The 68,968-nt window shown below is 35.4% G+C and overlaps 1 protein-coding gene across 1 annotated transcript; it reads right to left on the bottom strand.

Annotated features, from left to right (window-relative positions):
* Positions 1 to 37,088: 37,088 nt before the first annotated feature.
* Positions 37,089 to 60,614, bottom strand: LOC123870074. The gene is made up of 6 exons (XM_045913241.1): positions 60,291 to 60,614; positions 48,822 to 48,982; positions 48,182 to 48,277; positions 42,458 to 42,613; positions 38,595 to 38,768; positions 37,089 to 38,246 (listed from the first exon to the last, which is right to left on the bottom strand). Exons 1-6 carry the CDS (start codon positions 60,541 to 60,543, stop codon positions 38,070 to 38,072), a joined length of 1,017 nt encoding a protein of 338 aa, XP_045769197.1. The 5' UTR covers positions 60,544 to 60,614; the 3' UTR covers positions 37,089 to 38,069.
* Between the last annotated feature and the right edge of the window lie 8,354 nt (positions 60,615 to 68,968).

The raw sequence follows: 68,968 nt of genomic DNA on the forward strand, positions 1-68,968 counted from the left end.
GGCGTTTTGTAAGGGAAGAACAAAAAGTCGATTTTTTTAAATATAATATATTTATTTAATCAAAGTATATACCATTGCTGTCTATGCACTTTTGCCATGTCATTCGGAAGGGAATCAATAAAATCTTTGAAGGCGCTATGGACTGCCCCATCGGAGTTGAATTTTTTCCATATATAAGAAGTTATCAAAATTTCTAAAAAAATGGTAATCTATTGGAGCAAGGTCCGGGGAGTAGGTACGGTGGATATCTTAGACATTCCAATTGAAGCTCCTCTAATTGGGTAGCCGTCTGTTGTGTGGTCTAGCGTTGTCCTGAAGCAGCAGTGGCCTAGAGCGATTGACCAGCCTCAGTTGTGTGGCAGCTAGCTTTTCCATCATGGTTTGCAGTTGCTGACAATAGACCTCCACCGTAATCGTCTGGCCAGTTTAAGAAAGCTGTAGTGAACGACACCGGTACTAGTCCACCAAACCCTTCAATTCTTCATTATCAACTTTGGTCTCCGGTCGTCACCGGGGCTTATTCTGCAGGTCAAAATTTCCAGATCAAAAACGTTGGAATCAAAAACGCACTATGTTTTCCTTTGCGAAACCACCGCCATACACGTCATTAATCCTTCGAGCTGTTTCGGCAGCACTCGTGCCACGAAGCAACTCGTACTCGTAAATAACGTGATATTTCAAGTTTTCCACTTGTTGTTAGTGACCTTTTTAGAAATCACATGGTTTGTTGCTGGACAGCGAAACGTTAAAAATTAAAAACAGGTATAGTCGTACCGGCCGGTTAAGAGCTAATAGCAATAAAACTTTTTAACAATAGTGTTTTATATTATGAACGGTCGAGTAAAACTCAGCCTAACGACTACTTGTTAAAGCTAAAAATTTATTACCTTTCCCGCAAACAAAGAAATTCTACGACTGCATAGGGTTGTCAAATAGATGTATTTTTCAAATTGCCACTATCATAACTGCACATAAGGCACATTACTTATAATAATAATGAAACAAATAACAAGATAAACATAATAATATTTAATTGAAGTTTAGGTAGGTGTAAACAGGTGGTTATTTTATCACTTCTAAAGAAAGAAGGACTGATCGGGATTTCCGGACTTTGGAGTTCCGTCACTTGTTGCAACCCTGTTGTAAAATCTATACATATAATAAAATTGTAGAAAAGTGGTGTCTGTACAATGGAAATATATAAAAAAAAAGTAGCAGGGGTTGTTATAATATCGATGCCTAACCCGAAATTGTAATTAATATTTTTTTTGTCTGTTTGTCTGTGTGTTTGTGCACGCTAATATCAGAAACGGCTTATTCGATTTAGATACGGTTTTCACTAATATATTGTAGTAAGCTTCACTTAACATTTAGTGTTTATTTCATGTCAATTGGTTCATAAATAAAAAAGTTATGTCAATTTAAAGAACCACGGCAAACATTTTTAACGTACAGAGTACGTACTACACTCCTCGCGCCTGAGCGTCCGTGGCTATATAAAGCGCGCTGAGAGCTATTCCACGCGAACGAAGTCGCGGGCACAGCTAGTATTAAGTAAATCTGTTGTAATTATTCATGACGGCATTTGACTTTAAACCTTAGCGTAAACAGTTAAGTTAGCGTTTGGAATGGATACGTACCGACTTATGATCTTTTGGAATATTTTACCTAATTAGTTAACTTTTATGGCTTTTAACTCCGAACCGGCCGGTACTACTATACCTAGTTTTGAAACAATATCGTACCACTTCTCGTTCAGAAATTACAAATTAGGCACCATTATCACGGTAATATTACATACCATTACCGTGCCATTATTCTGTATCGAAAACAAAGATCTTCAATGGGGCAAAACGATGAAAAAAAGCAGGTAGCTTAGAAACAATAGTGCACATGGGCCACTTTCTTGCAGCATGGGGGTATGTCAGCTGACTCGACACCAAAATATTTGCAATATTATGTTGTTTTAATAATAAAAATTGTATCCCATGAACTTCAAAAACATTTACTGATTAATACTTAGGTAGGTACTGTACACATTATTGTTTTAATTTTAATAAATAAATATTAATTAACTTTACAAAGTGGTAGTAGTGGTTGAGATGTCGGCCTGCTCTTTAGGTCTGGGGTCCAGGGTTTGTTCCCGGACAGGACACGCACCTCTAACTTTCCGAAGTTATGCGTATTTTAAGCAATTAAATATCGCTCTCTTTAACGGTGAAGAGAATCAACTTCTAATGTATAACTAGTAAGTGGACACTTGTGTTGAAAAACAGTTTATATAAACTACTTTCATGTAATTTTAGATTCTAAGTATTCAAAAAGTTTTACCTGATATGCAAAGTTGTACGTGTTTAGGTTTAAGTATTTCTGTGTTATCAGGGGGTTCAAAATAGCTTTAAATGATTCGTATAATGATATATTAAGTATACACATTACGCATTACCATGCCAATACATCGCCTTATTAGAATTTGGCTGAATAGTGAATACTAATATGTATTACTCGGATAGTAGATATTAACCGGTTTTATTATTCTAATAAGATAACTAGAAAAGAGTCGCTAATCTTCAAACGGCTGAACACATTTTCTTAGATTATAGCTATGAACACTCTTGATAAGTGACTAAGCGAAGTTGCATAGCTGCAAGCTTTTTCAATCACGCAAAAATTTACAGGTATAGGATAATCCTAATAAGTGAAGAGAAATTAACTTAACAAAAATTGATGATATCCCATCAAAAACATAAATGTGAAAAAAGTGCCAAGTTCGATAGAGAAAATGAGAGATTGTAAGCTTCGCCGATAAAAGGTAAGCTTCGCCGACAAAAGCATTGATATCTAAATAGGTGCCAAGTTCTTATAGGTCTTTATATCATTCCTACAAGAATGTACAAGAAACTTTGATCGTTTTAAAATATTATTTTATGTTATTGAGTACATATAACTTGGCAAGTTTTAATAGTCGGTTAATTACATTTAATGTTTAATATAAAATATAGTACACTTAGCAAGTTTTGATATTTGCCAATACATTCCTAAACTTAAACTAAATTTTATGTTAAACGTAAAATGTGATTTACTGACTTTTAAAACTTGCCAAGTTATATGTACTCAATAACATAAAATAATATTTTAAAACGATCAAAGTTTCTTGTACATTCTTGTAGGAATGATATAAAGACCTATAAGAACTTGGCACCTATTTAGATATCAATGCTTTTGTCGGCGAAGCTTACCTTTTATCGGCGAAGCTTACAATCTCTCATTTTCTCTATCGAACTTGGCACTTTTTTCACATTTATGTTTTTGATGGGATTTTATTATTACATTATACCTAGTAGGTTGGTATAGGAACTAGTTTATGCTCAGCATAAGTTGCAATGCGTCTCTCACACCATCTTTCGTGCTAAGCATTATCTGAAATAGCGAACGAACATAAACATTAAAAATATGCAGTTTATTTAGGTCGGTACCACATAAGCAAAGCTCATACAATTGTATTTTTAACCCCCGACCCAAAAAGAGGGGTGTTATAAGTTTGACGTGTGTATCTGTGTATCTGTGTGTCTGTGTATCTGTGTATCTGTGTATCTGTCTGTGGCATCGTAGCGCCTAAACGAATGAACCGATTTTAATTTAGTTTTTTTTTGTTTGAAAGATGGCTTGATCGAGAGTGTTCTTAGCTATAATCTAAAAAAATTGGTTCAGCCGTTTAAGAGTTATCAGCTCTTTTCTAGTTTTCTTGTAGAAAAGAAGGTTAGATAACCGTTAGGTTCATAATATTATGTCAATAGACAAATGTCAAGCTGTCAAGATGGACGTTGCCTAAATACATAATTATTTATTTGAAAATGATGTTTTGGAAAACTCAAATACTTTGGATCGTCGGGGGTGTTATAAATTTTTAATTTACACTTGCACAAAGTGAAGACAAATTCCTACGCTTGTGTTCTTCAAAAAGCGACGGCCCGTTATACCAGGGTTGAGGTCGCTATGGAAGAATATGTAGACAATTTTTCGTAAACACGATTATAAGTTGAAGTGTTAGCAAGTCGAGACTTTTTATTGAGTCATTAAAAAAATGACGAAACATTTACGAGATTTATTATAATTTATTGAAGAGACAGATTATAGCGTGGCCCTACGTGACGGTCAGATAACAGGCCGGGGCTTTTTAATTTCTAACAAAAGAAGTTAAAATGAGGAACATAATATTTTTATAACGTTTATACCGTGTGAATACAAATCGAGTGTTCTGATTGTGCTATATATTATGTTTAAATTGGTCTTATGATACTAAATATTTGGACAGGGGTTTTATCGGCAGGGTAATTTGATATTTTCGTCGGGAGCAGCTTTGTTTTGGATTTTTATGATTGCTTGTCTATGCGGAACGACTGCTAAAATATATTTTTAAGTAGATGATGCATAAGTCCGCGGGGATTTAGGTTTTTAAAGATCTCTTTTATTTAATTTTTTTTAAATTGAAAATAATATTACAATACAATTTTAGAGCTAGCCTTATCTAATTACTATACAAATCATGGTGCCAAGAATACTAGCTGTATTTCCGCGCTGGACAGCCAGGCTGATCCGTTGCGCAAAAAATGAGAACTCAAGAACTCTTGACTTTTCGAGATAAAAGAAGTCTCGCTTCGTCTCCAGGAAGCAAGCTATCTCTGTACCAATTAGGTGATTGATGCAACTTTGTCGACGTGGATTTAGTTTTTTAAAAGCCTGTAAGAATTTTCCGGGATTATCCTAAACAAGTTATCTCCTACCAAATTTCGTCAAAATCGGTGCAACGGACGGGCCGTGCAAAGCTAACAAAAAGATACCCTTTCGCATTTATAATATTAGTATGGACTCAAGTAGTACAAGGGGTAGGGTATCTAGAGATAAACTTTTGGTCCCGGAAAATTAAATAATTCCCACAAGATTTTTAACTTAAATCCACGGCGGTACAATTGCGGCCATTCTCTTAATTAACTTACTTAATTTTTAAAATGCTATATTTTTATTTATTCTACTTCACCTATTAAGTTATATTATATAGATTATAGGTATTATGTAAAGCCATTCTTAGCAGATTTTGACAGTGTAGTTTGAAGGTATTGTAGTTAAGGGTTTCACTCTACATACCAACTAACTGAAGATCTGCTCAGGTTAAAAAAAATGCAAATGGCGCAGATGTGTGCGCACGCGCAGCAGGTGTGCCTTGCGGACAGATTTCGCCGACAGAAGAAACGAATCAATGAAAAATCCTTCAAATTCTGTCGCGGTTATCAACTTACTTTCTTGTTGAATAATTAAACGTGCAATTTTGGTAATTGTGATTTTTTTCAACTTCGTAGCTTTGAAGTGTCGTTGACGCGAGACCTGATCGAAATAATAAAAGTGTTGCGGCTGCTTATTGGGGTTTTAAAAACAATGAGTACGTGTTTAATTGATTCGCTTTTGTAAAGAAAAGCCGACTTATCTTCGGGTTTTAATTACACTCCAATTAGTTTTCAGGTTTTTAAATTTTAAAATACCTACAATACTAATACTACTTTATACTAATTTAAAATTATATATCACTAATTTTTGATCAAGTACCATAAAAAAATTTGCTTCGTAAGAATTAGATACTTAAGACTTTTAAGCAGTTAATAAAAACTAAATAGTGAAAAAGTCCTGAAATGTCTTAGATAATAACTCAAAATTTAAGAATCCCCGACACAAAAACCTCTATAAAAAAACTAGAAAGGAGCTGATAAATTTCAAACGGCTGCTAAACCGATTTATTTCGATTATAGCTAAGAACACTCATGATCAAGCCACCTTTCAAACAAAAAAAACTACTTAAATTAAAATCGGTTCATTCGGTTTAGGAGCTATAATGCCACAGACAGATACACACCCCTCTTTTTGGGTCGGGGCGTTGAGATGACGTTTCGTTATTCGTAGCCACAGTAAGTAATTCGTAGCGTAAGTAGGTATAGGCAGTATATCTGCAAAATTCATGTTGTAAAAGCAAAACAAACTTTATAACATTGTTAAATTTCAGTTAAAAGATATATCTGATTTCACATTTAAAACAATATACTTTTCTCGTATTCGCGCTTATAACCTATAAAGTTAAATAACTTATAAAGTTTTTCATGGTAGATCCCCAATTTTATGGTAGTTATTACAACGTAGTGATGTAGGTACATATTTTTATTTGAAAAGGGTGCAACATAATATAAATGTAATAAAACCTTACTTAGTTATATTAAAAGGTAATTAGTAAGTACAAATCACTTAAATGTAGTCTGTTCGAAAAGTGATGTCGTTGATGTCTTTTGTTCGAGTGACTTTGAAGTATACCCGAAGCTTGCCGGTGCTACGAAATTACCGTAACAGTACCTACTACATATTATTTGCCTATTGCGTTACTAAAATATGTACTTAAATAACTTAAGCTAATAAATACTATATACCTAGTTATGTAGTAGTTTTTCTTGAAGAATATCTGACAAATATAATTTACTTATTACAAATTAAAATTAATTTTCATATATATTAACTTGTAATTATTGTAGTACAGGCCTATCATTGCAGAAAAATACCGTATTCGTATACCGTTGAAGAAAAACTCAAGATCTCTCATTTAAGATAGAAACTAAGTATAATCACAACAAAATGACCATGTAACTTGATGATTATGTGAAAACATGTAACTTCACGCATTGCTCGGCCGGCTATATGACGTCGCAAAAAACTGTATGTAGGTACACCAACGGAAATGCCACCAGCGAGCCACGGTGGCCGGCATCAAAGCCGCCGCAAATTCCTTCACACAACACGCTAAAGCCTGTCAAAGTCATAAATAACCCTGAAATGATGCGACCATCGAACCCCCGCAAAAACTTCAATATTTGACATCTAAATTATTGCGAGGAGACACCATCTCCAACCCCCGAGCACCAACAAATCGCCCCCCGAAGTAAGCAGATGAACAACCGTAACAAAGGAAACAGCAAATAATGCATCAGATAAAAGAATTTTCAAAACAAACTCAAAATACTAAAGCGTTTGACACGAGCATCCGCTCGCCCGCAAAAAAGGTGACCATACAGGACCGTGTCGAATCCGAAATTGGACCTTATCACAATATTTTGAAGGACGAGTTCGTCATGGAGCTGCGCACGCTTTGATCCCGCGATAGATCTCAATAGCGGTGATTAAAGGCGCCTGTGATTTTGGTTGAATGCTTTTTTTTCCACGCTGCCTTCATCGGCTATACAAAATGAACGGCACACTACTGTAAAAGAATATACAATTATTGGGCTTTGAATGGTTACAGCGGGGGTGAAGTGCTCATAAATTGTTATTTTTTCCTTCTCTCGGATGTTCGAAATCTTTTAAAAATCATAAACGACTCTTTGACAGTGAATTTATTGAAAAGGTGTCAAGGGAGACGTGGGGCCATCCGTAACCGATCTGGCTATTTGCTAATTATACGCTTCGACGGTGCAATAATAAAATAATACTTATACATACTACATATTAAAAAAAATATTCTTTCTGCAATTAATAGATTTGTTATTTTTATTATTTGTAATAAATTATGCATGGAATAGGCGCCTAGGTATAAATTGAGACTGATTACTGGTTTTCATTCGACATAATATAGCAAGTAGCTAATAGTCCTAGAGGCCAATAATCATTAAAGTAGATTACTTATCAGAATAATTATTTGTTTATGCAGCTATTATATGCAATAATACTTACAATATGTATTACAATAGTATTACAATAACTGTTATTAATCAAATTATTTATTAATCCACAACGAATAATATGACTAAATATGTACATACATATAGGTTTGGTTGTCTGGAAGAGATAATAAGGCAGCCAAATTGTACCTAAGTATATTTTGTTGTGTTTTGTATGTGTTTTTCTGTACTAATTTTGTGGTGTACAGTAAAAGTATATTTATTCATTCATTCATAGCTACTCACGAAAGTATGTTTAAATATAAAAGGAAAAGCTGACTGACTGACTGACTGACTGATTTATCAACGCACAGCTTAGACTACTGGACGGATCGGGCTGTTTGGCATGCAGATAGCTATTATGGCGTATACTCCGCTAAGAAAGTTTTTTGAAAATTCGGCCCCTAAGGGCGGTAAAATAGGGGTTTGAAATTTGTGCAGTCCACGCGAACAAAGTCGCTGGGCAGCTAGCCAATCTATATGTTCTTTTCACGGCTAATCCGAATTGATCTTGACTAAAGCAAGGTAGCTTACATCCCAGAGACGGACATAGAATAAATACCTTTTACCTCGGAAAATCAAACAATTTCTACGAGATTTATAATAACCCAAGTCCATATACTTACGTACCTACTAGATGCCGGCAACTTCATCTGGGTGGATTTAGGTTTTTAAAAATCCGGTGGCAACTCTTTGATTTTTCAGGATAAAAGGAGCCTATGCCCTTCTACCGGGATGCAAGCTATTCCTATACCAAATTGCGGATTGGCTGTGAAAATTTCCAATAACAACCCGAGAATACTGTACCTTGAAGTTTGTGGGAGGTAGATTCAAAAAATTTTGAACTATAAATACATAGTAATAACTTATTATAGTTTAAAATTTCTAACACACATTAAGCATGTCTGTACATGACTTATTACTAATAAACCATGTACGGACATAATATTATTATGTTAGAAATTAGACTACTCATAGAATGCATAAATTTATAAAGCGATGAATAACGAAAAAGATGTTTTTCTATTTGATCTTATGCGTCCATTCATTGTCTTCCAGTGTCGCACTTTTTTCAAAGGGAGTTCACTGAACATCTTCATTGAGTTCAAGGTGTTAACAGTGGTGCTGACGCTCATTATGAGAGCAGAAGGTGTGCTCGTAAATTCAGTCTCCAAGGCCAACCGAACAAAAGGAACAAGCGACGCTCAGTCCCAAAGTCGATTTTACAAGAGGCTGCCCGTGTGGCCCGGTACACGATATCATAATATAGATTAGCATAAATTAAAATGATTTAAGTTCGTGACAAATAAATTAAATTGCTAATTTTGTAGAGCTTTTATGCTTGTGTTACAAATTTAATTGTGACAACTTATTTTATGGACCCTAAAATGTAATTTAGTAATTTAAGTAGTTCTTTAACTTTGTAAGGGAAAATATATCATTTTACTATAATATGCTATTTATAAATAACCTACCTAGCTCATACCCGCAACATGGGATTAAAATACTTAGTCCCTGTGAAAACTCTTGAATTTTCCGGTCTATGCAAGTATCTCTGTTCAAAATTTCGCCAAAATCGGTTAAGCGGATGGGCTGCAAAAAGATAACAGACGGACAGACATACTTTCACATTGTGATTATAAGTAAGTACCTATGGATAATGGTTTTTATTTAACTTTTTAATTTACGATTAGGTTCAAGTAAAAAAATAATAAGTACGTTATGAAGAAATTATTTTAAAATTTTAAATACTTCCCATTGGAGACGCTAAAATTAAACGATTTTGACGTTGCGCTATCTACTGGAAATTAGGTATTGTCTGCTGCACATGCAATGTCATAACGCCCCAGTAAATCCAGATAGGTTATATAACTATAGGAATAGTATAAATTATATAATCTCTACCTTATATTCTAACAAAAAAAGTTCTAACGCATTCATGACTAACTCGTCAACATCCAGTATAAACCTTGGACTTAGAAAACTGACACAGAGGTCTCTTTATGGTGTGAGCAATGGAATAAGGCCAGATTTTTCGTGGGATGGGGAGTAAAGAGGATTTACATTTTCCTTGTGAAAATTCCACTCAAGCGGCGACGGTGGGTGTACTATTAATAAAATTATTAAATAAATAAAAATATATAGATAAATGAAAGGGATATCCACACTTACATTTTATTAATGATCATTCTCAATAGGTCACCACTGTCCTTATGAATGGGTGGTATCGTCGGGGCGCTCTTTACAACTCGCGTTTTGTATGGAATGTTGTAACAAAAAATCCTTAGATACACACCTCGATAATACAGCCTTTGCATTTCATGAAAATCATTTCATACGAATTCAAACTTTAATGCTATAGCAATAGGGCGAGTGTGAATTTAGTGTTTTATTTGTATGTTTGTATATGCTGTATAACAAATAAAATGATTCAACAAGGCTGATCGGTCGGGAGCTGGGTGGAGTTTGTTTTAGACGCTTTATTAATTATGTCCAATTAATTCAGAAACCGTCCATCTGACGGTTTTGCGATTTCCACTTTGATGGCCTATTTGTAACGAATTAATTAGACGATAACGTGTTAATTATAAAGACGGTGTACCGTCCTATTTGCAAGTTCCTCTTTTATTGGTACACTACAAGTCTCACACCAACAGTAAATTTAAGTCTTAGTATACTAATCAATTAAGTACAAGTAAATACCTATCATTTTAAATGTAACCTTTTTTTTTAATTCTCGTACAAAAATATTCTACGGTCAAAGCGGCTTTATTTATAAAGTTGTATATGAAATATGATTTATTGTTTTTTTTAGCAGTATCACCCCCAATTTCACACGTTAAAGGTGTTCAAATCTGTTAACAGGATTCCGTCATGGAATCAAAAACGAACAAAAGCTTTCCTTGATGTGTTTTTAACTTTATTGACTTGGGTTGTATACACACTAATAAAGATTATACGTCTTGTAAGAAATTAGTATGGTTAATATAAAAGTACCATTAAGTATTTGCATTGTGTATTCTGACCTCAGAACCTACCTAACCTTACCCAAGTATGAGTAAACTTCCGAAGAGACAGGAATTGTTTTACAAAAATTTGAGTAATTTCATATTTAGGTAAGATCCTAAATATGGATTTTTGTTTACCTAACAAAAATTAAAAATCACTAAAACCTGACTATATACTACTTCTAAAAACACGAAACAGTGGTGAGAACTGCCGATAGATATAATTTATAACAATTAGAGTGGTCATAAAATGTAGCCTATGTCACCCGGATCACAATAATTAATCAACCGGCATCCCGTTCATCAAAATCGGCTCAGTAGTTTAGGCGCTACGATGTAACACATGTACAATTATTTACATACAAAGATTGCTAAAAGCACTACCCTTGCTTTTGGCTTTGCCGTAGTCGGGTAAAAACGGGAACACAGTCGTTGAGAATTGAAGTCTTCAAGCCAATAAAAGTAAGAGAGAAGTCAATATTATTTTAAAAGGTGTCAAATCAAATACGGATCCTTTAAAGTAAAACATCGTTTACCCTTGACCGATTTAATATAATATTTGGTATTGTGGTAAGCTCGCCTGCTCGGCGCCGGCGCACCGTTGTGTTATTGTTAAAGGGCCGAATTCTTTTATTTGACCTACACGACATGTTAAGGAATTTTGTGTTTTGCGACGATACGGATGCTTGGTTCTTCGTGTGTGTTAGATCTTGAGAAAAAGATTAGGGGCAAGTGTTTGCTGGCTCTCTATATTGATACCATTCGAATTACTTTAGAGGTATTCTTCAGTAGTTGTTCTACAGTAGGTATTCTACTCGTAGTAGAAGGGGATAGACGGGACTTCGTCTGTATTGGTGTTAGCTGGCGGGCGTGCTATGCCTTTTTGGAGTGTTTTTTTTTTTTTGTTAAAACCGACTGGAAAGCGCTCTAAGGGGGTGCCGTGCGTATGTCGGCGAGCGCCGGCACAGACGGGGTCCATACTTTTATAGTACTAAGTTAACTTGTTGCAAATAACTACAAACTTGACATTGGCTTTTGTAAAGCCAGACGAGAGAGAAAAAAAAAGGTGATAGACGCGCTATTTTATCTAGGTAGGTATCTACACAGCATTGGTTATGAATTATGAGTTTTTCTAATATTAGGTAGGTACTATTATTTTCAAGTTGCTTTTACTAAAAAGCGGTAGGTAATAGACTTGGTGCATAAAGAAGACGGTCTCCTATTAGAGGGGTCCAGGATTGAATTTCGGGCGCACCTCTACCTTTGCAGTATGTGTGTTTTTTAACAAATTAAATGTCACTTGCTTTAAGGAAAGGAACACATTGTGAGGAACTTACGTGCCTGAGACTTTTCCATAATGTTCTCAAAGGTGTGTGAAATCCGCACTTGGTGAGCGTGGTGAATTGATGACCCAAACACTATCTCATTCTGAGAGGAGACCCGTACTCAGTAGTGGGGCCGGCGATGGGTTGAATGATAATGATTATGCTTTTGCTAAATACAACGATCTGGTTTACAAAAAAAATAAAATTGAAGAGCCATCTTTAATATGGTACCTAGGTCTGTCTGTTAACATTAAATAAAAATAATCCTTGTTTTCTTTTGCATAAAAGTAACACATTAACAACGTTCAAGACAATTTTAATCTATAATTAGTAGTTTCCAGAAAAGCTCATTGCAAAGTCTTAATATAGTTTTAATAGTCATTAAAAGCACATTAAAATCTTAAAGGGAGTGCTTTAAATAAAGTCTCATTTAGGCATGTGCTGTGAAAAAGTAACAGCCAATTAATATCCAGCTGCTACGTTTCTACCGTATAAGTACTCAATAAATAAATAGTACTTATGTATGTATAAGTTATGTATTGCTGCTATATATTGTGGTTTTTCACCTAGCTGTTAACGCCTCAACTTCGCACGGGTTGCTTTATAATATGCAGCGATATGAGCATCTATATAATTTGTAAGACGTGCTTCAATAGCGGACCGAAAAAAAAAATAAAAAAAAAATTAATAGTTTGACTTTATTTCAAAAGTCAAATTTTCCGACTTATTCTTAGGTGTTAATTTTATTTTAAAATTAAATAGATGATGCCCGCAGCTTCGCCCGCGTGGATTTGTCAGATCCCCTGCAGCATCAGGATTGAAGAGTTGGAATCCAAATTTTTTTTATGGAACAATGTCGAAAATTCCTCTATCGATTAAAAAAATTACGCAAATCGGTTCAGAAATCAGTGCATAGGTAGAAAAACACAACTCCTTCATTTTTAAAGTCGGTTAAAAAGTTGCCTAGATGTTACACCTTGGTTAATCCTCTACTTGTCTATGAAAGTCTCGTCAAAATAGGTTGAGCCATTCCGAAGATTAGCCCGTTCAAACAGATAGTCACTTCAATTTTATTTATTAGTAAGTAGGTATAGATAAATATTTTTGTTCTATAGGTGAATGAATTTTAAAATCGGTTCAGTAGTTTTTGAGCCTATCCATTATAAACAAACAAACAAATCTTTCCTCCTTATAATACATATTAGTATAGATAGTAAGTAGTAACTTTATACTTTGTTTCCTAAATCTAAGTTAGACCATCTGCAGATGATCGATTAAGGTTTGAATCGACTTCGTCTGTGATGGCGTTTGCTGGCGCGCGTGCTGTGCTTGTTTGGAGTGTTTTATTTTGTTAAGAGTGGATGGTTTTTGTGTTAGTTGGTGTTTTTTGGTGGTGGAACTGACTGAGAAACGCTCTAAAGGGGCGCCGCGCGTATATCGGTGGGCGCCGGCGCAGACGGAGTCCTTACTTGTATAGATTCAATATCTTGAAAATAACTACAAACTTGACATTGGCTAATCAGAGTAAAGCCAGATTTAAAGAAAAAAAAAGGTTTGAATCTAAGATTTATGTATTTCAAACAACAAAACTTACCGTAATTCGATACTAACCTCATAGAAACATCATCAGGGGGCACGGCAGTGCCCCCGCCAAGACGAGCCAAACGGCGGCCGGGGCGCTACGTACCTTTTTCTCGAAGTGTTTCGCCGTATTTTCGACCCGTCATAACTTCGGTCTGGATGACGCTAGAAAGCTGAAATTTTCAATATAAGGTGTCCTCAGCAAATTTACCAAATATACCAAGTTTCAAATATGTAGCTTTTATAGTTACGGATTTATTGATACCTAAAATACGCCGATTTCGTCCCTCACTGATGATCATCAAAACCTCTACTCAAAACCTCTAAGGTACTTCCCGAAGTCCTAGAAGACTGAAATTTGGTATGTAGACTAGAAATTGCATACAAACTACAGGAAAATTAAGAAATTGGAAATTGCCCCCCCTCTACGCCTCTTATGAGAAAAGCAAATCTGTAAATTCTGTCGCTAGAATGCTGATATTTTCAGGATAAGATGTCCTTGGCAGATTTATTAAACGCACTGAGTATCAATTGTCTAGCTTTTATAGTTTCAGATTTATTGACAGTCAAAACTTCTAGTCTGTAATTCTAGGGTACTTCCCGAAGTCCTAGAAGACTGAAATTTGGTATGTAGACTAGAAATTGCATACAAACTACAGGAAAATTAAGAAATTGGAAATTTCCCCCCCTTTACGCCTCTTATGGGGGAAGCAAATCTGTAAATTCTGTCGCTAGAATGCTGATATTTTCAGGATAAGATCTCCTTGGCAGATTTATTAAACGCATTGACTATCAATTGTCTAACTTTTATGGTTTCAGATTTATTGACAGTCAAAACTTCTAGTCACAAATTCTAGGGTACTTTCTGAAGTCCTAGAAGACTGAAGGCATTGATCAGGAATTTCAAGAATTATGAACAACAGATAAATTAAAAAATCGGGTCCCCCTTCATCCCCTCGTATATGAGATGCATATCTGTAAAATCTGTTACTCGAATACTAAAGTTTTCAAGATAAGATGTCCGTGGCAGATTTATCAAACGTACCAAGTATCTGTATTTCCTGAAGTCCTAAAAGACTGAAGTTTGGTATATCTGCTTCAAAATTGAGTTGCACGATTCCACCCGAACAAACATATTTACATACGAGTACATTGCAAGTTGAATAAAAGCTTTTAAAAAAAGAGGTAACGATAGAGAGTGGGCCATGAAAATGATGTACCTACAAGAAAAAGATCCAAAAAAAATCTAGGGCACCTGCCAAAAAGAAATGAAATCCCACCAAAAACATTTCATGTAAAAAAATAGCCAAGACTCACAAGTTCATAATGTTTTCACTGTTAAAAAGTTATGAGATCTCTAGTAGAGCCAAGCCCCTAGCTGAGCTTAGATTTGTGCTGGCCATGGGAGCTATCCCAAGTCCAAAGTATATAGCTTTTAAATGTTCTTGACTATATGACATTTATAACAATAAATAACAAATCACTCTACTTACAAGCTCTGATTCTACAAACCCTATATCTTGGTAAAAAAGTACGGCTTGGCCGTTTACAGTTCGTGGATTTTTTATCTGAAATAACATTTAAGCCCGAAATAGCTTCTGCGACCATCACGAAGTACAATACAAATTAGTAATTGTCGAACAAACTATTCCTTATGGCCTTAAAATATGTTATGTCATGTATTAGTTTTACGAACATTAAACGGCCAAGCCGTCCTTTTTTACCAAGATGTAGGGTTTGTAGAATCAGAGCTTGTAAGTAGAGTGATTTGTTATTTATTGTTATAAATGTCATATAGTCAAGAACATTTAAAAGCTATATACTTTGGACTTGGGATAGCTCCCATGGCCAGCACAAATCTAAGCTCAGCTAGGGGCTTGGCTCTACTAGAGATCTCATAACTTTTTAACAGTGAAAACATTATGAACTTGTGAGTCTTGGCTATTTTTTTACATGAAATGTTTTTGGTGGGATTAAATTGTCGACCAATATTATACTTCACAATAAGAACATAGTTATAATATCAGTTTACCTTCCGGCGGCGTTTACTTTCAGAATTATTTGGATCATTAGACGACTGCTCCCAAATTAGTCAAGCATTAGGCGTTTTTTGTGATATTAATTTCACTTTTTGTTTATTCAAGCCTTGAAATTAAATCCTTGAATGAAGATTTGAAGCGTTGCATTATTATTATACTAGCTGACGCCCGCGACTTCGTCCGCGTGGATTTAGGTTTTTCGAAATCCCGTGGGAACTCTTTGATTTTGCGAGATAAAAAGTAGCCTATGTGCTAATCCAGGATATTATCTATCTCCATTCTAAATTTCAGCCAAATCCGTCCAGTGGTTTTTGCGTGAAGGAGTAACAAACACACACACACACACATACAAACTTTCGCCTTTATAATATTAATAGTGTGATTACATTGTTCAAAAATATTTTAATTAATAAAAGATATTTCGTCAGACTGATTTCCCTTGGTAGAGTTTATTTCGTTCATAATATGCCAAACTAATAACTCTTTACTTCAACCCTAATGATGATCCAAAAAATACTATCCAGCTTATTATAAAACCCTCCAGAAACAAGAATTTACTAAAAATATTCAAAAATCCCGACAACATTTTACACAGCATAGTCTGGTATTTATTAAGTCAAAAAAAACATATTGTTTTTTTTATATTTATAGCCAGTGTCACTAGGGATGTTGTTAGGATTTTAACGATATCCCATACATGAATATACGTTCAGGCATTCAGAAATTATTGTGGAACATAAAAACTGTATGTTTGTATGTACTACAATACATACATGAACCCTGGAAACATCTCTCTTTTTGGACAGTGGTCTAAAAAATAACAAATAACCACTAAAATATTATCATAATTTGGACCACCGTGTCAAGCGAGGGCAAACAAAATAGATGAAAAGCAGAAATGGGACGCGGCAGCCTAACAAAACAACCAATCGGTAATTTGTCCCGCAAACTATATAAATACAGGCGAAAGGGAAAACAAGATGGTGTCATAAAACACATTCACACGATCACAGATTACGGAACAATTAACGCGGTCAAAACAAACTCGGACTATGGGAAACTTTCGTCCTTTGGAATTTATTTTTCTACGGCCGGCCCTTGACGATCCTGTCTGTGACACTTCGGGGCATAAAAAATGTTATCGGGGTTTAGGAGAACAATATATTTGTTTAAAGAAATAGCCACTAATCTCCTACTTAAAAAAGTAATTCTTGCTTCTGTAGAAAAAACCGGTTAAGTGCGAGTCTGACATGTACCTGTTCCGTAGGGTCCCATACCATTGTACATGATGTGTTTTTACATTGTGTTTAATTTGCTGGGTTTAATTTGGTGGCCATTTGTGTATATTGTTAAAGCGGCAATAGAAACAAACGCTGTGAAAATTTCTCTCTACCTGTTAAGGTTCATGAGATACAGCCTACTAACATACAGACGGATGGACGGACGGAGGCTTAGGAACAGGGCCCCGTTGGCACCCTTCGGGTACGGTACCCTAAAAACGACCTCACACCTTTTAAGACCTCTTATCTCTAAACAAGTGATGTTGAACAAAACAGATCTTTAACAAGTTGTTGTCTGATAAAGGAATCATGTTAAATGGAAGCTAAATTAGGGTTTGCTAATATATTATTTATCTTATCTTTTTACGCTTCATAGTATCTTAAGTAGCAATATTGAGATAATAATAATGCTTCCTTTAAAAAAGGTCTCTATTAAAAGGGACTCTATTATTTTATCTGAATTTTTTAACATATTGTCTACCTTTGTTTAGGAATAAACTTTTTTGTTTATACAACGGGACGTTTAAATACCTACAAAAATAATGTTATCAGATTTTACAGTTTGGAGGTAATAAGGATATTTTTATAATTTTCGTCTATTCAAGCTTTAAGCTCTGCTAGAAATTATTATCATATAGGTAAGCTTATATTTTGTATCCTTAGACAATATCCTCTTAATAAAAGGACCATTAAAGCATTAAGACTTACTTATTTACTAATAATAATTAGATAGGTTCTAAAATGTACCTAAGTGAGTAAATAACAATTAATAAATTACTATAAATAAAATGACATTTATGTTAATATGACTTAAACATTGCGTAATGCCAATACTCATTGATCAAATAAGGTACAGTGAATCACTAACCGTTATTTGTATATGTGACCAGAAATTCATATAATTCAGTGATTCTATAGAATACCTAGTCATTTCATGAAACACCGGGCTTGTTTTGGCAAAACTACCGCCTAGGCAAAGTTTAAAATATTTTATACATTGCCTGAATGTTTTAGGTATTCTATGGAATGCTTAGGTATTCTATACAATACCAGAGTACACAGATTGACGGTAACATAATATACAAGGTGTTCGTTATTATTTGTATACCGTTCAATATGAAAATTGTGTGTTTGAAGAAAATGGCCAAGAACACAGGCGAATGTTTGGACAATGAATCACACGTAGCTCCCCATGAATCATGATTCATAATCACCGCATCTGTAGATATTTCGCTCTCATTACCGCTCCGGTGGTTAACTTTTTTTTTAGCAAATTACAGTGTATGACGTATTTCGTACTTCGGACTCATATATTTTAATGTTTCTGAGGTTTAATGGTTCACTGAGGTCGTTAATGTAATAAATCAAATACTCAATAGACAATATTGCCTCATCCTGGTGACAGAAGGGGTGGTCAATTTCTTGCGCAAAGGATCATTTTGGCTGTTCCACGCGGAAATGCAACCAAATATCCTTGGCACCTTTTCATGTGGTTATGACTAGTACAGTTCCTAACTTGATAAAGTTATAGCGTTAATTTTTATTGTAACATTTTCAACTAAAAAAAAAAAAAACATCACAAACAATAACAAAAAAATTGAAAAATATAAAGTAGAGTGTTGAACCTCTTTTTTACTAACAAAGCGTCGAGGTTTTGTTTTTGTATGAAAAAGAGTCAATTTTCCGCCACGAAAAGACCTACATTTTTGATATTATAGGACATAAAATTATATGTGTAACTAACCTAGACCTTCTTTTTACTTATTACTTAACCACTTAATTACGTAAACACGTATGCAACATCCGTTTGTTACGATTTTGTATAACCATTATTAAATTACTCATCTCACTTTTTTACAAGCAGACGTAATAATTTTTATGAATCATTTCATTGAATTTTTGGCGATGGCCTTGAAATAGTTTTAATATTAACGCTATAATTGGCGTACGATAGCCTCTTGAGTGAGTAGGTTTGAGCGTTCAGTTAAACCCGTTACCCGGATAAAAGTCCTATTACACGGAAATTTCGGAGAAGTAATTGTATTTTACACTCTCACTAGTGCTTTAGTGGTTTAGATGACAAGCTATTATATCACAGCTAGTATCTTCGTCAAGGTTAAACTAAGTGTGGCCAAGGACAAAAGTCAGTGGAATTCGTTAGAGAAGGCCTTTGCTACCGGACTCCAGAGGGACGTTGACCTTAGAATCACACTAATATTATAAAGGAGAAAGTTTATATGTGTGTGTGTGTGTGTGTGTGTGTGTGTGTGTGTGTGTGTGTGTGTGTGTGTGTGTGTGTGTGTGTGTGTGTATGTTTGTTACTCCTTTACGCAAAAACTACTGGACGGATTAAGCTGAAATTTAAAATGGAGATAGATTATACCCTGGATTAGCACATAGGCTACTTTTTATCCCGGAATATCAAAGAGTTCCCATGGGATTTTTAAAAACCTACATCCACGCGAACAAAGTCGCGGGCATCAGCTAAAAATTAAATAAAAATTAAACTCCCTGACATGGTACCTATTGCATTTAGGCTAGAAGTCCTTCGAAATCAATCAATATTATTTTTTCCGCGCAAATACTGTGCAGTGTGCTAGTTATTCGGTGTATCGAGAGTGTAAAATAGAAATTAAAGTCCGTGCTTAGTAAAAAAGAATAAAAATTTCCCCATTCAATATGAGCAATACGTTTCGAAGAAATAATGCTTTTTGCTGGGAGTATCAATCGAATTCCGGGACACGAAAACAGGCCTTCGATCATGTCTCATTAGTACGAATGAAATTTAATTAGCCTGGATTTCATTGAACTGTATTACCGGATGTAGTCAGTACACGTGTTATATGGACAAATCGCATATTGTCACGACACTTTCATCTTACCTACCCATAAGTTTTGTACCTATCTATAGAAGTGCACTGCTCAGCAAAATGGTCCATCCTATGAAGGTACTTACATACTTACTCCTAAACTGATAAATTTTGCTACTGTCCAATACTTATCTCTTGCGAAACAGCCTGTAGCGTGCTTGAGAGTTCTCCATAATATTCTCAGACTACCAATCCACACTTGGTCAGCGTAGTGGACTATGACCTAAACCCTTCTCATTCTGAGAGGAGACCCGTGTCCAGTAGGGAGGTTTTGATAGATTGAGATGATGATTATGATGATCATTTTTCGGAGACTCAGATGCTCTATGACTATGTCCATAATACTCTAATAATAATAATTTAATGTACATACTTAAATATACGCCGAGCTTTAACCCTCATGTAAAAAAAGATATAAGAAGATAAAGATATAAAAGAAGATGCAAAAAGAGGTTAAAAAAACGATCATAATAATTATACCTACTTAGTAGGTACTTACCTACCTACGCCATAGAAAATCTAGAAAATAGAAATTTGACAAACTCGTAGAATTCCCAAATTCGAGGAGATTTTTATTGTGCATTTGCCTATAGCTGTAGATACGAGTATTTCGTAAATAAATATACATTTATTTACTTACTTACTTAAAAGGTTCAGATCCACGATTCATCAACGCTTAAACAATACCAAGTTACCTACAGGCTTACAGTATTCTTATATCGACATGAATGGAAGAAAGTTCTCAATCGGAAGACGCGGCCAAGCGCCATGACGTGACGGGAATCCTCAACGAGGCATTGACGTGAGAGATTTCGAATGATGTAACAAGTATACCATATTCATTTTAACATTTAATTACCTCTTTATCAGAGGCACTTCCGATTATTGTTATTTATTGGTAGGATTTTTTTATTTATTAATGTGGCATATAACTGTGTATTTTACATGAGTAGATACATTTAAGGCAAGTAAGTAGATATCGTAGAGTAGGTAAGTAAGGAATGAAGAACTAACTATGGATTAAAATGATATCGATAAGTGCAGTTAAAAAAAAGTATTGGATTTTTTAAAAATGTATTAATAATACTTTACTTACTTTAACTTTTTAAATTAATTGTATTGTATACTCAGCAGGTACAATTTTATTACTGTAGGTACAGTGTACCTACTGTTACAAAAGCTTCGAGCATACGATTCATATATTACGTTTTCAAACCTAACTACTGCCTAAAAAGCCTACTGGCGTAGATTGATTAAGTGAGTGTATATCTAGAGTTTATCAAGTTTTTTGTCCTTATTATTTCTAACTTGATTCCTTTCAAACGACATGTTTTGTATAGTGAGTCACTAAAGTGCGATGCTAAGAGCGGAACGAATTAGCAGGACCACAATCGCATGCGTATATCGAGAGTAAAATTACTTTTTTACTGAGTGAATCATAGGACATCAGGTCGTGAGGTGCCGTGAGAAAGGTTCCATCGGTCTCAGAGAATGCATGTGTATCCGTTTGACCCAAATAAAAATTGTGCATGTTAATGCATTGTGAATTTATTGATATTGGGCAGTATTGATGTTGTAAAAGGTCATGAGAAGTGTGGATGTTGACATAAAATTGGAGACAAGTACGTATCTTTAGAAACCATCTGCCGCTGTAGACCCAAAAAGTCTATTTAAATTTTCATTAAATAAATTTATTTTGGAATTAAAAAATCAATATATCAATGGACAAAGAGTGGATTGAAGTCGGACGGATCCATCCCCATCCATTGCAATCATTGCAATATTTTTCTAGCTATTACTTGAGTCTTTGATGGTAGTTAGTTACAGGATTCGAAGATTTACATATAAGTCTTTGAGTTCATGTAATTTTGAAAACTCGATACAAATTAGTTCTCATTATACTTATTTACCTATACTTGGATACTCCTTTTATGTAGAAGGCCGTAGGGAGCCGTGCCAGGGTAACTTCTCTTAATAAGAGTGTATCATACATAATATTCTTTAAAAAAACAGTTCTATTACTTCTATTGCAAACATACGTACTTACTTATTAATTTCATAATAGTAAATACGTGTAAGTACCTATTTTGATGGAAAAGGCGTAACGCGCAAGAATTTGAAATCCTGTTCAATGATAAATTAATATTCGCACAGTATAATTTGAATGTGAGATAGAGAGGTGCTTAGTCCTTACTGGTAGGCTATCGTTGTCAACGATCCCCCGTCGATTTCCTACGTATGATATTATTGTTCTTATCTCTATTTGCCCTGGTTCGTGCATTCTCGGTTCCTAGATCGGTACATTTGTGATAACCAATTGAAATTGCTGTGATTGGCTGAATTTACCATGTTCTTGCTGCGACAGTGAGTTTTAGCCACTAGCGGAACAATGTTAGCCGGTCAGAAATGATTGCAATTAGTCAACCTGTTTGACGTCCGTGTTCTGTTTTCGATTACAAAAAAGAAAAAATTGTTGTTGCAATCATCAATTTTAGCAAATAGTGAAAGAGAGTCGGCCAATCAGAGGTCACAACTACCGTCACACTTTCTGTCACACTATGGCAGTAGGCATACCGAGTAATGAAAACAATTTTTAAATTCTGTCTAGGAAGTAGTAGGGTTGCCACCTGCCTCTTTTTGATTTACAGGCTACCACCATCAAAAATACGGGGTTTAGATTTGAAGAAATTTGAAAATTTGAAGTATTTAAAGAAATAGGCGGTGGTTCTCTCTGAAATGCATGGAAAGCCTATTTAGATATTTTAGTTTATTTGTAAGTTTTGTATTTTTTCTCCGTATGTTGCCGTGTCTTGATTAGTGAACTGTGTTTGCAATGTGGTTTTAAATAAAAGATTTATTTATTTAAATAGCTTTTAAAAACTCTTAAGTTTTGTAAAGCAAAATGTTATACATTTCATGCATACAATCTTTTCATTTTAACTTAAAATTACATTTAATTTGTAATTCCACCTTCACAGTATCAATACTATGGCCGTAGCCAGGAATCGATTGCGGGAGAGGTTTTATCAGGGCCGGAACTGAATCCTGTCATGAGGAAAAAAACATTCGCTCAACTTTATGGGCTAATTACCTGGTTAGTGAAATTTCACCTTTCAATTTGTCAGTGAGATAAAATACAACAATAAAAAAGCGCGAGCGCAGTGAGCGTAAGTGTTTTTGGTTCAATACAGAAAAAATTAAAGTGAAAGGGAAACGAGTTTAGCCATAGCAAGATTATATTTTTAAAGCTTCCTATCCATACTAATATTACGAATACGACAGTATATCTATTTGCCTATCTACCCTTTCACGGCCCATCTTCTTTACCAAAATTTTGGTACTTACTATTCAGAGGTAACTTGCATCCCAGACATTTTTTTTTAGGCGGCTTTTTAGCCCGGAAAATCCCCCACGGAATTTTTTAAAATCTAAATTCATGCAAACGAAATTGCGGAGTTTACACCAAGTAATACAAATTCAAAGCGCGAGTGAAGTGAGCGCGAAATGTTTGATATATTTCCAAAAAAAATTGGTAAGCAAATGCAAGAAATAGTGTAAGTATTATTTTAGGCTTAGGTTTTTGACGGATTCCCAGGCGCAGTCGCCATTTCTAAATTTCTGGTCTGATGGGAGGCTTCGGTCATGGCTAGTTATATGGTTACTATGGCCCTAACGGCCAAGAAATTAGACTGCATCATCACTTACCACTAGAAAAGATTAAAGTCACGGGCTAACTTGTATAAAAAAAGGCTTACATCCTCAAACCAAGCCCCGCTGCCTTGGCTACGACCATGATCAATATCGAGTGGGTTTCGGCTACGCATTGCCGCAAAAGGAAAATATTCTTTCTACTGGACATAACGTCAGTGTTTGATTTCGCCAGCCAGGTTTCTGTATCCCGAAATACGGGGTAACCAGTAAAATACGGGGCCTCTGGCAACCCTATTCGGAAAACACTGTCACATTCAAGTTAATGTCAAATATTTTGTTTTCAATTACAGAAAGCTGCATCAATCATTATTACAATATTTTCTTTGTTGTGATTGGCTGAATTTTTGAGTTTGAGCCAATAAACAGACTGTTTGCCAATTAAACGTCATAACAATATAAATGCCAGAAAGTTTAACCAAATAAAACAAACTTAATGAGAACCTAGTGAGAATGCAAACGGCACACAATTTATAATACATATTATGTTAGTCGTATATAATAGATATTATAGTAGTCGTTCACTTTGGTAATAGTCAGATTGTCATCAGTAAAATTGATATTGGTTGATGTATCGTAAATTATTGTTTCGGTGACAAATATTTTTATTATCTATTTATCTTTGAACAGAATGGAATAGAATGAAATGGAATGGAATACAATGATAAATTTTTATTCCTGTAAACTTTTAGGTAAACTTCAAAGTGTTTTTGGATGGTCAGACAAATTTACCACTGGTTCGGAATGCCGTTCCTACGTTTTCTAGGGTTTCGTACCTCAAAATGAAAAACGGAACTCTTATAGGATCACTTTGTTGTCTATCTGTCTGTCTGTCGTGTGTGTCAAGAAAACCTCTAGGGTACCCGTTGACTCAAAACCATGAAATTTGGCAGGTAACCTAACTGCGTAATTTTGGGTAGTTTTTTTAATCGATAAAGAAAGTTTGCGACATTGTTCAATAAAAAATTTGGATTCCAACTCCTCAATCCTGATGTTGCAGGGGACCTGACTACTAAAGCTAATGGGATTTAAAAAGTGTCGATTATTAATTGATATTGAAGGTATAGGATGCTGTAAGAAATTGCATTCCTAAATCCTGGTGATCCCTCGGGATTTGAAAAGGATCATCCGTTTAAATATTCTTACGTGATACAGAAACAAGTTGCATCCCGGGGACGGGCTATTACGGAGAGGCAACTTTTGTTCTGGGAAATGAAAGGATCGGGATTTTTAAAAACCTAAATCCACGCGAGCGAAGCTGTGGGCATTAGCTAGTTGTAAATATATTTAAAAGCTACTATAAGATAATAGATAAGGTACTTATTTCCTTATATTTTTATTGTATGGCAGCGCGCGGTTTTAAATTATAAATTGCACGTCCTGTCCTTTTCTGTAATACATTTTTTTTTCAATATCTACCGCTTTATCTCATAGCAAGAGTCCGTAAGACATAATACAGTGAAAATAGGCAAAATATACAATTTTTGCAGTTTCCACGTCAGTACCTGTCGAATTTTTCTAACAGTGTAAGCAGCAGAGCTGAGTTTACCATCAAGTGTTGATATGTGGGTGTTCCATAGAAGCTTTGCATCTAACATTATACCGAGAAACACGGGGTTCTCCTTTATTTTCAACATATGATTATTTATCAATGAAATTATGTCATTTAAGGTCCTGGTATTGGGCAGTGTGAATTCAACACACTTAGATTTCTTTGCATTTGGAAGTAAATTGTTAGCAATAAATCAGAGAGTGACCTGTGATATGGCATTACATATAGTATACATTGTCAAAAATTATAATATTAAAGCTGTGCGTATTGCGTGAGGAATAGGTTGCAAGAGAGTTGCAACTTGCAGGGTTTGATGCATGCGCTATTGCCAGCAAACATGAGACATATTTTTATCTACAGGCAACGTCTGAGTAGGTAACGCATACGTCTAACGCAAGTTGAAATGTACCAGTGTATTTAGTTAGACCTATCGACAAGTTTGGAGTTGGGTGCAGTCTAAATGTGGCCCGTGTGTTTAGACTGTCAGTTTCTGTCAGTTTCACGTGTCGTCCCCCGCACTTCACCACCCCGCTTGCACAAATCGAGACAGCACGAAATTTTCAAGATTTCTGGGTGTAATTTCTGGTTTTCGTAGTTCCCACACAATTATAACAATATAAAATATATAACGATAATTTTTTTACTACATAATATTCATTAAATTTTCTAGGTCTGTGGTTTTTCCAAATTTCATTAAATTGCTCCATTGTCTAGAAAAACGAGCACAAAGTTGGGCCTTTTTTTAAAGAAAAATACAAATCTTTGAGCCCCTGTAATTTTAAAACTACATATTATTAGAAAAATCTAAAACACCACAGACACAGATATTAGTTTCTAGACTATGTCTGCAAAATTTCATGGACTTTGGTTGCTTAATATTCAAATGAAATGGGAACTACGATTGTATGGAGTAAGTGATGGAGAGAGTCCTGTTAATTGTTGATAACAATCGGCCGGAACGAGTGCGTCATCGGCCAGGAGACGCCAACTCGGGGAAATACTTACAGCTAGGTTTATTTCCATGTAATTATATCGTTTTTTGAAAGATATACAGATCCTATTGACGTGTTTATGATATCACAGATGTATTAAGTTAACAACGAGCAATTTTTCCACTATTGTATATTTAGCTGCTGTAGTAGGTATACTTATCATAACAAAACGCTTAAAAATATGAATATAATATCAAGAGCAAAATTACAATTCTACCTGAAGAGTCAGATTGCACTGAAGTAATTTTTACGACACCCATATCCTATCATGAACTTGGAAGCGAGCTAACTTGGCAGGGTTATTGAAGGTTTATTAAACCCATACCTTTTATCTTATCTTAGCTGAAAGTGGCAATGAGCAGCGCACATAGTTGACGTAAGTATATAGACGTTGGTGTCCCAAGATGCTGGAAAGTGCAAGCGTTGGCAGACCGCCCACTAGGTAGACGTTATCAAACGAGTTGCAGGGAGCCGCTGGATTCAGGCGCAAAATCATTGAAGTCCTTACAAAAGACCTGCAGTGGACGTCTTCGGTTGGTGTCGACGATATATACGACTAGCTGACGCCCGCGACTTCGTCCGCGTGGATTTAGGTTTTTTGAAATCCCGTGGGAACTCTTTGGTTTTCCGGGATAAAAAGTAGCCTATGTGCTAATCCAGGATATTATCTATCTCCATTCCGAATTTCAGCCAAATCCGTCCAGTAGTTTTTGCGTGAAGGAGTAACAAACATACACACACACACACACACATACAAACTTTCGCCTTTATAATATTAGTGTGATAGTGTGATTGAGGTGTGATGATTTATATCAAACAAAATCTTTGCTTGGCGACACCTGATCAAAGGCATGCGTCGCACTTCCGGTCATAGATTTGAGCTACAGTTCTGCGGATAACGCCTTATGTTATTGCAATTGACGAGTTACTTACGCCTTTATGCTTTGCTTGTCTCTCCCAAGCAAGGACGTATCGTTTAGTTTAGACACTTTAAAGACTGTGCGTGACCTTTGGGGACTAAGATAATTGCTAGTTCAATTTTCCGTCTGTGACTTTTTAAAACGTCTGGTGAGGTACTGATAATTATTTATGAAAGACTAGCTCATGCCCACGACTTCGTCTGCGTGGACGACACAAATTTCAAACCCCTATTTTACCCCCTTAGGGGTGAATTTTCAAAAATCCTTTCTTAGCGGATTTCTACGTCATAATAGCTATAATATTTATGCAAAATTTCAGCCCGATCAGTCAAGTAGTTTGAGATGTAAAATAGGTTGGGTTGATAGATCAGTCAGTCAGTCAGCTTTTCCTTTTATATATTATTTAGTTAAATAACACTAATTATTATTATTTTTGCCATAAAGTTGAATTACAACATAATTTTCAGATGCATGATGTTAGTTTGGATGAATAACTAAGTACATTGTAATCATGCATCATATTTCCAATGTGCCTATCTTTAAGCAAATGAGAATGTATATTTTGATCTGAAAACTCCCGTAGGAAATTGAATCTGAAAAGAATCTGGCATATTTCTTGTTTTCATTACAAAGCAACCTTTGTACAAAATTTCAGCTTTCCAGCGTAAATGAGTCAAACAGTGAGCGAGTCAGGACTTTTTTTTACATACTTAATAAGAAAAACTTTAAAAATAAATTGAAATTTTCCATTATTTTCCTCAATAATATTTTGGCTTATATTTTTTCTTGGCTCCTACTTTGTTAAGGTCTATCTACAAGGAGGAAGCAAGTAGGATGATGAATTCAGAAAAATTGAACTAGTGAAATTATGCAAGTGAAATAGCGGGAGAAGTTAATAGACAGTGAGGAGGCCGGAATTTCATTCGGCAAAAGAAATACATGAAGGCAGTGACCCTACTGGCATTTGTTTAATTGTTAGGACAAGAACGTCGGTGCGTGCAATTATTGTAAAGTAAAACTAAATGAAGTGAGAGTCTGAGATAGATAATTATGAGTTAAATGCTTGTAATGTTGCCACAATTATGAGTAATGTTACCGCTGTCTCCGACATGGCGTCTGTTTTATTTTATATTTCATTTAGATGGCGAAAACATGGCAGGTAACATAGTCAACAACGCAGAAGGGAAACGACCTCCAGGATGACTCCAACCAGATAATCTAACAAGCTTACAATGCATACCGTAAGTGCTCAAGTACCTATAATAAAAGTATTAAAATATCTTTTAGTAGGCACCTACTACTACTCTTTTTCTTTAGTGAAAAACTTGTTGTAAAAGCTAAAGACATGCTTTATTATTTTATTAAACGGTAGATAGTATTTAGCGTCGCAATTTTAGGCATCCATTTTCCTGTAACGGTACGGCCAGTACGGCACTGCAGTTTACGACTAGACTCCAAAAAAACCAGCCAAGTGCGAGTCAGACTCGCGCACTGAGGGTTCCGTACTCGAGTATTTTTCCAACATTTTGCACAATAAATCAAAAACATAAAAATAAATAAATGTCTGTTTAAGAATTTACAGGTAAAGCCCTTTCATATGATACCCCACTTGGTATAGTAGTTATCTTACTTTGAAGATTGAAACACATTTTAATTTTTTTTTAAATGATGTAACCACAAATTCGCGGTTTTCAGATTTAGGTATTCCTTGTACTTGTGCTTAAGGCTTACCTCCCTACCAAATTTCATGATTCTAGGCCAACGGGAAGTACCTTATAGGTTTCTTGACAGACAGACAGACCGACAGTCACCAAAGTGATCCTATAAGAGTTCCGTTTTTCCTTTTGAGGTACGGAACCCTAAAAATGTTACAAATAACTACTTCATATTACTTAAGCCATATTGTGTGAGATGTATTTGCTCAATGGGCTTGTTCAGCACACAGATAATGTTAAACAACGAGTGTTGTTCATGTCTTTTTGTGTGTGTGTTTGTCTACTCGGTCACGGCAGACGTGTGGTTTTGTGCGGGTCAAGTATGATTTGAATCACGAGTGTATTTGCTGTCCTTAAATAGTACCTACGCTAGTATCATAGGATGAATAAAGCTTATTTTAAAAACCTTTTTTTATAGGCATATTCCGCAATACTAGTTTTGGGCACGCTTATGTATTCAACAAAAATACTCATAGGCACATACTAGAAATAGGTAAGTTGAGGAAAAAATTAATGAAATTTAGAATTTGATAAATTTAAAAAATACCTGATTATTGTCAAAATGCTGCGAAAAATGTTTATAAACAACTAAGAAGATTAACTTTGAACCTAAGTGAGAACTAATATTAAAATAGAAAATAATATTTAAGATAATTTTTATTTATTTGTTTATTTTTCATGTACCAAAATTGTAGTTACAAAGTTACGATAAATTAAGCTATGTACAAAGGAAATGCTTATCTCTAAAAAGAGATTTCTTCTAGCTTCCCAGATTTTTGTTTAGGTATCGAAAATTCGTCAGAACCTACTGCCACAGTTTACGACAGTTACTTAGGGAACTTATAACAAAACGTCGAGGCTTCGACGTCATTGGCATGCGTCAAATGTTACCCACATTTGACGCTAAGTAGGTTGTGAAACGACAATTTTCTTTGATATCACATGACACCGATAGCTTATTTGACAGACCGCCGATTTGGGATCAAACCGAGAGTTGCCTCACTCTAGTTCACTCTACTGCGGAAATTAAGTACAAACTTGAAGTCGCAGCATTTGCTAGTTCGGCTGACAAAATAAAGTAAAGCAGCCTTATTTTTTGTTGACTGTCTGTGACATTATTGACCATTTAACTGCGTCTCCTATAAATCGTTTTATTGCCTTTCACTTGAGTATGACTTGCAAGAGTCAGGAAGACTGGGAATCCCTGTATACGGTACACTTGTATTGAAGTCTACGGTAGCGGAATAAGTCAAATTAAGCGAACCGGATATGGGTAACAAACTGTTTTTTGTAATGGTGACAATTATATATTTTTTTCAGCTATACTTACAGGGTGCCCCATAATTGATGCCTAAAATAAATATTTATCTCAATAAATTGTATATTGATAAGTCGTGACTCGTAGCGCGGTCGTAGCTGAAGTAAGAAGATAGTAAGTACCTAGTATTGGGAGGTCCCGGGTGCGATTCCCGGTAGGGGGTTGGAATTTTTTTATTTCTAAATGTCTGGTCTGGTCCGGTGGGAGGCTTCGGCCATGGCTAGTTACCACCCTACCGGCAAAGCCGTGCCGCCAAGCGATTTAGCGTTCCGGTACGATACCGTGTAGAAACCAAAGGAGACTGCCCATACCCCTTCCAGGTTAGCCCGCGTCCATCTTAGACTTCATCATCACTTTCCACCAGGTGAGATTGCAGTCAACTGCTGTAAAGCTCCTGTAATGAATGAAAAAATCAATAGCGTTGAATAAATGCGTAAGATTAGAGGTTTTTCCTACAGCTTCGAAAAAATAGTAAGTATGTGTGTCACAAATTAGTGGTTTTTTTCTGTGAAAGAGAAACATCAGAAAACAATAAGATATAGGTAGGTGGTATGCGATAAACCCAAGCTTTTAAAACTCAATAAAATAATACATTATCAATAAAAATTGCAAATATTGGAGACTGTGCTACGAAAGCTTAACGTGATCACCGTAACAGGAAAATGATCACCTAAGTCAGTACCGGCCTACCGCTACCACAGCCGCTACCGCTCTCGCTACTGTCAGGCCACCCACCTTTTGATCGTTTCGGTTCAATGATGCCAATAATTACAATCAGTAGGTATCACTACACCACATTTCGAATTCAGTTAACCCTCATAATATTATTTATTATCATAAATATTCATATTTTAAAGTTTAAAATAATTAATTTTCTTTCGTATTTTCATCTGCGTAAAACTTAGTCCCATTGAATTTGTATCCAAGTAACCCTTTAGAATATTTAAGAAAAAATTATTTTAACAATAGATAGAAAAACGTGTAATATTATGAGAAAAATTTATTTATTTTATATACAAATATTAATTAAGGAACTTAATAGATAAACTAATGGTTTCCAAGAGTATTTTTTTATCAGCATTAGGTACATATTAACGTTTTGGTACCCATTGTTTTGATTCCTTTTTTAACTCCCGACCCAAAAAGAGGGGTGTTATAAGTTTGACGTGTGTATCTGTGTATCTGTCTGTGGCTCCTAAACTAATGAACCGATTTTAATTTAGTTTTTTTTTGTTTGAAAGGCGGCTTGATCGAGAGTGTTCCAAGCTATAATTGAAGAAAATCGGTTCAGCCGTTTGAAAGTTATCAGCTCTTTTCTAGTTACTGTAACCTTCACTTGTCGGGGGTGTTATAAATTTTTAATTAACACTTGTAGTTTTAATAAATGCCTGTTATAGCACCCTGCTAAATTACCTATACCTACTTGTATTTTTTATTCTATTCAAATTATGTAACTATATTAGTTTCACATAGTTTAGCTGTTTTAGTTTCTTGCTATAAAACTGTAGATGTATAAATAGACAACTCTATCTGAGGAAAATGTAGAGATAATATTATTTCAGTTTTTAATCGCAACATTGAGTTTAACAGCAGAAAAACAGTTAGCCGCACAGTATCAAGGAGAAGTAAAAGAAGCCGGATTTACAATACTTACTAGATACATCCGATCTCTTGGATTAGGTAAGTCTAAATGAGGTTTGCCTGAAAATATCAATTCTACTACTTTTTTAACCGACTCCAAAAAGAGGAGGAGGTTCTTAATTCGTCGGAATCTTTTTTAATACACAGAAATAGCTCACAGTTGATTGCATGATTGCAAACATTTTTGCGAACTTTAATGACTTTTAAGCTCTTTTAACGCCCATTTTTGCTACTTCTTTATATTTTCACATATAAGTGCTATAACATTTACCTGTAACCTGTAATATACAAGTGCAGTCCCTAAAAGACTGCAGAGATTCTGTAATCCAATCAGTACAAGCAATTCTGTAATCCAATAAGTTACGCCAATGTACCTGTGCAGAAATATTATTTTTGGATGGCGAAATTTATGTCAACCAAATAGGTATATCTCCCCGCGCCAGTCAGTTGGTTTGGTTTCCTACACCTTTTTTTTTTACGTGTGAATTATGAGTGAGACAGCACGACTCTCTCTGTTATTGTTGTGTTTAAAATCTTAATGCCAATTAATAAGATCTGTATTTAATTGGTTCACATTCGGCGTTAGGCTGCGCTTTCCTGCGCAACCGAATTTTGCCGATGCGTCTTATAAAAGTGTACTGAACGGCCTCTACCTGCCTAGTAGGTACCTATGCCTACTCTGGATTTGAACCCTATGCATGTCACTAAATGTAATGTAATAAAGCGAATGATAGATAGTTCAGGTACCTTCAGGTGAATTTACTAAGTACTGCTTAACTTCTCGTGAAGGCGTGGAACATTATTAAAAGCCTTTACTTTTACTGTTTCTATTTTGGAGGCGCATTCAAAACCTTAGATACGATATTAAATGGTTAAAATGATTTGCAACCATGCTCCTGGACGGGGTCCATACTTGTATAGTTAACCAACTTGTTACAAATAATGAAATAACTACAAACTTGACATTGGCTAATCTTTGTAAAGCCAGACGAGAGAGAAAAAAAAAACCATGCTCCTATAGAGCCGATGTAGTGTAGTCTGGGGCTTAATCAATCGTGAACCAGTCTCATGACTTATCCGGTTCGTTATCAGTCATTGAATATTGGCGTGACGAACTATTTTTTACCATTCCTACCAAAAAGATTTTATGCCTTTACTTTACTTACCTACTTACTGGACTAACAACCACTCGATCGTAGAAAGGCCTATAGGTATCCAAGAATCTACTCAAATGATAGATAAATAATAAATATATTGACACATGCATTGCAAAATTTTGGGCACAATTTCAGTGTTTCGGCAACTTAGTTTGCTTGGTTTTAGGCTTTTACCGTTTGAATAGCAACCTCGTACTGAAAAGCGTAGCTTGCCAGACCCCCCTACTAGGTAAATAGACGATATCCATACAAGTCGCAGGGACTAGGGAGCCTTTGGTTTCAGACGGCGCAAGACCGTGGCATGTGGACGTCCCTACAAAAGACATAATAATATGTCCAGTGGACAACTATCGGTAAACTTCAACGATGACCGTTCAAATTTTTCAATATTCTTTTTTAGTGAAGATGTAGGTATATATAGATAGGTAGCTAGGTAGATGGCTAGATTGGTAGGACCAAGCGGCATATTTATTTACTTAATTAGAACCTAAGTTCAAAAATTCCCTTAGCTCTAATGAATGCATTTCTTGTGGATTTGCGCGTTCCGCCTTATCATGAAGAATAGGTACCCAAGTAGAGTAAGTAATCAATTAAAAAATCTAAAGAGCGCTACACTGTTAGAAAAACTTAACCTTTATTACCCCCCCTTCGAGACCCATAAGGCACAAAATATTTCCACATTCGTTTAACGATCGGTCGGCGACTCACAATGACGTTTAGGGCGCACCGAACGCTCATGTGCCCTTTATCTCGCTCACGTTCCCTTGTTTTATTTATTAGAAAGATTTATTATTTACCACGAGGCACACACACGATGTGTCACGAATCTGGGACGAAAAAACACGGGTATGTTAATGCGGACCGTTCGCACGTGACAATCGTTTTTTTAATCGTTTAATTTTTGTTCAACCACTTCCTATATTTGGCCCTTACATGTGTTTCATTGTAAGCTGTCATTTAGAGTTGGCAATTAATATTACAATAAGTTTTGCTTCATAAAATCCATGACCAATCTTGCGATAAGTATCAGTAAAATGATATGGCCACAGTTCACGACAGTTAGGAAACGTAGAGTTTTCGACGTCACTGGCAGGTAGGCGTCAAAATGTTGCCTACGTTTGAAGCTAGGTAGGCTATAAAACGACTAGGTATCTTTGATTTCACGCAGCGATTTGAGTATCTACAAGATATGTGGTGAAAAATAAAAGCAATATCCTTATTTCAAATTAGTCAAAATGCTAGCCTAATATTTCACAGATATCGATTCAGTTTCCTTAATTTACAAATTTACTTTTAAATGCTGTAAACTTTCATGATGCCTGCCAACCTTAAAGTATTAATAGTCCAGTCATAAAACTACAATAAAAAGCAATGTGAATTCTTAAAAGTTTCTGAAAAAGGTGAAAAATGTTCTGTACAATTTTCTAGACAGGGACGGAAATATAAACTTTGGCCCGCGGGTCTCGATGCGTAAATTTTAATACGTAAATTTTTTTTAATGTAGATTTAATACATTATTTTAAGCCATTCAAAAGGATACTAATACTACCTACTTAACTAATACTAAGTTATCGGAACTTTCTCATCGCTCTTGCATTAATTAACTATGAACACATTTTAATGAGACAGGAATTTTCAGGTTGAACCACAAAAAGTATTATAAGTACAACAAAAACCTTCGATTAAGCCGTTTGATATTTAAAAAGACTATTAACTTGTGAATTAAATAAAAAACTAAAGTACACCATAAAAATAACTGAAGCCTTATAAACGACGTGCCGTAGAATTGAATTTAAATTATACCTTATTTGTTTCGTTAATTTAAAATTAAGTGTCTAACCGGTGGTTTACTTTGTTAATGGTGTAACAATGTGAACCTGCGTATGTTTGGTTGCAGTCTGAGAAAGAAACGACTCTTCAAGTATTTGTGGAATCTTTAACTTAGCCTGTGGTATGGCAGTCTTTGCCTAATCTTTCTTTTGCTTTCCTTTCTCCTTTATTTTACTTAATTCGACATCTGCATAGATTTCCATTGACTGTAAAAAAAAAAGATTCCGACGAATTGAGAACCTTCTTCCTTTTTTGAAGTCGGTTAATAAATAAGAACAATTTAGGTTATGCGTTCACTGAAATTCAAATGAAATTATTATACGTGAGATGAATAGCTATAAGACAATTTTTTTTATAATTTACAAGCCATTCACCGCGGCTTCGCACGGGTAGCTTATTACAATTTTCGTAGGGATCTCTAATTTTTTTGAAAATAAAATATAGCCTAAGTAGCTTTCTACTGGTGAAAGAATTTTCAAAATCGCTTCAAAAGTAGTTCCAGAATACATAGTAGTTCCAGAGATTACTTCCTACAAACAAACTTACAATCTTTGCCTATTTATAATATTAGTATAGATTTGTGTCATCTACTAATTAATGATAAGTTACTTGTAAGATAATGTGGATTTGTGCGATATCGAAGTTGAGTCTGATGATATTAATAAGAAATGTAATGCCTGTTTCTGGAACTAATATAATATTCGATTCGAAATCTATATTATAAAATTACGACAAAAACTAACAACGAAATTTGTTAACAAAACTAAGCCTTGGCAATTATGAAAGTTATGATTTCTAAATCATTCTTAATTGCAGTCATTGAAATAATAAATTTTATAATTTCGGCTGGTTAAAAATAGAGCTGAGAACAATATCCAATATTTTATAGATTTTCGAGTCTTAAAATTTAATTATTAGGTATATATGATAGCCGATGCCCGCGACTTCGCCCGCGTGGATTTAGATTTTTCAAAATCCCGTGGGAACTTTTTGATTTTTGGGATAAAAAGTAGCCTATGTGCTAATCCAGGATGTTATCTATGTCTATTCCCAGCCAAATCCGTCCAGTAGTTTTTGCGTGAAGGAGTAACAAACATACACACACACATAAACACAAACTTTCGCTTTTATAATAGGTATTAGTGTGATATTTTAATTTTTACTTCCATTTGTTTTACTGAAAATGCATACCATGTACGACATTGAAGGATGAAAATTGATAAAACATATAAAATATAAACTGAAGCTAAGTTATTTTATCTGTTATTTTGATTAGGTATTACTCTGCAGTGTAAGAGCTCAGAAGAATAAGATTGACAGGAATGAAAAATGATACATACAGGGCGGTAGTAGCTATGAGCAAGCATTTATGTAGGTAGGTACTCCTTGTATGAGCAACCGCATGATCTGTTGTGGCAATGACTACATGTTTGAAACTGTTATAGTAGGTTTAAAATAGCAAGGTAGGAGGTCAAGCCACTAATTTTTTTATACATAATATATCTAATCCCCTAAACAAACATTGCACCTGGAGGACTCCCGGCGACAACTTGCTACCACTAAATTATTAAATAAATAAGTCGGCTAAGTTTTGATCGCGCCCATACATACAGAAGTCATATTTTGTTGATGGACAAAATGAATTCTTATCGCTACAGAGTTAAGAGTGATGTATTTTTATGTATAGGTGAAGAAAATTCTCGCATGTTTTTTATTATTTTCAGCGCGAGCTCTAATTCGTCAAGGCGACAAGTCACCAATGCAAATATGCTTCGTCTTGTGAATGCGTTGAGTAAAGATGTGAAATTGTTTCCATTCTCGGCTCATGGGAACAGTCCTTTGTGATAAGGGGTGTTCTTGTTTTCAACCAATTCCTCGTGTCTTTATCATTTTGAAGTTAATTTTAGAATGACACAAAATATATTGATCAAGGTATTTTATTTTTCTTACAGGGAACTTTAGTTTACTATGAACAAATATGCATCTTCCAGGCAAACGCGTTTCATCTTAGGCCACATCATCACGTTGCATCTAGTGTGATCGTGGTCAAGCGTATGCGTAATGCGAATAAAAAAACTTTAACTCATTGGAGCCACTTCAATAAGTTAAAGCATGATCTAAGATCACGGAAATAGCTGAAAGTCATCGTTAGATGGTCTGCGAAGACTGCAGATAGGTTGCAGCATTAGGTTTTCAGGATTATTTGTTGTTGGTAGGTACTTACCACAAGTGGAGGGGCCAAAAATGTGCAACGTTTTGAACGATATCCTACTAACTTATTGACTGTTTTTAAATAGTTGTCATTATTTCTACTTACAAATATCTTAACTGCGGGCATCTATGGCATATACGTGTACAGATGAGAGAGGTGAATAAGTGTATTCTATAAATAAAAGAGGCAAAGTTAAATGTAATAATAATTTAATATCACAAACATAGAATCATGTTTGCACAATTATAAATACTATTTGAACTATACAAATAATGATTAAGTCATAAATACACTGGCTCTGTACTTTACAATAATATAAATAACAGCTGCTGTATTAAAGCTAGTTTATATTTCATTGGATTTGTAACAGGAATATAAATAGTTAACAAAGAATCGAGTTAAGTAATGAAATATAATGTACAATTAAAATAATTAGCAGCCTCGACCGCACAGTCACAAAAAATTAAAAAAATTGTCAATAATTCATGAACCAGCCATAGCCACGACATTCATCTAAACAATTTACTAATACATCATCAACCAAGTCTGGTGGAATGGAGAATAATACTAATCTAATAATACCGTAAAATATAATTGAAACTAAGTTGAAGATTAATCAAGAAATAAATAAGTTAAGACCTTGACTAGGATATCGGGAAATTTCGAAAGTTTAGCTGCCTGTTAAACAATAAATAATACGTATTAAATTCGTCACTATTTACAAAAATATATATAAAAGGAACTAATTCGCTCTAGACCAAAATGGCAATGTAATGGCAAAGATATTTTCTACTTTATCAACAGCCAAAGGTGCAAACAGTTGAGCTACCCAAGAGATTCACCGTATCGGGCGCACGAACTGAGAGCTCCGTACCAGGCAAGACTGTCCCGAGACAATACAAAAATGCTAGAATAGAAAAAAATATAAATAAATACTGAAAAAAACTAAGCTAACGAAGTCCGTGTAACAGAACTTCTGATAAGTCGGTGTATTGAGACAGTCTTGTCGATACAGGCTCCAACGACGAGCGGCGTCGTTTACGTAATTACAATTAAGTCATAAATAAAAGCACCAACAAATTAAGTAGAAGCCCAAATCAATTCGGGTAAACAACAACAGGCCCGCAGTCGTCCGATGAGTTTTACAGAATTTAGTTAACACAACCGATTGCTTCAATTCTTAGAGTCGACGTCGTACATCTTCTGGAACACTTGCGTGAGGTATTCCAAGTAGTTGAGGGTGTCCCTGTATACGAGCAGGGCGAAGGACAGCTTGTCACCTTGACTGATGTCTGGGACTTCCGAGTCGGGCAGTGGCAGTATCGTTAATTTGCGAGATCTCATTATTTCCTGCAATAAAACAAAATTTTCGTTAAAATTACTCACTATAAACTGAGAAAAGATTTTTTATCGGTCATACAGTAAACTACTCAATGCCTGCGTTTCATTCGCGTGGTATTAGGTTTTTAAAATCCCGTGGCATCTTTGATTTTCTGGGCTAAAGAGTAGCATAACATGTCACTCTCCTGGTCTTTAACTATACAGGCTACACTTTACTACAGACAATAAGCCACGTTGATCCGTTGGGGCGTTGTGACGTAATCGAAGGACAAACTAACAAATCAAAAAACAAACACAATTTCGCATTTGTAATAATGAATAGTGAAGTAGTGATGATAACCGTTACAGAATACTTACATCAAACAAACATAGAACTGCACGGACTTCATGCATGCTGCTCCTAATGTTGCCCCTCAAGCCGGCGTCTGTGAGGATGTCCCTGCTGAGTCCATCCTCGCTGATGGTGTAGAGGCCGGCCACCACCATCTTCAAACCCTTGTACATCGACGGCAATACCTCGTCAATTTTGCTCTGTGAACAAAGGAAAACAGTATTTGTATAACATTCTCTATGTACCAACTAACCACTAGACTGCTCATTTCAACCAAAAAAAAAATTGACGTCGGTTATAGCTTTTGCTTATAACTTGATGGTAAGTATTATGCCTCCCTGGCGCAGTGGTGAGCGCTGTGGTCTTATTAGTGGGAGGTCTTGAGTTTGATTCCCGCCAGGGACAACGTGTAATTTCAAAATTTTTAATTTCAAAATTTTCTCTGGTCAGCAGGCCGATTCAGAACCCTTCGATAACATAATTGTCGATCGATTCGGCAAGTTGTCGTTCGATAAAATGTATTTTCAATTCAGAATAACCGAATCGACAGTGAAATTGTCGAAACCGAAACCGAATCGAACAGACGTAGATATCGTTCGATTACAACTATCAAACGCTATTCACAACAACCTAACCGAATAATATTTGTCGAACGTCCGATAATTTTTGATGTTTACTTATCGAAAGCTATAGGGCATTCGATATCTTTTTGTTTACCTAGTTTCGTACCATCGTACAAGAAACAACAGTTTTGAAACTTTGAAATTTAATATTATTTGTTGTTATAGCGGCAAGAAATACACATTTTGTGAAAATTTCAACTCTCTACCTATTACTCTTCACGAGATACAGCCCGCTGACAGACAGACGGACAGCGGAGTCTTAGTAATAGGGTCCCATTGGTGCCCTTCGGGTACAAAACCCTAAAACCAGCGGACAAAAATCACAACACCGAGCTTAAAAAAGCTAGAACCCAGAGCCGTAAAACCAGTTAATAAAAAAAAACCAAACTTGCCATTGATTGACAGACATAATTGATGTTTGACATTTGTGTTGTATTTACGAGGATAGCTTTAATAAAACTTCACTAGTACATTTCGATGTTTTTCTCTCGAAATCAATAATTTAATAAGCTATCATTTTAAGTAATGACTTAAATTACCTTCAAGATGAATAAAAGTTATTTTTTAATGTTTAACTTGAATTTAAAAACAAGTAAAATTTTGGTAACATAACATACTTTATAAATGCACATGTAATCGCAATGTTTCTTATCGAAAACGGTATCGTAATCGAAATCGAATCGAATCCTTTTGTCGAACGTTCTGAATTGCACGATAAAATTTGTTCGATTCGAGATCGATACCGAATCGAATCGATTCGTTATGTTATCGAAGTGTTCTGAATCGCCCTGCTGGTCTGGTGGGAGGCCTCAGCCACCGGCAAAGCCGTACCACCGGGTGATTTAGCGCACTACATACATAGAAACCAAAGGGGATGGGTTAAAATAGCTGCCGTACCACTTCCAAGTTAGCCCGCTTTTATCTTAGACTGCAGCATCATTTACCACCAGGTGAGATTGCAGTCAAAGGCTATCTTGTAGCCAATTAAAAAAATTAAAAAAAAAATTGTTGGACAGCTTTGTGGAACATGATTAATTTTATTCGGAAAACATGTTCTGTACATCTAATTCAATCAAAAACAATTCTTCTGACTGTAAACGTGCAATATTATAGGGGACTCTTTATTGAATCTCAGGGTCTCTTACAATTTGCAATACCTACAGATGTTAATTTGCAATCTCGTACCTACGTCACATCGTTCCTGCATGTGTACAATGTAATATAATAAATTTGAATAGTGGTTGCAGGATTTTGTCAAAAGGATTAAAATATTTTTCAAAAATTAAATTACCAAGTTTTTATGTTTTTGCTCTTATAATATAGCTATTACAGCTTAGTCATATAAGATTGTAGTGAATTGCAATTTATTTCGCAAATCGGATTTGATAAATACAAATCACTAGGTCACTACAAATTCATATTCGGTTCGAAGGACCACATGTTTATTTATTATAGAAATAAACTTTAAATATGAATTAGATTTTAGAGTAAAAATAATTGTGTTTCCTATGCATTTTTAATATTCAATTATTGAACTGAGACATTTGACATCTGACACTTGACCATAGTCATTTGAAAATATGTGTATATCAAAATAAGATATATTTTTTTAGAAAAAGCGCCAAACTAACAAGCATTTAAACACAATGTTAACATTTTAATGTTCATGTATACGTACTTATATATATATTATTTAATTAAGTATTATGTATTTAAGCTGAAATGTTCTTTTAAGTCTCTAAAACCCACGAGTTTTTCATATTGATTTAAGTATTTATCAATGACGATCACCAATTATATCGCCACTCGAATCTCTGTATCAGTCAAAAATTCGTTGATTACGTTCAGATTAAACGTCCACATTGCAAAACCATTGTGTTCTCACGTAAACGACAGTCGGCTGACAACAATGAGTGCCACCGACGATGTCGATTCTTTGAAATCGATTGAAAAACTCATACGGATGCACGTTTTTGGCATCAGCGAATTCACCGCCCTTCGATTATAAAACAATCAGATCGCTCGGTTAAGTAACCGTCATTATCTTAACGAGACAAACGTTTCAGATAACATTACTTTCCTTATACATTTTTTTTGGCGAAACAAATGTGCCTTTATTGCTGTTCTTTATTTGACTAAGGCCCAGTGGCATAAAAGGCGGTTAAAGTTGCATTAAACTCAAATTTAAATCATTGTATTTAAATTGAGTACCATTGTACACTTTTTAGTTGTCAATTGTGGAATTTGTAAGATAATCATATAATGGTGGTAATAGTAATTAATTACCTAAACTTAAACGTAAAACTAGGATTATCATTTTATTATCTGTTTTATTAAAGTTACCGTTAATTTTGACTATCAATAAAAAGTAATTTGCACTAGATAGTATTCCAGGATAAAGGTAAAATGGGCCAAAGTTAACTGTTCAATATACAAGGTAAGATAAAGGCAAACGTTAAACTGACTATAGATGAATATCCTAGCTTATGAACCCTCGTCAGTGGTTCGAAATGAGTACGAAGTTACTGTTGCAGAAGTAGCAGCGGTGAACATAACACAGTTAGCTTTAATAAAATTAATAACCTCCGATGGGAGATGGCATCAAAAGAAGAAGAAAAAAGTTGGTTTTTTTCTTTTAATGACAGTCATAGTTTAACTGCAACTGTAACAAAACTTTAACCACCTGTCATACATAATATGGACCTTAGTACAACAACTATGGACAATAATTATCAGCCAATTTTATATCACTCTCTTAATTTATCATTAAGGACCACATTAAATTCTATATTGGTTTTGTGCTATTTTAAAACTTGTCAAAGAAAAAGAACCAAGAACGAAGAAAACTAAAAACGATTAAACAGTCCAAATTTTCTGAAGACAGGAAAGAAGAGTTTTTGATCCTGTTAAAGTTCAGGATCTTAATATAATTCAGGGTACTTCAATTAGAGCAGTATAGATACCATACAATTTGTATTACATAGATACTAATTCATAAACATTTTTAAAATCACTTGCAATATAAAGAAATATTTAAGTACATGGATAGCTAGCTTATGCCCGCGACTTCACCCGCGTGGACTACACAAAATTCAAACCCCTATTTTACCCCCTTAGGGGTTAAAATATCAAAAAACCTTTCTTAGCTATGTGCAATGTGCATGCCTTTCAGCCCGATTCGTCCAGTGGTTTGAGCTGTGCGTTGATAGATCAGTCAGTCAGTCAGTCTTTACATATTTAGATTATATAGATATAATTTAGCTTACCATGACTGCATCCATATAAGCCTCAGGCATGGGCTGATAAAGGACTTTTTCCTTAGGCAATCCTTCTTCAGGGAACCAAGTAAAGTTCCGAAGCCAGTCAGAACCGCTCCAGACTGGCAAAAGTTCATCAAAACTTTGGTAACTGTGGAGTTGTGCCTGCAACAATACAAAAAAAAATTAGTTTCCAGTCATCATCATCATCATGATCAACCCATGACTGGCTCACTGAGTAATGAGTCTCCTCTCAGAGTTTGGCAATAGTATGTATGCCACGCTGGTCAGGTGCGGATTGGCAGACTTCACACCAATAAACTACTCTATTAACAAACACTTTATGAGAACATTATTGAGAACTCTCAGGCATCTAAGTATCCTCACGATTAAAGCAAGTGATATTTAATTGGTTAAAACGCACGATCGAAAAGTTAGAGCTGCGTGCACGGGATCGAACCCCCGACCTCCCAATACCAATTTCGAATTAAAAAAGTATTCCTTTTAAGTAAGTGTTATGGTCAATTATCAGTTCTGAATAGGATGATACTGGACAGTTATCTCGTCTACAAACTAGGTACGTATTCGCTAGGTTGTAAACAAGTTTCTTCTAACGCTTAATTTTATTTAAAAAATGTGAACGACTTCTCGGAAGTCACCTAATTAAAGAAATAAAGCTATAACAAGGATGCTAATCAGAATTGCGAAATTGATTTATCCACGGGTGCTCAAAACCATAGTGTCTGCAGTAAGTATGAATCAGCTATGTCACGCTACTGGTTCCGTTGATTTCTTTGAACGATAAAAATAGATTCACTAGTTAGTACGTAGCGTTGATTGACTTTCATGGAAAAGACGATTGAACGGGATGAGATGTGTCGTTGTTTCCTCTGTTCTAGACGGTATATAAGGCTGGAACTCTGATGTAGTGAGTCTTTGTGAGTGCATTTGCTGCATATTGGTCTTCAGTCTAATTATCATAAGGTAAGATTTATAAACGTATATAAATTCTGTAAGCGCATGTTTTAGGGTTTTTGAGGTATAGTAAGTAAGATAAGTCAATGGACCGATTCCTAGGTATTAGAATGTTTATAAGTTTCGGTTAATATAAAGCTTATTAGCTTCACTCATAAGCTAGATTGTAAAGCTAGTAAAGTACTGCTGTCAGCATTTTACGATTAAAAAAAGTTTTAGGGTGATATTTGATTACTTACTTGTGCACTATATTCTCGTTGTGCAACAAATTAATTATAATTATTAATAGGTAGCTATGTCGATTAAGTAGGTACCTATTGTCTTGCTAAAATTGTATTTGCTAAAACTCTTTAAAATGGTCATAATGATATCTTGTCTTGTATAAAGGAAGAAATTTCATATCATAATAGAGTTTCAATGGTCATGCAAGCCAAGGTCATGTGAAAGATGAAACGGCAACACGAGTTCAGACGACGGCTACTACCGACATGACACGTAACAAAACCGTTTCGACATAAAAATTTGACACTATGCCCAGAACATACGTGACCACCAATATAACTAATCGAATTCAAACCTTACCAATTTCAAAATAGGGTTGCAAAATTGTCATCGCGTTTAACAATCGACGGCAGATGCAACCGAGTTAACAGAAGTAAACCGTCCCTCCCGATACGCGTTGATTTGTTTGAAATATTAGTTGCCTAACAATACAGCTAATTAAATGCTTACAAATCGTGACAAACTCCCGAAAATCGTTGTATTGTACAACTCTTATCTGAGTTACCTATCGGTGGTTCAGCCGAAAATTTCCAAATACTGATGAGAAATCGAGTAACTTATTCATACTGATCTTTATTGCTTTTGTCAGTATAAAAAAATACTTACCTTTATAATTTGTAATTGCATAAAAAATTAAACATTGTGGCTAATCTATATTTCCATCTTAATATCTTAATTTTTAATGGAATCACTGCGGTTGTTAGATCACAAATTATATTACTTTTTTCCTGCATTCTAAAAGGACTTTTATTAAGATTAAACGCAATCAACTTTAAAACAATTACGAATTAGAAATAGCTTATGTACTTAAATTATACTATTAAATTGCTCTCTATACTTCCTAGTAGAGGTAGGTAGGTAGGTACCTACTTTGTGTCCCAAGCACTATTACCATTTCAAATGCTGGTAAATAATGTATATAGTCCTGCGATCAAAATAGGTAAAATTTATTTACTTACTACCTACTACCCATATAATTTATATTGATAACAGGATTTAGGGTTTTTAAAAATCCAATATAAAGTCAAAAATTTTCGACATAAATCCATCCATATTATGTTCGCCTTTAGGATTCAAACTATCACTGAACCATTGATTTAATAGATGGGCAAAAGGTAACAGACAGACAGACCCATTTTCGCATTTATAATATTAGATGGATTTAGGTTTAGTTTTGTCAATCAAACTTATATTAGGTACTTAGTACTTTAATTATTACTTAGTGTCAGTTAATATTAGATATCCAATTGTTATCTCGAGACGGAATGTGCTGAGCACAGTAAGCCGTGAGATGTAATAACAAAACACAGGTGTTCGTCCGGTACATCACGCCATAGCCTAACATCATACACTAATATAATGCATCTGTAAAATATTAATGCAATTATCGAAATTAGTTGCGTAAATCTCAGTTTAAATTGGTCACTGATTGATTTTAATTGCAAGAAATAATCCATTTTTAAATGGATTCAAACTTAGGTTTGTTTATGTACCTATTTATTAATACAATATCTTTAGCAAAAATTACCTTGTAATTAGTAATTATATAAAAAGAAAAATTCTGACTCATTTACTGACTGATTCATCAACGCCCAGCCCAAACACTTGGACCTAGAAAGTTGAAATTTAGCACAGCTAGGTTTTTTTATGTGGACAAGGAATAAGGTCGGATTTGTCTAAATTACTACGGAAGAGAAGCCGCGCGAGGTCGCTTGTGTAAAATACTCTTAGATAGATACCTAAATAAGTGGATATCAAAATGCTTTAAGTATTACGATTTTTCGATTTGTTTGTTGAGGAGTTTCATCCTCTACTTATCTCAGAAGATTTTGATGAGATTTTAACCAATGTAGGTATTTATGAACCTAATCGGATGGTAAGTTCGAAATCAGACGAGAATAAAAAAGAATGATTGAAATCACTTAAGATTTGATAGAAATGCATTAAATATCTCAAACTCAAAGGATACCTACAAGTCTAATTATAAACTATATTTATAAAATTCAGTTAAAAAATTGAATAAATAAGTACGTGTGTGGTTTACTGACAACACAAGTAAATAATTTTCAAAGTTTAAAATAGTTAATAGGTATTTTAATTTAAAAGTTTTTATAGAATATACCTATTAGGTATGTAACAGATTTATGCTCTGCAACATGCAAGAGCCATAGCTTTACATGACAACTAGACTACCTGTCGCCAGGTAAGCATTTAGAGATCCCGTGGGTGGGCATAAGATGAGAAACTTGATGACATAGCATCCGGATACCTAGCACGAAACATCGGAAGCTTATCATATAAACATGCACTCACACACGCCGCACAACATTTACGGCACACATACGCATCCAATGCGGCAGACAGCCTGTCGCCCGTGTGAACAACGCTATCACACTAAGTATGTACATATTGGATGTAATGTATATCTCAATGTTTATATATCGGACGACATTACGTCGCGATAAGCTTCGCAGATGGTCACAGCTCGAATCGCGTGGGGTTCCACTACTTATCGGGTTACATTTGTATTTGATGGAATGCTAAAAAAGCGGACATTTTTTTGAATGGATATATACATTTTTTGAGTCAAAACATGATGAGATAATTTTGATGACGGCGCGGTGTAAAACACGAGACCCGAGAGTTATAGCACATTCACACGGTGGCCGGTATGGAGTCACACAGTACCGGTAGGGTTCGTTGAATTTGTTATTGCGTTCTCGGTACAGCGCGGCCACTTATTTATAAGGAATGGGCTGACGACAGATATGATAGCGCGAGTAATTTGGATATTGCGCTTTATATGTCACACGGTTTTATCCTCTAACTGATGTAGGGAATTCCACGACACCAATGGATGACACCACTGGACGACACCACTGTGGTGTCGTTAACAATTATTTATTTTTTGGTAACGACGCCGCCGACTAGTGAATTTCTATGTAAAAAAAAATCAATAATTGTAGTCTTTGGTGCCGTTACCAAAAAATAATTGTAGGTAAACCACACCCCAGTTGTGTCCAGTGGTGTCGTTGACAGGACATGGGAAGTTCGTCGTTTTTCTTTTGCCGTTTTGGGGCTACTGATACGTAGGTAATTTTTCAAAGCGGTAATTGATATGAATAATCTGTTAGAATCGAGCTCGTGAAGTGAAAATGCGGCACCGAAACAAAGAGCAAGTTAAACGTCCTTGGAGTGGTAACAATGGCAGTTCATCGTGCCCGAGCTTTGTCTAAACCGCAATAAATATGATACATTAGTAACGAATGACCGACATTAAGGGGAGAGACAGAAAAAAATCATCGGGCAGGTGTGTCGTGCAATATTAATGCGCAATCAGTATTCGATGCGTACGCGCACCGTCCTGTACTTCGTTCCGGCTACTGTGCGTCGATAATGTCATTTTACGACGGGGAGGCAGCAGCAAGCGGACAGGACGTCGCCGTCGTTACGACCGGCGAGCCTATTACAAATGCCACCATACCTCATACACCAACGCAACACGTCACTACGGGATGTATCGACTCGAAACCGACTCATTGTTCCATTTCCATTGACTGCTTTACACTCGATCGCTTTCAAACTTCATTAATCATCGTGGAAATGTATTTATCTGTCGTTACTTGTGTTATTCCAATTAATTAAGTTAGTAGAAGGTCATCCATAAATGATTCGAGGCGCGACAACGACATCGCATTATTGCTCGTTGATCGGGCCACCTTACTTCCGATTCGGAAATATTATATTCTAGCATCGCAATGACAGATTGTCTTATTTATGTTTCTAGTAACTCTGGATTGTTTGGTTTATCTGCATGCAAATGTGGATCTATTTGTTTGTCGATAAGTTAACGAACGGTCGTTTGAATGCTAATAAATTATGCTACTCGTATCAAAGACTTATGTATTGAACTTTGAGAGGTGAGACTCATGATCTCTATGACTTTTATATGGCGTGATATGAAAAGCTATGCGACTTTATAATTATTTAAAGGGAGGAAGCGTCCGACCGGACGTACAGAGGCGAAACCGACACGCGGCGCCCGCACCGATGCAATCTCTCTGCCACGCCATCCGACGCGATGAGAAAAAGGCGTTAAAAAGGTGCACGCAAAGAATCGTTAATGGATGAAATTTCGCGAGAAACTTTTTTGAACACCAACATGGATCTCTCCTCTCACGTTTGTTATAAGATAAAAATGACAATTCTCGGTAGAATAGTTAGCTACTCTACACCTTCATTCATAAAATATAACTGATAAAATCATATTAAGTCCTAAAGGTATGCACCGATGTCCTTAGTTCAAAGTGTTATTGGTATTGGCCGGCCGCAGTGTGCGTCCGTTCATTTAGAGCGACGCGGCGGGCATATCGATGCGGCCGCGAATACTACGTTGCGATTGTCTCGTCCCTTCATTGAAGCCTTCAATGAAAGCGAAGGATGATAATTTTATAATAGTTATTAAATAACACTTACAAATTTCACTTTGTGCTTTGCTGTTGACTCGTAGGCGTTTCTCGCTTGTGATGAGACTTCTTTTGCGAGTTTTGCTGTATACTGAGATGGTGCTGGCTGAAAATAAACAAAAAATAATTAAATACAATTCTTCGATATGTACACTTAAATGTTTCTAAAATCATGTTAGTATCAAGTTCAAAATATCATGTTATCTAAATGTTTCAAATGTTTATTAGTGACATAGGTACCTACTGGAAAAAATTGTTTGAGGTAAATTAAGTAAACTTCATAAAATACATGCCATGCATTTCAAATATTATAAGGATCAGCGCCGACCGAGCGCACTGAGTGGGGTTGAGTGGAATTGAGGCCCAAAGGCGAGTATAGTAGACAAATAGCAAGGAGAGTGGCGGTGAATACGGACGGTAGAGTTAAATAGAGTGCACAGTTACATGGGTGAGACTTGATGGCTCTGCATTCCGCACGCCACGCGAATAGCCACTAGAGCGGAGTATTTTCAGAAGATATTACAATTTTGAGCGCTAATATGTCAAAGTTGTTTAAATAAAAGAAACCGCGCTACCCTACTTTGTCAGTGAGCGTTGCACATACGTTTTCTAAAGGGCTATTATAAAAATAAACTTTAACAACAGCTTACATTTGAACCATAATCGCATGGGTTTCCCCAGAAACTATTCTCCTGCGATGAAGAGCGGCGTTGTCGATCCATCGTTCTTCTGTGTGGAGCTGCTGAGGACTGGGGGGAGAGGCCGCCCACGAGGAGCACCAGGCACACTGCTGCGCAGACGTTGACGTATCCTGGATAGAGAATAAGTATGACAATGAGAAAAACAAGATACAGGTAGATAACAGCAATTTCTTTCCTACCGGCTAAATAGTTGGAAGTTTCCTGTATTTACAGTTTACTAAGCAGTATCAAGGAGCACGCATTCTTAGATAACGTAAAATAATTCGTAGTCAAAAGATTAGCTAAGATACTCATAAGAGGTGTTATCGTAGAGTCCGTAGACTAAGACAGCTACTAAGTAGGTTGCTACATACCTACCTGGGTAATTACATTTATAATATTTTATGCATAATGCATATTGTACCTATATTATGTAAGGCCCTAAACATATAAAAGATCGAGTTTAAAAATTTACTTTCTGATGCATCTCGTCAATGAAAATGCTAGGTCCGTTGTTCCGTATGCGACACGCACGATGCTGTCGATTATGGTAATCGATGAACATCCGATGAATAAATACATCGCGGCCCAGAGGTGGACAGCCTTTGCTAATTGTCCGGTGAACTTGTGTGAATCACTAATGCGGCACAATTTAACGGTGGCTGGCAAGTGGCTACCGACCGGACATTGTTCCGATATCGATATATTACACATCTCTGAGGCACTTGTCCGACCGTCCACGATGAGCGAGAAACGAATTGAGCTATAAAACCAAAGATATAAAACGTATTTTAAAAACTGAAGACAAATCCATAGGTACGCTTGTGTGCGACAAATTAGTTGTGAAAGAGAGTCTCGTAGAGAGTGTGTACACAGTCAGCGATTAACTATTAACACATATTTATCTCTTTTATTGACACAGAATCATACAGCCATTACGTTTCTTGAGCGAGAAAATAGTCGATAGTTAGTCGTTTCCTCGCTCGCTGGCTCCTTGAGAAAAAATTATGATTTTTGCCCACTTATAATAACATCGACAGGTCGTGCTTTCCAGTTAACGGCATTCATGTTAACGACCTTATTGCGAAATGTACATCAATTAGATAATCGACACGCATTTCGTTCTTACTCACTGCCGCTTCTTATTTACTTTTTCTGTGTTTTGACTCAATATGTGAATCATGAGTGTTATGTCTCGTAGTCAGTGACTAATGTTACAAGACTTTACACTATTTCGTACTATCGTAGGTAGATCTTCATGTACGATATTTTTATGCTCGTGAGTTTGTTTAACGTCACAGCAATAAACTATCGTGAATTCACACTTTTGCTCAGAAATTTTGATCTGGGTATGTCTTTTCGAGTGTTGTTTCAATAATTTTTAAACTACACCATAGTGTACTACATGTATTTAGCAAATAAATGTATTATTCTTATTCTTCACTAGCGACCCACCCCGGCTTTGCAAGGGTAGCACTTAGCAGCACACGCCACGGAACCTCTCGTATGGGAGATTTGTCATCATCATAATTTACACCGGTAGCTTATTTTCAAAAAATATTCATAAATAAGTATTTAACTTTCTTAGATAATCCCTAAAATTGGTGAAAACTGTATGAAAAACCGTAAATAGTTTCAGAGATTAGCCCGAGCGGTGGGGGATTTTAATTTATAATATTCAGTGAAGTAATTGTTCAAATCGGATTTTAAGACATAGTTTTCTACTTAGTAGAGAATAACAGAAAAAATTAGGCCACATAATAATGTATCTACTTTATAGTTATGTAATACAAAATCAATCAATGATAACTAAATCAAAAACATTGAAAATTTTAATACCTACTACTTGTTTATAAAAATTTTGAAGTTCGAACGCACATCTTCTTCAAACAGGCGATCTTTAAAATTGTGTGCGTGTTTTTTCTTCTTGCGTCTCGTTAGCCAGTTTTGTGGCGATTTGTTCTTTAGCCAGCGGCCATCGCGGCGGCGCGGCGGTCAAATAAAAGGAAATTATAGTTATATCGTGCTTTGCCGCTTATTATTTAACTAAGCCCTGTGAACGAGCACCAATTATCACGCCTCTCTTTCAGAAGCGAGTGAGAGAACCTAATCTGCCTTCACGCTCTTATACGATACGAGCTTTTCGCGATTTCGATATGAATCTCAATTACAGCAGTCAGGGCCGGCTTTACGTCTTACCCCCCGTCCATACACTGCTCTACTCGCGCAATTAATCGCGACGCCGCCGCCGCACTAAGTCGCTTGCCTTTGCGATCCGCTCACGTCGAAACTGTGCGCTATTGCATACTTACCGACAAAATAGGGAGCGATGGGCGTGAACGAGGAACATGCGATTAACTTGTCCACTCTACGTCTCTGCCTCCGTTCCTCGCTCCTTCCCATGCAACACGGGCAGTGTGTGGACGGGGTATTATACGCGGTACGGGGTAATTTCCGATCACTGATGAAAATGTAAGCCGTAAGTATTAAGTAATCCACTTAAATCGCGCACCCCTACTAAAAAGCGCCATGGTATTGTCTGCACCCAGGCGTACAACATGGGTTAGTAGAGCCGGCTCTGATTGCAGCAATATAAACGTCACAAACTAACTAGCCCCGATGTTGTTATAAATGGTATTGCTATCTAATTGATACAATAACAAGATTGTTATAGTCCAAACACAAAAGGCGACCGCAAAGGCGGAGTCAGGGCAATAACGATCATGTCAAAAGGAAGGTCCGACACACAACACGCGTTAAACACACGATCATAACATTTTATTAGTGCGCCGGTCAAAAGCAAGCAACCGCGGGACCGCCGCCGCCGTCAAAAGTTCAACCAGAAAAAAATAACTGGTCAGCTCGTAAAAAGATGTAGAGTCACCGTGTGATACATGACCATTAATATTATTTTGATAAAGCAAAAGCAGTTTAACTGTATATTTTACCTTCTGTTATCTATCTATGAACTGTGTTTGTCAACTGAAGCGGAATGGAGCGGAGAAGAGAGGAGAGGAGATGTGCCAAAAGACTTGCCCTGACTGATTGATCTATCAACGTATAGCTTAATCTGCTCGGGTTAGAAAATTGAAATTTTGACAGTAGGTTCCTTATATGACGAAGGCGTTCAGTAAGAAAGGATATTGGAACCCCTGAAGAGGTTAAATAAGGGATGAAAAAATTTGAAAGTAATTTGTTATTTTTCAAGTTGATTTCCATGAGAATTAGAATTTCTGATTTCGTTTAAAAATCAATAAATCTCTACGTATTTCAGGGTTTTTGGACATTCCCCTACCTTACTGATTTTTGAGAATTCCACTCAAGTGAATTCTAGGCGGTTCAGCTAGTTGAGACATAACGTGAGGATATCAATAATAATTTGTTTGGTTAGCTAAACACGTCTCCGCTCCGCTCTACGTACTGCAGTGGACAGGCACCCTAAGAAGGCGTGAGCCAACATAAATTAATTAATGAGAATATGGTAAGAAAATCTGAGCCTCTAATTAGGCTTTAAAATATTTGGGTATAATATGAATTACGAACTTTCAATAGGGGCTCATTCAGGGATCTGTAATTACGAACTATAAAAAAACTATAAATGGACAATGAGGAGACTCGATCGAATTCCTTAGCCCATTGAAGAGCTGACCGAGCGACCATAAAAACCGTAGATACCTACACGTAGGTAATACACAGGTTATAAGGAGGCATAAAAAAGTAGGGACCGCGTCGGAGGTCGGCCCGACTACCCGAGAAACAAAGAATTCGTTTATTTTTTAACAGCTCGCTCGTACACAAAAGCAGGCAGCGCGGCACGAAAAACGACCCAAACGAGAGCACCTTGTTAACCTTTTTAAAAAGAAATCGCGCGTCCGCTAACTAGAATTTTGGCTCGAAAACCGGGAAAAGTGTGCACCGTTCAGCCGCGGTCGGCGCCTCCGCCGTCATTATGTAAATAATTCTGAACATAAACGCGTCAAAATTTCGGAGCGAGCACCATCTTCTCGGCGCGTTGCAAAATGATACATGTCAAATTACTGGCCACTAGCTGATGCATATCTGCTTGGGAAATTAATATAAGTTACTTAAATTACTTATAATATATTATGTAGGTATAGTAGTATTATTTTAAGATGACCTAATTAAGTAGGCAACTAATACGAAAGTTACCTTTTCACGGCCACTTCAGACAAAATTTGGTAGGTACAGAGATAGCATGCATCCCGAACACAGAATTTTTTGTGACATAAACTTTTTAACCCGGAAAATCAAAGAGTTTCTACGGGATCAAAAAATATAAATCCGGTTGAAGTTACAAGCTTCATCTGGTCTTGAATGAAACTTAAAATGAACTTGTACCTATACTTAGGTTCATCGGCATAATAAATCATACAAAGACTTCATTTTGTCAATTTTTGTTAATGAAATATAATATTAGAATCTAATGAAAACAATCAAAAGCACAAATTTTTTTATTAATGGGTTTTTGAGGAATATTTTTTTAATTGTTTTGCGTCACGCAGCAGGTTCGTTACTTGGTTATCGTTCGCGATCTCATTCGGTTTCGTCTGCATATAATTTTGCCTTATTTTCCGTAGGATAATGTATAGAAATCCGTTATAAACGTAAAGTATAATTGAAGTTTAATGAAGTTCGTCAATTTGCAAGTAACGGCAAACAATCGATGCGCTCGTAAAAGACTGCACATAATAAGTGAGATTATCAGGAACGCCTGGTTACTTTGCGGTATGTATACTTTATTGAGTGTATTTAAATTTCTCCAAGCTGAACAGAAAATTATTCTTATTTATTAACTTTCCAACAAAACGTACCCACTACATACCTAGCTACAATAAAATTAATTACCTAGTGATCAACATGAGTTAACTGTAGAGGTAAACTAGGATTATAATATCATCATAACTAAGAACCTAGGCAAGGCTATAAACATTTCATTTCATTTTGAATTGACCGAATGAAGCGAGGTCTCCGAGTCTACAGTTTGACTGAATTTGCATTTGTCCACCAGTCTTTTATAGCCACATAACTTTTAATTGAATGCTAAAACATAATCACTCCAAATTCATGGCCTCAAGTTGGACAAATACTTTAAAAAAAAAATGATGAAGTCTAAAATTAATTAAGTATCAAATAAAGATAAAATTAATTTACTTTCCTTGCGAGAGAGAAAGAGAGAGCATGTGCCATTTTTCCCTTCAAAAACTTTACGTCTGCTTAGGATAATTATAATAATTTAAGTAAGTCTTATAAGAATCTCTAGTCTAATAGGTGAGCATTTACATTTTGAGTAGAATCAATAAAGTTTTATAGATCCGTCAGGGTCCAGTCCTTTCTCGTAATTTGTAGGTAGGCATGTAGTCGAAAAATTTTCCAGACCAAGATTGGAGAATAACATTAAAGTATAAAATGTTAAGTTAGCTGAAAATCATTTTAAAATGCAATGCGGCGGTATACCTACCATCGGAGAACGACCTCACGAAATTAGCGAAACAAGCGCAAATTTTCTTCGAATTAAATTTAATGACATAACAACTGATGTTACATAATTTTACTGATAAGTTTTGAACTGAAGACACGTGAAAATTGGTTTTGCCTCAAGGGTTATTAAGTGCTTACTTTTTTTCTTTTGCTCACATTTTCAGTGGCATATACTTAGACAGTCTACCATTTATTATTAAATATTTTTAATACAATGCAGTATACCTAATCTTTGTAACTATAGGTACCATAGAAATAAACAAGTGTAAATTAAAAATTTTCAACACCCCCGACAAATCATTTTCAAATAAATAATTATGTATATCTAGGCAACGTCCATCTTGACAGCTTGACATTCGTCAATTGACACTTGAATATTATGAACCTAAGGGTTATCTAACCTTCTTTTCTACAAGAAAACTAGAAAATAGCTGATAACTTTTAAACGGCTGAACCAATTTTTTTGAATTATAGCTAAGAACACTCTCGATCAAGCCACCTTTCAAACAAAAAAAAGTAAATTAAAATCGGTTCATTCGTTTAGGCGCTACGATGCCACAGACAGATACACAGATACACAGATACACAGACACACAGATACACAGATACACACGTCAAACTTATAACACCCCTCTTTTTGGGTCGGGGGTTAATAAAACTGAAGTGTCTGTCTGGTATTTTGAAATAAATGTTTTTTTATGAAGCTCATAGGTATGGTTATCTTGACACTTTATCAAAATCCAAACACTCATTTCGTTTTTTTAAATTCTATGTGTTAGTTTTCTGGGCTAATTTTCGGATAGCGCGGTTAAACTGATTTTAACGGGACATTTAACAAGCAAATATAGAGCTACGCGAGGAGACTATAATATAAATCGACGCGGACGACATTGCGGGCGAAAAGTAGGTAGGTACGGCATGTAGAGTCTATAAAATGCTTGTAAGATCTAGCTATTTATTAATTTTAATTAGAAACCTTTCTCACTTTGTAATCATAGCGAGTTTTCTGGAACCAAACATAAATAGGTTTATCTACCTAGTGACAGAGCATAAAAATTTCAGTTCACATTAAATTTAGGTAGACAGTACTTACCTCTCACCTAGGCACCATACATAATAATAAAAAAGCTTGACCGGCTTCTGTTCTACCTATTGAAAATCGGATACAACAACGACCAGCTCTATGTAAGTACCTACTTACTTACAATGCACTAGATGTGTCATTCCGAACAAAAAATATAGCTGTCAAAATTAGTATGACCTGCGGGGTGATTCGCTAACCCAGTGTCATTTGACATTGGTCGGTTCTACATTGCTGCTTTACTGAGTGATATCAAAATAATTTTTCGTAGAAAACTTTCAATGAATTAAAAATAAATGTCAAATAAGCTCGGTGGCTGTCATTCGGAGTTAGACACTGAGCGAATCAGTAGGCTGGCCATCAAGTTGTAAGCAAAAGCGAGTTGCAGCTTGTAACTGGCAAAAATGTTTGTTCGGAATAACTCGTCGAGTGCGTGGCACTCGTAAGTAGAGGTCTTTCGATGACAGTAATTATATCTTTTTAATTTATAGAGTGGGATAATCATCATTGCAATGAACACAGTGGGTAGGTATTTAAAATTCCTAGAGTGCATTGGACATGTCAATATCCTCTGATACTTAGTAGCCAAGGCACAGGCATTATTTTTTCTTACCCGCTTGAAGTTATGCACCTAAGTATAGGTTTTAATTTATGTCATTATTGTTACATAAACCTACTTTATTTACTACGATAGTGATAAGTGATAGGCTACTTAAAATCGAATCTCAGAAAAACTAAATCATTCCGCAATCACGGGACAAAACCTAAGTAGGGTTTAAGATTTTTTTCTTTAATAGCGGATGCAGAATGGGTTTTTTACAAAATCGCTCATGATGCCGCCTTATTTAACTAATGTGCGAATGGCAAAAAAGTTAAATTCTGCACCAGGTTAAGTTGCAATCTGCATTAACTACTTCCGGGAAAAATGCTTAAAACAAAGTTGTTCGTAGGTACAGTTTTTTCCCATACTAACAACCATTCGCGTATTTTGCGCGATATCTAATTGTAATGTAATAATAGTTAAGATAAAATTGTGGTCAAAATAATTACTTTACAATACATACAAATTGCTCTTAATCTTGTATTGTATGACGGTTAACCTTCATTAAAACTTGTAGGTATTGTTAGAAATATTATTCAATACTAAGTGATAGTTTTTTTTTATAAACCGAGCATTTATTATTTAATTATTATTAGATATACAGTTTAAGAGGCAGTAAAATATTTGCGCCAATTTTTTTTTGCTACCTATACCTACTTAACAGGGCTCTCTCCGTCACTTGTTTCCACTCGTTTCATACAATCGTAGTTCCAATTTCATTTGACTATTAAGCAACCCAAGTCCATGAAATTTTGCAGACATATTCTAGAAACTAATATCTGTGTCCGTGGTGTTTTAGATTTTTCTAAAAATATGTAGTTTTAAAATTACAGGGGCTCAAAGATTTGTATGAAATTTTTTAAAACCGCGTAACTTTGAAACCGAATATTTTAACAGAAATCTGGAAAACCACAGACATAGATATTAGTTTCTAGAATATGTCTGCAAAATTTCATGGACTTTGGTTGCTTAATATTCAAATGAAATGGGAACTACGATTGTATGAAACGAGTGACGGAGAGAGCCCTCTTAAATAATAAGTTTCTATCAACTAGGACTGTCACTCAAATTGCATTACGAATGGATTCATTTTTGAGTGAGTAGGTAGGTAGGTGAGTAGGGGATTAATTATTTTTTTTAAGTTCGGCGGATATTTTATTTAGAACTAGGTAGGTGATGCCAGTACTTCGTTAATGTGGCCTTAGGATTTTTATAACCCCATAGAAATTCTGATTTTCCGGGATAAAAAAGTAACGGGGCCGGCGATGGGCTGATCATATTGATGATGAAATTAATTTTATGCTTTGCATAAACAAGTGTAAATTAAAAATTTTCAACATCCCCGACAAATCATTTTCAAATAAATAATTATGTATATCTAGGCAACGTCCATCTTGACAGCTTGACATTTGTCTATTGACATAATATTATGAACCTAACGGTTATCTAACCTTCTTTTCTACAAGAAAACTAGAAAAGAGCTGATAACTCTTAAACGGCTGAACCAATTTTTTTAGATTATAGCTAAGAACACTCTCGATCAAGCCACCTTTCAAACAAAAAAAACTAAATTGAAATCGGTTCATTCGTTTAGGCGCTACGATGCCACAGACAGATACACAGATACACAGACACACAGATACACAGATACACACGTCAAACTTATAACACCCCTCTTTTTGGGTCGGGGGTTAAAAAAGAGTTTAATTAAATTATTAATACCTTCTGTGATTTATTTGGTGCTAGGCAATCTAATTCAAGAGAAAAAATGTGGAGTTTTAAGGTTAAATGCCAATGTGCCTACCAATTACCTAATAGCAGACATGCACGATATAGATAAGTACTTAGGTACCTACCTATCCTAGAAATAGGAACAGCGCATCCTTTGATTGCTAATTTAAGGTCGATAAAATTAAGAAATAGAAAAGTGATTATGATAATTTTTAGCTGCTGTTAAGTGACTTATGCGACAGACACAATCAAGGGCGATTAAGTTCAAATTTGTATGCGATCCATGACGTGCGGTCGTGTGATTTAGTTCAATTAACTGGGACTGTAATTAAAGGTCTTAAAGATCTTGCCAGATCTTACGTAGAGTGGATTTTATAGCATAACACTTAAAGGACATAGTAGACATGATGCTTATAGCATCAGCAATCGTCGATTAGTTGCTTTTCGGACGCTGGACGATGCCAAGATTGAAAGCTTCACTCCGCACACATATCTACAATCTCCAGTCGCAGCGATCAAATCGATTTTATTTATTATTTCGATACAGCAACCGAAAGTAGACAGTCGTTTAAACCTATTACAGCATCAAAGCAATCGCTAAAATGCGCGATTTTAATTCAGCGATTGAAACAGAAAGAAAAAGCGTTTATTATGTAAATTGTACCTTTAACGTCACATGTTACACCCAAGGGTTTGCTAACGCTTGGGTGTAACATGTGACGTAACATAACTTTGGTTAACCCCCAAAATGCCTCAAATAGAAGAAGCGCCGGAATAACCAGCCAACAAAACGCGATGCAGCATTGATGCAGTTGCACGATCGCCGATCGCTGATACTAAAACCATCGTGTCTGCTATGGCCCTAAATCATTTCATGGCCCTATATAGAGCGGCGAGCTATAATACTTATTACGAAATACCCCCCTTCAATCCGCGAACATAACTGTTCAACTCTTAAAGGATAGAAACATTTAGTCAGATATGTCATTCCGGTAACAGTACACTTGTTTAATTGCAGTTTAAGCCTAGTTAGTTAGTTATCTTCGTGTTTAACATTGTAGAGAACAAGGTAGAGACTGAGCCCAGTTTTTGCGTGTAATGAAATTGTCATCGTCATTACCAGAGTGAACTAGAGTGAGGGAGCTCCCCGGTTTGATCTTGAATCGACGATCTGTCACATATTAGGCTATCGGTGACGATGAAATGAAAGAACAAGTGTACCTAAATTAAAAATTTATAACACCCCCTACAAGTGAACGTTACAGTAACGAGAAAAGAGCTGATAACTTTTAAACGGCTCAGCCGATTTTCTTGAATTATAGCTAAGAACACTCTCGATTAAGCCACCTATAATATACCTCAAACAAAAAACTAAATTAAAATCGGTTCATTAGTTTAGGAGCCAATGCCACAGACACACACACAGATACACAGATACACACGTCAAACTTATAACACCCCTTTTTTTTGGGTCGGGGGTTAAAAATAGTCGTTTCATAGCCTACGTAACGGCAAATGTAGGTAACATTTAAAGCCATGCCAGTGACACCGAAGTCTCGACGTTTTGTTATAAGTTCCCAAACTGTGCCATTACCAAGACAAGATTGTCGTGAGTGTGACAATGAGAGGACATAAGAATGGGTGTGTCAGGTTCGGACCGGATATTTGTTTTATAAATAACCATGTAATGCTAGCTAAGAGTTTAATGACGGTGATAAAAAGCTCTGTGTGACTCTATCTGTTATCAAAACTTTAAAACTTTATTGTAATTATAATGTATTCTTAATTTTAATTAGGTAATAACAATGGACGTCGAGCTCAAATGTAGGTATATGCTTAATTAATACTTAAATGGAAAATATTTGTAATATGCCTAACTGTAAGTTCTGTACTGAAAAATTGGTTGACCGTAAAAAGCTAGCAGACAGACAGACACTGACACACTTTCAAACTTTTAATAGTAGGTAAGCAGGTCACCTACCTATTATGGATTTTAAGATACATTTAGAAACAGCTTAATAAGGCTTAGCAGCTTAATTAAGTAAATACATACTTTAGTTATTAAGAGCTTTTCGTCTTTTATGTATTAATAAGCAAAAGATAGGATTCTAAAGCACTTACTATGTGAAATTAAAAAAGCTCTAGTCTAATTTTATTATCCTCATCCATCGTTTATCCTACCTACCTAATTAAGTAGAACACATTTTTTAAATATTTCTATACTTAATTAGTATTATATTGTATCTAGCAGACTTCCTTGACCTAACAGTTAAGTATTTAATGTTATTATTTCAAATATTGTGAAACTTGTGAAAATGCTGAAAGTTGTGAAAACAAAAACTTTGAAAGAAAGGTTTGGTTTTAACGAAACTAGGTACCTACCTATCTACTTAAGTACCTTCATTGAAAAATATTACTGTACGATTCAAAGGAATATTTGAATAAAATAAATTAGGTAGAGTTTAAAGTTTTGAAAGGAAGTCCACATTGTTTGAAAGGAAATATCTATTAAAGTATAATAGCTTACTGCTTTTTGCTGAACTGGATCTATAAGGTCGACACCGGTCCACAAAATCACTATCACAGTCACTATATTGGCTATTCGATCTAGTCCTGTAACATTGAGCACAAGTCGGTGGTCTGTGCAGTATCCTAGTGTAGTCCGACCTCGGGCAGGCCTCGGGGTTGCAACAGCTTTCCCTCACGTCCATCTTGAGTCTAACTATCACAGTGCCGGCTTGTCGAAAGAGCGCGAAATCTGGGATCTTAGTGTAATCCATAACAGACGATCGCACTTGACATCCCCAAAACTGATGTCGCACGCGTCGTGTCGGTTGAGCGACTAAATGACTTGGTGTGACGGCGCGTAAGATAAAGCCTAGTCTACACAGGCCACGTGCGCATCCGAGTCGGCAGTGGGGAGCGGGACGACGAATAGCCGGCATGGTCCTCGATTGCAGCGCCGAAGCAGCCAATGCCGGTGGCCGCGAAACTTGAGGGCGGGCCCCAATCCCTCCCAGTTGAAGCAACTTTAAGTGGCCGGGGGTCTGATTTTGCGTACGTGTATACAGGGGTTGGAAATTTTCATTGAGCGAAAGCTCTGACGCGGATCTCGTTTCAGTAAATACATAGGAGGTCGGCTCTCGCGAGGACATAACGGTAGCATATAGAGATAGCTTGCACGCTGTCCGTTTAGCTGGCGAAAGATTTACTTAATATAACGTTTTGTTATCGTTGAAATAATAAACTCTGTTATCTGTCAATGCAAAACGCAGATAATATGGAACATAATTCATAATTTAAACTACTACGCATTAGTTAATTAGACGTTTTATTTAAAAAAAAAAAATTATATTTTTTAATTAGATAAGTAGGTAAGAACCTACTAAGTAATATTCTTTATTTACTTTGTTATCATATGAGTTGAATTTCCAAAAAATATCTAAGTAAGCACTTAACTAGCTTCATTTATTCTCCAAAGATAAGTGAGTATTAGAAATGATCCTATAACAAACCCGATTGGGTATGTTATTCTCTAATAAATATAGTATTTTCCTCTTGCTGCCAAGATTCCACGGCGAAATTCCTTCAGATATTTAATTTCAGTTTTCAGTTGACTCATTCAATTGCTAGGTATTTCTCGTAGTTAGTCATAAAATTCAGTTGAGTCAGTTCGCCGGATACACTGTATGGGATCTTTGTTTACTTTCTCTTATAAAATGGTACATTAGCTTGACTATGATGAAAAATCATTGGTGGATTTGATCTTAGATAAACCTACCTACTCCGACTTTTTACCTAGACTCTACTTCCGACTAGATACCTATTGATCCTAAATCCTGAAAGATTTTTCGAATAGTACAGTTTCCTAGACCTACCTAGTTCCCCGACCTACCGTAATATGTACCTATTAAATTGCAAGATTTCCATACAGTACCTACTTACCTACCTACCTAATGCTGTTGTTACATTTCCCAATATTAAACATTTTTTTCACTCGGTCAATACGAGTAGGTATACCTATACCTTCCTAGTTCCTACCTACCTTCTTAGGTATCAGTTAACTAATGTTTACCGACCTAAGTTAATTAAGTATTTCCAAAATATATTTGGCTACAAATGTTACCTATACCTGCCTACTTACTTTCGTTCAATATAAAAAGCTAACCGTAGCCTACTCATTTACGGTAGAAATAATTTAAAACTAAACACTAAGCACCCTCGTTGTAAAAATCCATTAAAACACTACTTGCGTCAACTTATTCTCATTAGATACAAATATTTATTATAGCCAATTACGTACAAGGGAGCATAATAAATCTTCCATGCAAGTCATAAAGGATAGTGGATAAATATGTAGGAAGATTTATATAAACCAAATAACTCTACTATGAGTCTAACAAAATTTCTGCAAAACAGGTTTTCCTCCATTCAGTAATATCAGTTATAACGCTTATCAGATAATTACTATGTGATTACTATTTATTTATGCAACTATAGTATAAATTATTTATGAATGAGAATAGCTTGTATTAATCAAGTAGGTAAGTAGAATAAAGTAGAGCTCACTTTATTGTAAATCACCTCTACGCTACTGTGCTAGCCGGATCAGTTAACTTTATTTTTAGTTCTGAAATGACCTGGGTATTTACAGCATGGACTATTATAAGCGTAAAATCCCTAAGGATGCATACGACCTTGGTTATGACTTATGTGACAGGTAAGTACGTACTTACCTACTACTTAGAGAGTCACAACTTACACGATTGAGCGACCAAGTTACTTAGTTCCTATACTTACCTAAGTACTTGTCTTACAGCCTCCTTATATATAAGAGATCAATCTAATGTGCCTACCTATTTCAAAGTCTAGGTGTCTAGGTCAAAAATCTAGGCGTTTTTGACGATGAGCTTCTTAAATCGTCAGTTAGCAAACAATACCAATCAAGTCAAAATTTGGCGGTTCTGACTTTTCCTAGGATGCAGTGGAAGGAGGTTTTACTAGCACTTCAATCTATCATATTCAATTATTTTGACTAAGTAGCAGCTGTTTTTCAAAAAATTATAATCGTACAATTTAAACCGGGTTAGAAGCTACCAAAACAAAAACCGTTTTGAGTCTGAGCTGAAAAGTAGCAAAAAAATGAGCTACTCGTGTGTAAATAGGCCCATACAAATGCCTAACGTTAGAACCAGATTTTTAGTCGAGCAAGTTTCAACACGTAGACTAGTAAAGCCATAAATCTATCTTATATCTAAGTATATGAGCCAACTTAAGGTTTACAAAACCTACACGTTTCAACTTGCTCTATTGAACCTAAAAAAGTTTACAAAAGGACGTTGCTACCTGCCTTTGATGACTCCAGATCAACGGGAAGTACCTACTTAGGCATCCTATAGGTTTTAATTCCCTTGACGGTTAATAGACACGACAGACAGACAGACAACGAAGTGATGTTATAGTAAGGGTTCCTTTTTCTCTGGAGATACGAAACCCTAAATACTGTCAAAACCTCAAAATTATTGCTCACATAAAACGTATGGGGCTATTGAAAAATAAATAATAACAGTGCTATTAACTATGACGAAAAGGGAATTTGATTCGATGATTAAAAGTGACGTAGCTGTGTCTGTTGTTATCAAACACCTATTATTTCGTCGGTGTTACGTCATTAGTTTGATAAAATAATTGAATGGAAGTAGTTTACCTACTCTGGTTTCCGAGTCAGGTAAATGTAAAGTATTTATTTGGGAATGAATAAAACAGATATAATAGACAGACAACAGAAAGAAAGAAAGAAAGAAAGAAAGAAAATGTATTTATTTGTTGTTGGTGTCACAGATAAAAACAAAGTATACAAATATACATTTTCATCTGTGACACCACCCCAAATGGGTGTACAGCTCAGCATTATGTCCTGCATCATATGCAGGACGCTGATTTTCAGCTGTGACCCGGGTGACGCCACAGTCACAACAGTGAGTAAATTAAAAAATAATTTAATTTAAAATAACTTTAACCACAATATGTGTAGTATGCGTGTATACACATAAATATATATATATATATAATATATATAAATAATAATAGTTAATAATATAAGTATATATATACATATATATAAATAAACAGTTATAATCTTATATATTATATAATAGAAATATAATATATGTAATATACATGAATAAATAAGTATGCAGAAAATAGTAATCTAGATAATGGATGTTTCAGCCGCAATATTTTCGAACTCAATTTGCTTGAATAATATAAACTTTTTCAATTTGTACACAAAATTAGCTTTGCTTCAGACTTCAGAATAAGAATTATTTTAGTTAAAAATACCTTTGTATCTACTTACCTAGGTACTTATTTAATAGTTTGTTTCAACCAACGAACAAGATGGACTAAGATCCAGCGAGGACTAGACCTTCGTTATTTTATATTGTTAAATTACTTGTGATGTACATACATGAATGCAAAATAGTTAATGAAAAATGAATGAATAATTGAATTTGTAACATCGGTTTGCAACGAGCAATGCACCTTCCGAATAATATTACGTCATGTTAGATATAATTTTTCTGTGAATGTAAATCATAGCGTAGGTGTAGCACCTGTGGTGTATCAGCAATAGAGCTTCCTGTTGATATTACGATAGTAGATGCCCTGAGAAATTACCTGCAGACTGCGAGACGTCGCTCGGTGTGATATCAAAAATGTAAGTCATCGAATTCCTTCAAGCCATTCGCAGAGTGCACGAAACGCTTGCAAGAAATGCAAGATTAAATATTTCGGAGATTAAATGTAGTCAGCCATTTTATGTGCTTCATTCCTTTTGTATACATGATGTAAGCATTGGGCACGAATTTTTGAATTTACCTATACCTAATGCTAAAAGATCATTTCACTACCCGTGTTAGTTAATACGCCAAAGTGTGTTTTTAGTGATTTTTTGATTTATTGGTTTTTTGAAGCACATGGCAGTGCCACAATAACTGAATCGGTTTAGGTGTTTGGAATGAAGATAGCTTGTACCCTGGCTTAGCACATAATTATATTACTTTTATCCCTGCGAGATTTTTAATAACATAGTAGTACCATCCACGTGAACGAAGTCACGGTCATCATCTAGTATATAGTGAAAATTTAGTTGAATGATAAATAAAATATACCCACTTAATTAGGTATTTTTCTATTTTGATTGCGTTTATATTTTGTTACTTACTCGTTATCCTATCGATTGTAGTAAAAAGTGTGTGAATTGTTAAGTAAACGTTCACACATCGTTTATATCCATTATGATGATCAACACTGTTTGAGGACGATCTTTGTTTTACGGTATTTTATCATTAAATTTCCTCCTTCTGCGTACTTTAAGAATAAAGTGTGATTTGGTGAGAGGTTTCAATTTTAAGTAACGATCACTAAATCCTTAACATATCTCGTACACAATATGAAACAAATACTGGATGATGAGATAATAACACAACGTCATCGTGTGGACGTCACTGATTTTCCCTAACTTTGTACTGCAAACTTCCTAAGAAAATATTGACATTGACCTTTATGGCGAGTCAACATTCTGAGTTAAGAGGGCTCTCTCCGTCACTCGTTTCATACAATCGTAGTTCCAATTTCATTTGAATATTAAGCAACCAAAGTCCATGAAATTTTGCAGACATATTCTAGAAACTAATATCTATGTCTGTGGTTTTCCAGATTTCTGTTAAAATATTCGGTTTCAAAGTTACGCAGTCTTAAAAAATTTCATACAAATCTTTGAGCCCCTGTAATTTTAAAACTACATATTTTTAGAAAAATCTAAAACACCACAGACACTGATATTAGTTTCTAGAATATGTCTGCAAAATTTCATGGACTTTGGTTGCTTAATATTCAAATGAAATTGGAACTACGATTGTATGAAACGAGTGACGGAGAGAGCCCTGTTAATCCGTTATCTTGAGTTACAACACGGACTATTTTTAGTGTCAATTACAAGAAAGACCTCAAAAGGACTTTGGAGCTAAAACCTGATGGCATTCATCACGTATACCTACTTACTTACTTAGAAAAGTGAGTCTCTATGACGCAAATTCTGGCCATGTCGGATAGCCGCTGCAAATTAAGAAGTACAAATCACAAATAACAAAATAATATAGGTGTGCCAACCATGCCAACACAGAATTGTTGGTAAGCTGATTGAATTTACCATTTACTCTGCAAAATATCTAACTCTTCAAAATATCTAGATCTATTTTATAAGACGATGTAAAAGCCACTTTCTGGATATCGGTGCCACTTTAGATGACAACAGTGACTAGGAAGTGCTTCGACACACGTTGTATATGCTACATATACGTATATGTATACATAATAAAATTCCATATTTTGTGCTTTTTTTGATGGTCTGCTTTTTTTTGTAATTAGATATTAACAATCTCAGTTTTTAGTAATTTATAGTAAGTATATTGATCAGTATTAGTGAACTCCCCATCCTCACCTAATCTTTTACAGTTTACAGAATATGGCTTTCAGTGTTTATAATTAAATGTTGTATTAAAAGTTGTGAACAATAAATGAAAAAAATTAGCACGGATAAGTACTTTTTGACGTCAGTAGGCTCATCTTGTAATTATTCATTAAAGATTGTATCTAACCGAGCAGCATTTCAACGTTCCATTCATCGATTCTCATTCACAAGCTACGGTACACGTCTACGTGTATACTACAGCGGGAAACGCCAGATGCGACGTAATGCCTACTCGGAACTCGGAAGAGTGGTAACGGAATTAAGTATACGTCACTTTTCTGACGGACTCATCTGATTTTCGGTGTATCGATAAAAATATAATAGTCTATTGTTAAGAGAGTAACAACTCTAATTTTGCGTTGTCATGGTGATGAGTGGCCACAGCTCACAACTAACCTCAATCTTGATTTGGCTTAATTTTCTGAAATTCCAAAGATTCATACCCTTGATTGGCATTAAGTTCATTTGGTAACCAAATGAGCGAAAAATTGAAAAAAAAAATACTCTATCTTAAATAATGGCAGCCTCGAACTGATTAGGCGACCTATCCGAGGTACCTAAGTAGTTCGTGTACTTCCTATCTAGGTACAAATAAGAAACATCTTTCATCTGGTTATCAGATGGGCGAAGATCGTTGTAAAGCAGGATCTTAGACCATAAGGGCTATAAATTCGACACTTACATCATGGTTACTCCAGGGAAGATTTTTGCATTCACGGATAAAACGCGCGCGTTTTTCGTGGTTTACGTAGCATTTGGTTCGGTGGTGGGAGGGGGTTCCTGTCAATTATGTCCTACAATTTACACCTAGGTTACATTTCTAATATACTGTACCTACTCAAAATCACGGCCCCAATTCCACTGGGTTAAGTATCCTGGGATTACCCTATCTTACCTTATCATTGCATCAACTAAGGGGTATGCATATAGGTAGGTACTACAATACTTGCACTGTAATGATGATAATGATTTTGAGTTAAGTAACTTATTCACATATTTAATCATTCATACAAGATGAGTAACTATTACTGTACTTTTATGTCACAGCGTTTTCATATTCATTTATATCATGATCGATAAAATATAATTGATTTCCTTTTATGGTGTTTTTATTGATTAGCACATTGACTTGGTGATTGATGCAACCAGCTCATTCCTACTTGCAACTAAATCTGAATTTCGTCCAAGGCACAGCCTGTTACGGAACTTGTTAAAATCTACGATGATATCAGGTATGGACAAGAAAACAATTAGGTATTATTATGTTAATTGAGGATTTTGAAATTCTTCTGACCATCCTAGGCTCCATCATATCTCCTCGAATGATATGACGAGATTTCTCAAAAAAAAGGAGATAAGAGTCTGCTTAATGCTTATAGGTCAGTACCATCGATGTATATGGATTAGCCTTTCCCATACAATTCCGTCCGCAAAAATACGCTTGAATCTTACGTCATCGTCATTGACAAAGTCAAGAGACTTTTGCAAATTTTCTTGACTTTTTGAGCGCGTTTTTTATCTTCGAAGGGCCCATCCATATACATCGATGGTCAGTACGTATTGATAATTCTTAAGTGTTCTTATGATGCTATCTGAGTGCTGGCATCCCACAAGGCGGTGTACCCTCTCCCTTGCTTTTTTCCATGTTCTTCACTTGTAAATATTAAAAACCATAATGCAGGTTAAATCTAGTTTGCATACGAAACATTTATTGAACTATTTTTATTTTATAAATCATAACATCACAATAATACGGTCTTGAGATTTGCATAAGGAAGTCTATTGAAAGTTAAAACCATGTGAACCAAACCGTTGGAAATTGAAAAATCGGCCTTAATCGTAATAGGGCCAATTTTTTAATTTCATTTAGTAAATAGGTATATCTTACCAATAATCCAGATTTTTAAGACTAGTTTGCATACGAAACATTTATTGAACAATTTTTATTTAATGAATCATAACATCATAATTATACGGTCTAGGGATTTGTTTAAGGAAGTCTGTTGAATATTAAAACCACGTGTACCAAACATGCTACTGACCCTACATAATGCTTTAGTAAGAAAAATCCAACATTTACTTAGAAACGTTAATTATAGCGCGCCACTACAAAAGCGATCATTACCAGTTGTTGATATAATTAAAGTTATTAGCTTCCTCTTAACAACCTGTTACTGTTATGAGTAAGAGTTAAGAAGCGTGAGACGATGCTCGAAAGTTCATTTAGCAAATTAGTTTGATTTGAATAGAGTTATTTATCTATTGTTTAAAATGTACATAGGTACTTGCGTTATATAGGCAAATTAGTAGTTATATAGGAAAGATAATGAATGCAATGTTAAATATAAAACACTCATTTAACTAATTTGTATCCCTCATTAGGATAACTGTCTTTTGTATGACTCAAGAGCATACCGTACCTAGGTACCTTAGGAATCTTTGTTTGAACGCACTGTATAACTCCGATAGTACCTACACTACACATAGCATAACTTCCAGCAAACAAATCGTATGTCGTTTTAGCTGTTGTTTAGCAATTTTCATATTAAAACTTTGTAAAAAAAAATTTTGGAGAAAAAAATTTAAAAAAATTGAACCCTAGACCCTGTAAATAGGAAGCCGCGTAGCTAGAATACTACGAGTCAGAATACCAACACAAATTCGGTTAATTG

The sequence above is a fragment of the Maniola jurtina genome, chromosome 12 (genome assembly GCF_905333055.1).
Source record: "Maniola jurtina chromosome 12, ilManJurt1.1, whole genome shotgun sequence".
Taxonomy (NCBI): Eukaryota; Metazoa; Arthropoda; class Insecta; order Lepidoptera; family Nymphalidae; genus Maniola; species Maniola jurtina.

Bases quoted from the DNA above. Each gene is read 5' to 3' on its own strand.
- LOC123870074 (XM_045913241.1), bottom strand. From the start codon at position 60,543: ATGGATTACACTAAGATCCCAGATTTCGCGCTCTTTCGACAAGCCGGC. The intron at 48,983-60,290 runs GTAAGCTATTAT...TTCTCTATCCAG, and splicing joins ATCCAGTTCAGCAAAAAGCA to GATACGTCAACGTCTGCGCA. The intron at 42,614-48,181 runs GTAAGTGTTATT...GTATTGTTGCAG, and splicing joins CAAAGCACAAAGTGAAATTT to GCACAACTCCACAGTTACCA.